At 39.6% G+C, this 72089-nt stretch overlaps 1 protein-coding gene across 3 annotated transcripts; it reads right to left on the reverse strand.

Moving 5' to 3' along the window:
• Positions 1-2842: 2842 nt before the first annotated feature.
• On the reverse strand, positions 2843-60533 carry VRK1 (VRK serine/threonine kinase 1). 3 transcript variants are annotated; one of them, XM_006123752.4, is made up of 14 exons: positions 60375-60533; positions 50344-50505; positions 48181-48236; positions 40766-40835; positions 39889-39976; positions 37746-37854; positions 37507-37599; positions 36314-36446; positions 33668-33788; positions 31237-31295; positions 29518-29696; positions 15588-15687; positions 15208-15289; positions 2843-3077 (listed from the first exon to the last, which is right to left on the reverse strand). In XM_006123752.4, the coding sequence occupies exons 2-14, from the start codon at positions 50498-50500 to the stop codon at positions 2990-2992; spliced, it is 1335 nt and encodes a 444-aa protein (XP_006123814.2). In that variant the 5' UTR covers positions 50501-50505; positions 60375-60533; the 3' UTR covers positions 2843-2989. The 3 variants fall into 3 exon arrangements, with proteins under 3 accessions (XP_006123814.2, XP_075782728.1, XP_006123815.2); XM_075926613.1 differs by lacking the exon at positions 60375-60533 and adding an exon at positions 60119-60279; XM_006123753.4 differs by lacking the exon at positions 15208-15289.
• Between the last annotated feature and the right edge of the window lie 11556 nt (positions 60534-72089).

Below are 72089 nucleotides of genomic sequence, written 5' to 3' on the forward strand. Positions count from 1 at the left end.
CAAAACAGTGAGTAAAGTCTGTCAAACTCTACTCATGAAAGCAACTAACCCCCTTTTTTTACATTCCAGTTGCAGGAGATTTCAGGAATTATTTCATTTGGGGATATTGGGCCTTACTGGGAAATATTCCTGTAAAACAATAAAGTCAGGATCATCCAAAATTTAAAAAAAAAAAAATTCTGCATCCATCCCAAATTAGATTCTCCCTCCAGATATTTTACATTACCAAAAAAAAAAAAAAAAAAAAAACCCAACCCCGCGATCTATCTAAATGTTCAGCACAAAAAGTGTTCTCTGCTTCATTATCGATATCCTCATTACACCATCAGTTGAAGTACAGACTAGTTCTCCTGTGAAGATTTATCATGTATGGTGGCCACTTTGAAACATAGGTAGTAGAGTCTTTAACATTCCCTACTCAAGTGTCTCCCTGCTGTGTCTGTAAATGTCAGTCCAGTTTTTTCACGCCTGTGCGCACAGATTAGAAACAGCAGGAGAGCTTGGGAGTATGACTACAATACCAGTAAGGACACTTGTCTTCATGGCACTGCTCAAGTGATTCTTGGAATGTAGGACCCTGCTGTTTTCTAATATTTACACACAACTGGAGTCATCAAGAGCAGTTAAATGCAGTCTAAAGGCAGCTTGCTTTTCTTTGTTACAGGTTTTACATTCAAATAGGATGTCAACAAAAACTATCACCCCACTCTCAATGAAGTGTTGTATTTTTTCCACCTTTTTTGCCATCCAAGTGTAACTACCACACTTTTCAACCCAATCTTCTGCTTACTACTGTTGCCCACACTTAAAGTACCATGTAAGTTCACAGATAGCACATAGTGAGCTTCTTGACCTGTCGCTGCTTTTGCACCCTGGTCACAAAAAAGCTAAATAAGAGCAGAGAGTCTAAGAAGTCATTCACCTAGAGTCTAAAGCACCTTCACTTCCTAGAAGACTTTGAAATAACTACCTCACCTCAGAGACCATTCTTTTTTATTACAAAGAAATTAGCACAAACAAAAATATATTCATAAAATGTCTTTGTGAATGTAAATTTGATGTTGGTTATTACAAAATGAAAGCACTGGTCTTGACTACTAAGGAGAAATAGAAAATTAAAATTTACAAGTGTTTCATTCGATTTTTTAAAAAATGTTCAATAATCAATAAAGAACAAATGCATAAATAAAGCTAGCTTTGCACATTCCAAAATAGCAACAGAGATTAAAATTTATATTTGCTTGCCTGTAATATTTCTCTGGAGGGATTTTTGAGTGCTGTGCTTTTGAATTATTACTTTAGCTTTCATTTTAACTTTGGATAGTAAACTTTAATTGGAAAAAAGATTGAAATGTAAAGGCTGCCACAGCTTCTTACCTTCACTTCTGGAAAGATGCTCTCTAGACATTGAGGAGGAAAATCTGAGCTAATTAAAGCATTATCACATGGTGGTACTATACCTGACTTTAGCCACGTGCCCATAATACATATGCACAGCAGAGTCCTATAAAAGCCTCATGTTTATTTCTTCCTTTACTCACTGAGAAAGCCACAAGTAAGAAAGCAGTAAGTGTTAAAATCTTGTAATTTCAAACATTAATTTCCCGGTTTTAAAAGAAAATCTTGGTCAACACCTAATCAATGCACTCTTGGCACTTTGTGTTAACATACCCATTTATTTCAGTATATGGGATACCTGGACAACTACTTCCTACAAGCATTTAAAATGGCAGAAATAAATAAAGATATACAGTACAGTATTCATAACTACTATTTAAACAGGTTAGCACACCACAATTTCCTTCTTGAGAACTATGTCTATGCCAAATTAAGAGGACTTTTTTGAATTACCCTAAATGCAAAAAAAAAAAAAAAAAAAAAATCCAAATAAAGCATACTCTTTTATTTCACTTAAGCTTTTTTTGTTTTGTTTTGTTGGAGCCAAGAATCACTATGAGGAAATTTAGCATAAAAATACAGCTTTTTTTTAAAAAATGGAATTTCAAATGAGAATGTCATGTTGCCTATAAGCAAAAGTAAAACATCATTCTGATGTGACAAATATGAGAGCCAAGTCTTTCCAAGTAGAGGAAAAATGAATTTATACCCTTTCTTACTTCCATATGATATAAAAAGAAAGTCTGAGGAGTGTTTGGTTTGTGGGAGCAAGAGAGGTTACATCAGAAATTCTAGTCTTGCTTACCCACTCTCCAGGAAGACAACGAACAACAGAAGAACTGATACAAATACCATTCAAATGATACCTGATTAACTAAAACTCATCTATATTATAAAATGTAGACATGTCTAAAAAGGTTTTCACCAATGCACACTAGCTGAACACAGTTTACCTATAAGATGAAACAGCTAATGTGATTGCTGGAAATTATGTTCAGACTATTACATTTTGTTGTGTAAGACTTGAGAAGGGAAGTGATGTTTGTTCACTCTTTAAATGCTTCCGCTGATCCTATTTAATTCAAACACTCAAGAAATACTTGGAAAAAGAAATGTCTATACAGTGATTCAAAAAGCCCCTTCCTTCTCTTCCAATTAATGCTACGTCCATATTTTATACATCCACAAAGACTTCATGCAAAAACAGGGAAGACGAGATGTGACAGTGCTATTTTTAAGGTAACAAGATGCAAAACCACAAAAACATTTTAATATAATTTCCGATTTTCTTGCTACAACAGAAAGGGGCAAAAAAGGCACAATTATCTCTTCTCTTCAAGTTCCTTCAAAAGCATGAAAAAATGCAAGTACTAAAAACAACCTTATTTCATAATTTGAAAACTTCTGCATTTATGGGTAGTGACTTGTACATGGAGTACACAAATGAACTTTAATAAAATATTTATTCTTCAAAATAAGGTACAAACTGCAATAGAGTCATTTTTCAGAGCCTGTAAAAATAAACATTAAAAGGGGGAGCAAAGATTCCAGGGCTACAGTAGCCAAACAAAGCAAAGCAAAGAGGGACATCTTATTCTGGTTCATCTATTTCTGGACTCTCTTTCTGGGTCTTGTGCTTTTCGGTGATCTCTTCTTCAGCATTTGGGTGGCTTCTGAATCTGTAGGTTTAAAAAAAAAAACAGAATCAAATTTTATCTTGACATAAAGATAGAAGTTTTATGAGAAGATAGTTTACAATATTAGCATTTTAAAAGGATAAAAACTCCAATTAGTTTGGATCTACTCTACAAATAACGTTTCCAATCCCAGGCTGTGGGCATCCTTCACAATCTCTTTAAAAATAAACAGTATTCAATTAAATGCAACTCTCACATTTACTCCCTGATTGCATCAGTTACTTTGCAATACTTTGGTAACAGTAAAGGTAACAAACACTGCCATCTACACAAGATTTAAATTTCCTGAAAATTTACTTAGTTTAATTTTTCTTTCAAAAAGCTCAGCCTTAAATGATAAAACAAGCCATGATAGTCTCTCAGACAGAGGCTCCAGCGCCTGTTTGAAAGCAGGAAGCAAACTGGAAAACCGGCTGGTCTAGTGTCAAAAGGAGCAGAACACAATGTGGAACCACTTCTGACAGCTTTCTTCCTGATGTACAGTGGTCAGGAGCTACATGCTCATGTGTGCTAGTAGTAACCACGACAGGAAAATAAAAGGAAAATAAACATACAGGCAGTCCCCGGGTTACGTACAAGATAGGGACTGTAGGTTTGTTCTTAAGTTGAATCTGTATGCAAGTCGGAACTGGCATCCAGATTCAGCCGCTGCTGAAACTGACCAGCAGCTGACTACAGGAAGCCCGAGGCAGAGTTGCCCCAGGCGTCCCCAAGTCAGTTGCTGCTGAAACCCTTTTGAACATGGTCCTGTCTTCTTCCCTTGAGTTCCTACAAGAAATTAACTATATACCTCTGGGCCTTTCTAAAGAAGCAGAATTACCCACGTTGTCTCAATTCCTGTGACTGCTTACTGATGCAAGAATGACTAACCTAGTTCAAGCTGGACTTTGTGTGTCCACTGAAAATTGTTTTAAGAGAATGGCCAACTGTTAACCAGAAGAAGCCAGTATTATGAAGTTAAGGTAGCTTTGTCTGCCCATCCTGGAACAGAGCAGTGGCCATTTATTTCAGTATCCCACGTGAAGTCAATAACACCTGCTTTAGAAGCAGGTGCAAGCAACTCTGAAAGGGGAAACTATGGAATTACCCTCCCATTATCAATCCTTCCTTCCTAACCCATCAGTGAAAAGCTGACTTAAATCCTGGGAAGGGTTTATATCCCTTTCAAACTTAACAACATATAGCTTATGTAATTGTCTATGTTCTCATTAAACACGTGTCCAAATTTTTTAGGCCTACAAAGTTTTTAAATTGAATGATTATCTTGTGGCAATGAGTTAAAACAGAATCAGTGGTCTATAAAAACAATTCCTTTTATCAGTTTGACTTCAGGTTCACTGAGATTCTTTTAACTTTTGTATTGTGATGAAAGGTACACAGGAGTGCCTGAATCATGCCGTCCTTGGCAGGAAAGGGAGGAAAATAAACTAATCTTCACCCTTCCAGTGACAGACACTGAAATCCCACCCCAGATTTAGCTGAGCAGCTTCCTTTACATGAGTGCCTTGCACAGAAAGGAAAAAGAAATGGGAATATTTTCTTCTACTCAAAAGGTGGGCTGGCTGGCTGGCTGAAATGCTGCAGAGAACATCCATTCATCCATATCTCAATATTAAAGAGGGCCTCCCAGCATGAAGATGTTAAGTGGAAAAATAAACTTTTTGGAAAAGATACAGGAATTCCTAACCTCTCCATTTATGAGTTCAGTTGTCAAGGATTTCTAAATTAAACAAAAAGAGGAGGTGGGAAGAAGTTTCTTTGTCATGAAGTCCTAAATATCTGTCTTCTAGGAGCCTAAAAAGTAAAGCTCATTTTCATAACTAAGAAAATTTAACATCAAAGAATACATCTTGCGGGGATACTGTTGAAGAAGTTGCAACACGTTTCCTGAAAATGTACCATAGGGAAATACCCTGAATTGACAATAATGAGTCAGTGGTGTAATGAAAGCTGGTTTCAATCAGAGGCAAGGTGTCTAGAAAGTAAACTTAATTGAGCAGGTCTGGGACACAAAAGCTTACAAGAGAAAGAATTTTATGTGCCAAAGAAACATATGCATATTACCAAACATTCTGTTCTCTCTGACACAGGGGCAACAAGTACTGAATGCACCAGAGAATTTTAAGAAGCCCTAAGATGTATTCATAAAGGGCACTACCAATAGCTTTTTACCTGGGTTTCCTGGGGAGCTCCTTTATCTTAGACCATGGTAAAAAAAAGATGACTACCAGGGTAAAATGGAAGGGAACAGAACAGAAGAAAATGAAACCCAAAATGCAAGAGAAGCAGAAAGAGAAGGCCTGGAGTCAGACAGCAAAGACTTGGGAAGAGCTGAAGCCAAAGTGACACTGGACCAAAAAACTGCACCAGAATTAGACATACCGCTAAGACTGACCAACTGCAATCAAAATAATAAGGCAGATGGAGTAAGGGCCATTTTTCCTCTAAAGAGAGGGAATACAAGAGCTCTATTCTCCTTGGAAGAGTTCTCCCCCAAAAAAGCGTCCTTCAAAGAAAGCAGCATATTAATATAGAAAGCGTTGCTGTGCAATATTTCTTAAAAATTCCTGAGACAATGGAAACCTGTACAATCAAAGTAGGATCAACAGACCATATTTAGTTTTGCTCTTCTCTAGTAGCCATCTCCTAATGCTTTTTACCAATTACTAGAGGAAAAGTTGGAACTGGATTAAAAAAAGTGGGATAATGAATCCATGATTTCAGGAGGACAGAAGAAAGAAAAACTAAAGGACTGAGGAGCAACATTTCCTCTAATCTTTTCCTTCCATATGTGGATTTTTTTCCATCTATTGTGGGATACATTTTATATGTGCACTGAGGCATGTGAATGTGCACTACCAGTAGAAATAAAAAATACATAGATGTGGGCACTCTGCCAATCAGCTGGGTGGCATGTGAATCTATTCTGAGTGGTCACAAAAGTGCACAACTTACAGGGAATACTGCTGAGGAGTCTTGCTTTTATATACTCTTCTTTTCATTCGTCTTTTCTTCTGTGCTTCTTGGTAGATGATCCCATAACACAGAGAGAGTGGAATTTTTCATAAAATGAGGATATTGTGGGAAAAGGAGCACAAGAACAAAGTATGGTTCCATGATCCTGTCCTGTATATGCTATAGGACTATGTCTGGGGTTTCAAATGTTTTATTACAAAATGAACTAAAAATATTAAGCTGCTTAAATCTAGCTACTTTCAGAATTGCAAACAAAAAAAAGCCCCTTTATTTCAGTTATAGTATTGAAAACATACCAACCAATTCTGCTTCTGACAGTGATCAATATCAAATGTTTCAGAGGAAGTGACAAGACCAATAAACCCAATTATCGGGAAAACTATCCATTTAAAGAGTTACTTCCCACATCCTATCAGTTAATAGCGCATATCCTGATATAGGCCCAAGAAAGAAAAGGATCACATGATCTATCTTCTGCAGTACCTTGTGGATCACCAAATTCATGTCCATATTACTTAAATGTTGGAGAAATGTAAGTCTAAGCTGAATGAAAATAATATCACCTAAAGATTTATAAGACAATTCAGTATCTATTTTATTTAGTGCTATGCTGTACAAAAAGCCAAAAGCTAAGTTCCTTTTAATTAAGAGAGGCAGTTGAACATGCATTTTTGACTTCCTAGTTAACTATTTATTTGTATAATCTTATTCTTAATGTCACTAGTATAGGTTGAAACTCCATAATCCCTAGTTCCCTAGTCCGGCAACACCCCGGTCCGGCATTGTCAGGGATAAACCAGCGGGTTCAGACTAGTACTGTTTCCAGACTAGAAGGCCTAGAGCACGGGTTCCCAAACTGGGGGGCGTGAAGAAATTTCACGGGGAGTGTGAGGTGACCCACCCCTTCCCCTTAAGTTTTGCTGCTCAACAAGTTTTGATGCTATTGGAGGGGTGGGGGAAGGGGCATGAGGGTTTCTCAAAAATCAAAAACTGGGCGTGATGCCAAAAAGTTTGGGAACCACTGGCCTAGAGAGTGGAGTCCCAGGTGGCAGCAGCCCTTCTCCACCCCCCAAGTGGCAGCATGGGAGCTGCCATAGAGAGCCCTGAGCTCCAGGCAGCAATGCGTCCCCTCCTCCCCAGAGAAAAGCAGAACCACGGGGGAAAAGCAGTGCCTCCCACCTGTAGGGAGAAAGCAAAACTGTGGAGAAAGGGGCTCTGCTTCCTGAACCCCCCTGTCTGCTGTGGGGAGGGCAGAGATCCTAGTGGCAGGAGGACAGCAAGGAGGAAAAATGGAGTCCCTAGTGCACTGAACTCCCATGGTCTGACAAATTCCCAGGTTCAAAAACTGTCAGGTCCCAAGGGTGCAGGACCAGGGATGGTCAAAGCTGTAGTTGACTATGTCTTCTCAGTTACCTTTTAAATATTTATAATTCAGGACACACCAGAATCAGGATCACGACCTCCCTGTGCTAGGCGCCATATACAAAGACATGATCCTAGCTGTTATAAGATGTACAATCCAAAAGACTTCTCTAAAGGAAGAGGGGGAAACTTTCTTATAGTAATTTCATTATCACAACTCAAAATGTGTCAGGTGTTTTGAGAGATTTGCATACTTTACATTCCTTAGCAATGCTCACCATTTTATTAATCTATATAAGCAATACCAGCATTGAAGATAGAAGTATTGATTTTTTTTCCTCCTGAACTATTAGAAATCAATAAGAAAAAAAATTAAGCTATATGACAAGTCTTAATCCAACACTAGGGATGTAAAATACTGTTTAAATGGTTAACCAGTTAAACATGTTTAACTGATTAAGGGGCATGGGCTCCCCCCCGACCGACATACACACACATACACACGTACGTAAGGGATGCTCCAGCCCTCCCCCGACCATAGTGGGCTTCTACTCCAATGTCAGGTGTGTTATATTCCTTGAAAGAACACATGTTAAAACACATGGTTTCCAAAGAAAGTATCTCTGCATCACATAAACCCAATTAGTTAAAACTATAAGAAAAAAAATAAAATTTTGTTTTCTCATCTGCTAGCACAGCCCATACACCTTCTTTTAGCAGGCTAGCAAATTAATTTTAAAAGCTTTCAGAATACATCCTTATACAACCACCCTCTAATTACTACAATAGATTTATGCGCACATTTCTTGATACATATAATATAAAAGAAGTTACAGTTAAATACAAAATCTAAATACTGATCTTTAACATCCTCTTCAAGGTTACCATGTTGTTAAAATTCAAAGCTTCTAATACCAATTATATGGTGATAATATTAGAGATTTTTCTTTTTTTCTTTAATGCGGGTCCAAGAATCAGAAGGCAACTGCTACTTTCCCTATAGTAACTGTGGTTACAGATGTTGCAGTCAGCCTGGATCCCGTACTATGGGGCCTTACATGCGTGACTTGGTAAGAATGCTGATGCTGTTGAGCAGTCCCTATACACGGGGAGCTTGGATCCCCTTTGGACAGCAGCTACTCCCAACCTGCACAACTGTCTCTGTATCAGAGGCAGCAGCATGGGGCGGCAGGCAGGTGCCAGTCTGCACAGGAAGCTGGTTTGTGTGGGAAGCCGGTTTGTAGAGGGAGTGGGGCCAGAAACGTACTGGATGCCAGCCTTGCCCCTGGGGACTATCAAATTGTGTAACTACTAAAATTTGATGCGGTTACACGACTATTTAATTACACAATATCTAACCTCTCTAGAACTTGGTAACTTTTCTAAGTAGCAATGTCTCCCAGGACAGTACATGCACTGTGTTGCCTCCTGCTCCCATAAGAGAACATAAAGGGTGAAGTGGTCACATCTTTCTCCTCTGTTCTCTTGCAAATCAATGCCCCTGACTGCTGAATACTCCAAGAAGCAAAGACGATGTGTCATATCCACACTGACTACATCTCCTGAAAGAACCAATTACTATAAGGTAAGCATTCTTCCAGTACGTGTCAACAGTAAATCCCACTGTAGGTGTCTGGCAAACTGTATCCTGGATTGTGGAAATGAGTGAAAATGCATAGCCCTATGAACAGCAAGAGACTGCCACAAAAAGACCAAGGAACAGTAAAAAGATTTGGGCCTGTCAATGTAATATTGAAGAGTTCTGGATAAGTCTAGAACATGCATCTTCTCCCCTTACATGGAATACCTCTTTGAAAACACAAGTTAACTGATCAGTTAAGTGGAACTCAAATGATCTTGGGAAACTTTTGCATGAAATTTCAGTATCCTTATGGAACAAATTATAGAGGGGCTCCACCATGAACAACTGAAGCTTGTTTATCTTCTTGGCTGAAGTAATGGTCTCCAAAAAGACCATTTTGAAGGTGAACTACTAGAACTCAAAGAGGGTGAAGGATGATCTTTGAGATCACATGGGAATATGTTCTTTGACTGATACATCAAGTATACATTAGGCCTTGGAGAAACCTGAAAACTGTTGGATAAAAAAAACAAAGAGGAAAATCAACCATACTGATGGATGATATGCCTATACGTCTGCCAGATGTAGCTCAACTGAACTCAAGTAAAGCAAAAAGCATGCTTGCTGTAGCAAACAATTGAGATTCTCCAGTACCAGGCTGTGCAGTACAGCTAAGCAGTGTTGTGCAGCCTATATTGAGAACTTTTTGTATTTTCCTGCTCTGTAATAGGATTTTCTTGAACTTAGAAGTAGTAAACTGCTTTAACCATGCTCGACCAAACAGCATCCAGTCCATCAAGTGTAGAGATTATGGTCTAGGTACTAAGCACAATGTCTGGCTGGTCACAAGCCCAACTGGTGACTGAATACCTGTTGTATTTACGTCTATCAACTAGAACTGACTCAGCCAACGGGGGAGCTATTATGATAAATATGGCTCAGTCTCACCTGACTGAGAATCACTTTGAAAGTTAGAGGAATCATTGGGAACGTACATACAAGTTCTCGATTACACTACAGAAGGAAAGCCATAAGTAACGAACCCTAGCTAGCATACTTTCTAGAATAGGAGTTTAGACACCTGGCAATGTCCTTGGAGGCAAATACATCAACAGCAGTGTCATCCAATAATAAAATATCAAATATGTGACTGAATCCTGAAGGGACCACTTGGGGCTGTGCAAGACGCCTGGATCACTGGGTACTTTCTACAGCTTGATTGTTCCTTTCAAGGGGGAAGGAGAAGGTATCCCCCTTGCTTCTTTATAAAATGCATACCCAGTATATTGTTTGTCAGTATCTGCACTATAGAATGCTGTAGGACAGTGAGAATTGTCTTTTATAAGCTTCCTTCCACCCTATATAGCAGAGCAAAGGATGTTCATTTTGACTAGGCCCATTTGGATCATGATGAGTCACAATGTTCTGTTTTATAATTAAAAGCACCATTTCAGGGCTGCAGGGGTGGGATGAGGCCACTGAGACTGCTGTAACTCCTCGTTGAGCTGCAAGAAATGGCCTCACTTTACTATCACTTCCAGGTCCAAGAGCTTGCTCAGTACCAACTCCCTACTACACCAGTCCATTGACACCACTCCACTGCTGGCCCATGCCCAGGCTACTGGTCCAGAACTACCTCAGAGAGGTGAGAGGCAGTGAGGAAGCATGGGGAAGGGAGCAGTGAGTGACGTACTGAGGGAATAAGGAAGGGGTGATGATATTCGGAATGAGAATTATAGAGAAGGTAACTAATGTAAGCTCAGTAGCTGTCAACCAATACCTTGTCTATTTTAGAGCCACTTTTCCCCTCGTCCAAGGAATTCAGTATCTCTCTCACCAATCAGCTATTGAAAGTGATGCTTATCTCCTCACTAGTAAGTGTCCCATCTACACAGTAGTATGATACCATAGCAAAACTATGGTGTTTATGCCTTCTCCTACTATGATGGAGGTGGCGCTGACACATTGGAGAGACTCTGTACCATCTCACAATGCATATAAGCAAGTCCATATCAGAGAAGGATGTGATTTCACAGTAGTCACTAATAACTGCAGCAAAAAGACATAAGAATAGCCGTAACAGCTCACACCTACAGTACATCTAGCCCAGTATCCTGACCTGATGGTGGACAATGCCAGAGGCTTCACAAGGAATGCAAAGAACAATTATGAAGTGATTTATCCTTAATCATCTACTTCCATCTTCTGAAAGTTAGAGGCTTAGAGCATCAGTTGAATCACTGGTTTTCTTATCTAATAACCATTGATAGACCTATCCTCCATGAACTTACCTAGTGGATTTTTTTTTTTTTAATCTCAGTTACAATTTTGGTCTTTACACAAAACTCAGTCAACATGTGGAAATCCTTGCCAGAGGATATCTGTCTGTTTTACACCTGCTGCTTAATTTTGTTGGGTGACTCCTGGTGTTTGTATTATGGAAAGGGACAAATAACACTTCCTTAATCACTTTCTACACCATACATAATTTTATAGACCTCTATCAAATCTTCCCTTTATTCATCTTTTCCAAACTGAGATGTCCCAGTCTTTTTAATTTTTCCTCATGTACAAGCTCCTCCATCTTCCTAATAAGTTTTATTGGTCTTCTCTGTACCTTTTCCAATTCTAATCTATCTTTTTTTTCGAGAACTGCACACAAAATATTCAAGTCATAGGCATACCATAGATTCATAGTGATATTATAATATATTCTGCCTTATCACTTTCCTAGTGGTTCCTAATACTCATAGCTCTTTTAACTTCCATCACACATTGAGCAAAACTTATTTTTCCCAGAGAACTATCCACAACAACTCCACATCTATTTCTTATGTGGTAACAGCCAATTTAGATCCATTATTTTATCTGTATAGTTGAAATTGTTTTTCAATGCGATTTACTTTAAAATCTCTCAAAAGTCAGGAAGACTCCCCTTACAATAGCGCCTACCAATTTGCAAAATAGCTCCATTCCCTTGAAGGATCCATAGTTGCCTGGACTTCTCAGAAACCCAGATAGCTGTAGCCACAAGAGACATCTTATTATGATTGCCATGGACGTAATCTAGCAGCTGTAACAGACTAATCCATTTGCTGCTATCTGGCTCTCTTCAATAACATCTCTGAACACTGATCCATAGTACAGTGGCTTAAATGGGAAGGAAAAATATCTTCAGCAAGGCCTGGCTGTTTGTGATACAGAATTGGAGTAAGGCAGATGAATCCAACTTCTGACAGAGAAGATATAAGGATCACAAGAAATTTTCTTTCAAAGTACCCTTAATGGACTGGGCTTTTTCTGCATCAGGTACTATCCAGGTGCTTATGTTAGTAATCCGGGTGCTATGCCTAGGAAAGTGTTCAAAGCGCTTAGAGTATTACTTGGTACTTTTCTACTTTGAGTCTAGTATACTCTTGTTAACTGGGGGGAGGGGGGAAATTCTTGATAGCACAAAGCAGCTGAGAACAACTTGTCTGTATTCCCTAGGATCAGTGTCTCCAAAATCAAGGTTTCAGATATCTTTGAGGAGCAGGTCTTGGAAGGCCCTAGCTTCAAGGGTTGGTGCAGGGGCTGAAGTGACTGTCTTATAAAGGAGAACTTAAAGACGTCTTTAGCGGGGAGGGAAGTCTCCACTTGCTTATAAGGGACTTCCTCCATTTCTGGTGAGAGGCCTAGCTATTTAAGTCAATGATGATGAAAACCACTGCCTTTTCCTGGCAACATGTGACCAGAGTATGCTCCTTGACACACAGGAAGGTATCTCTTAGTACGCCTATTAAAGTGAAGATGGAAAATTAAGGGTACTGGCTAGATTGGCATTGGACAAGTCAACACCAGTCACAAGAGTGCCCAGAATGGAGTATTTCCAGGACACCCCCTCAGATCCTTTTATGGTCTAACAGGACAGGGTTCCCTAAGTGATGTAGGGGAGAATGAGTGAGTTGGAGATGGTGAAATGAAGTATTTCTCTGGGAAAAGAGACTCTGAGTAAATCCAGTGCCTGTCCTGGTAATAAGGAGATAGAAGATGGCAGTAACTCAAAAGGCATATATCAGAACTAATAATGGTTCTGGTGTCAAAATAAGCAACAGTAACATCGTATCTTGAATGATCTTCATAATCATTACCATGCTCCCAGCTCTCACAATCAAGGAGGACTTGGAAAATGAGTCTTTGGAGAAATGTTTTAATTCGTCCTGAAGGATGAACCCACTATATACTGTAACCTGCAATTGCATTTGTTGTGGGTCTGCTGCTTGGCACTCTGCGAAGCAGATGACATGGGTCTCTTTTCCTGGAGTCTGTACCAAAGCAGTCAGTGCAGAGTTCACGATGTCAGAGTGCACGTGTCAGGGCAGTCAGGGCCTTAAGTCTTTGTGTCAATGGCCTCGATGCCCTTTTTGAGGACTTCCTGCTGGAACAAGTGGTCAAGTGCCTGCTTTCTACAACACTTGCTGTGGATAATCTCCTCTATTCAGACTCCGTGAATCTCTCCTGTCCAGAATCAAATACGCTTTCATGGATTGCTCAAAGAGCTGTAATTTGATTCTTCTCTCTCTCGATATTTAAAATGTGGGCCAAGAAGAAACAACGGATTGAGCATCTGTCTTTTAAGGTGTGCCCCTCAGAACAGAAAAATCATCTGTGTGCCTGCTGATTAAGGGCAAAAGATCAGTTCACAGTGGACAGAGTTTAACCCAGATGGGTTGAGCCTCCACCATGACTGCTAGCATGAAATGTCTGAAGCCTCAAAGGGGTTACCCCCTGGCTTTTGTTTTAAATTTGTTGGAACATCCAAATCAATTAGAAACATGCAATAGAAGATGGTTTTCTTCATAAAATATTCAGATGCAAGTTTAAAGCTCAAGGTAGAATAGCAGATCAGACATTTGCTCTGATTTGTCTTTTTGGCACATTTGATAAGGAAGAGGAAGTTGAGGGAGTTTCACAGCCACTCCATTCTTTAAGCCCTTACATAAGAGCATGTAGTGACACAGGACACATATAGCCCCTGACAGAGTTGTTACTCATTCATAGGACACGTGCACTTTCAGAGAGATTCAAATCGATGCACACAAAGAACAACTGTTTATTACTTAACTCATATTTTAGAAGGCAATTCAATAAAGATATGCAGTAGTCATAAAAAAGATACCATGAATATTTTAACTAGGAAGAACCAAGAACAATCTTTTCAGATTTGGATCTGGTTTAGGCCAATACCTGGGGCAGTGACCAAACCACAGTTAGTGTACAGATTTGGTGGTCACAAAAATCATTAAACATTGTGTAAAATGATCTTAATTAAAATCTATTTAAACTAGAGAATAAAAAAGTCAGCATAAAACTAAATTATTTGGTGAATTCATAAAGTGTAATCTAGTTAATTAACAATCTTTCAGTCACTGAAGGACTGGAAAAAGTTACAAATAAATTGAAGTCAACAATACTGAAACATTCATATAAAATATGCACAAATAATTTTTACATTATCAGATTTCTCTGTAATGTAATCAGCTGAAACACGAAGGGCCATGTCAAACTTAGATATGAAACTAGTCTGACTGCTGTAGTTCATACTACTTAGGTATTTATACCAGGCTCAATTCATAAGCTACAAACAATTCTACTTCAAAGTGTAGCGTCATTTTTTCCCCTGCCTTCCTTCCTTTACTTCTGCATTTGCTATAAAATCAGTCTTGCTTGTTAAACCTCAAGTGTGTCTGGCTTTCCAGCCCAGCTCATATGAAGAAGCGGGTTTTGTCCATAGAAGCTCATTATACTATTTATATTTTTGTTAGTCTCTCAGGTGCCACAGGACTACTAATTGTTTTCCGTTGTTTTGTTGTTGTTGTTGTTGTTATTATTATGCTTAGCCATGGACACTGCTTGCACTTTAATTTATAAAATATAATCCGAAATAAAAAATTCTTCAGAATAATGTACTAATTTTCCCCCTTATCTATGTGAGGGATGAATAGCATAGGCCAAAGCCAGAAACAGCATGAATACACACTACACAAGTTTTCCCAGACAGCTGACTAGTGAATCTTAATCTTGGCTTATAATAAGTGTTTTTTCTCCTCTACGTAAATCAATTATGCCAAACTATACCAAATTATTTTAATTATATTTTCATAATTATCTAGCCTTAAGACTACTCCTTTCCTTTTCTTTAAATCCACTCACTGTTGTAAGCTGCTGCTGCTGCTGCTGCTAGCCTCTGGCTGTAACATGTTGTGATGAATTGGTCCTGAGGAGTCAGTGTTTCCTGACAGTGAATTGGACAAGATGGGAAGAGAAAAATGAAAAGGAAGGGGAGAATGACCAATGGCAAAAGGGGGAAGTGAGCAGCTTCTAATGCTTATCAACAGTCCCGTTAGCTTTATATAACAAGTAGCCACATTGAACGTATTCATATAATTCTATACATACGACAGATAACTTTGGGATGGGGGGAAGAAATTGAGACATATCTGCCACAAAAGCCAAAAATTTAAAGGTAGGACTAATTCTCATCAGTAGACTGTGAACACCACAGATTAATGGAATTGTAGCTCTTGACTTACTACAACGAGCAGATCTCTTCTTGCGTGGACTTTCCACATTCTCCACATCTGTTCCAGTGCTCTCCTCTGTTGTGGCTGCTGCTGCAGCCTTTCTTTTCTTCTGTGAAAGAGTGAAGAAAAGTGGTTGAGACAACAGCAAAAATTCCAAGTATACAGACTAAATAAGATTACGGTAGAACCTATATTTACATATGTTACTCCATGATTCTAAGTCACCTAATCTCATTTTTCCCCACAATCTCTGTAACACCTGATATGAACATTCACTATACTCTATATGCAGAAGGCAACTGACTCAAAAATATGAATCTACAAGTTAGACACAGTACTAATCATAATATACAATTGCAAACAGTTCAGTTTTGCCTTTCCGCAAAAAGCTATCCATTCACATTTTAGGAATGTTTTTATTTTAAATTATAACAACAATCCACATTTCAAAAATCAAGGCCTAATTTTAGTAATAACTTAAATTGAATTATCACTACAGAGAAAGGATCCATCTTAATGTCCTAAAATAATATAGAAAATATTCTTACCAAAAACTAAAAATTAATTATATTTTAGCAATGAGCATGTACTGTATTAAATCAAACTTTATCTGAATCCATGTACTTGCTTACAGCCTTTTTTTGCACAGTTGAAGAGTATCTAACAACCGCGGACAGTGCATTTTCCATTGAAAAAGAACTTAGATGCCATTAAAGAGAAAGCTCAAGTTTATCCTAAACACATTATCTTAAAACTTCTGAATATACAGAACTGTTATCTATGTATTACAATTAATCCCATTGTTGCAAACTATTCTTAAGATGCCTATATACACTTTTTTTTAAAGTCACATTTTATATAGGATCTGTTGGCCCACATACATAACTTTGCTAGTTTAACTTGCTTTTTTAGTAACTGAATAAGAATGAAATGTTTTATTAAAGTATTTTTTAAAAGTAGTATTACAACTTCACATAGCTGATAGAAGGGGAAAGCGCATTACATCTTTCCTTTCCAAAGTGTTGCTTCATGATTACCATCTAAACCCTGCTGGGCTGAACAGATTGGTTCGATAATTACATACAATAACTGCAGTGGGCAGGTAACCCTCAGCTGGCACAGGGCAGCTCCCCTGTGAGAACTTCCATATGCAAACTGCACTGATGGAGTGCATTAGGTACATCTTTCCTGCCGGTGCACAGGCCTGATTAACGCCAGCCAAGACTCCAAGGTTAGCATGTCAGCAGATTTGTGATGCATTAGGCAGGAATAAACACAGACACTTTTGTTCATTCTGACCAAAATTAAGGAGGAATATTTCAATACTGCATTGCCTTTATACAGGAGATAATGCATGCCTCCTGATTGTACAGTGAGAGATTTTAAATGCTCATCGTAAAAACAGATATCAATTACATTCTACACAAAAGCAAAGTACATTTATCTTGTTCCCAAGATTATTTAATAAAAAAAGCTCTCAATCTTGATGCAGGTGAACTGCATGGCAACAGAAATCAGGCAGTATTCATCTCACAAAAGCAACACCTGTGAGTTTGAAAAAGAATGGGAGAAGGAAGTATGAATCACTAACCCATATTTCCACTTTTTATTTTCCAACAGTTATGGAGTGCCATCAGAATGCTAAAGCTCTGAAAAAACAAAGCATGGCCCTTACTCCAGGGGTGCGTCTAGACTGGCAAGATTTTGTGCAAAAGCAACTGCTTTTGCGCAAAAACTTGCCAGCTGTTTACACTGGTTGCTTGAACTTGCGCAAGAGCACTGACTTTGTAATGTACAAAATCAGTGCTTCCTGCGCAAATACTTTCACACTCCTGCTCGGGAAAAAGCCCTCTTGTGCAAGAATACTTGCGCAAGAGGGCCAGTGTAGACAGGGAAGAACTGTTTTGCGCAAAAAAGCCCCGATGGCTAAAATGGCGATTGGGGCTTTCTTGCGCAAAATCGCGTCTAGACTGGCCACGGATGCTTTTGTGCAAAAGCGCTTTTTGCGCAAAAGCATCCGTGCCAATCTAGACGCACTTTTGCGGAAATACTTTTAATGGAAAAACTTTTCCGTTAAAAGTATTTCTGCAAAATCATGCCAGTCTAGACGCAGCCCAGGAGTTTAGTTTAACAGTTATGGAGGTTTCCAATGGAATATAATGCTAATGCTGATAGCTTCTCATTATGCTAAAGCTGGTGGACAGAACAGAGCAATTACGGAGTGATCTGCCTATGTCTTCCACTCCCAGCATCTGTTGACCAGAGATTTAGGGTCACCCCAAACATGAGTTTGCATCCCTTACTGTTTTGACCAACAAACACTAATCAATCTATCTTTTTATCCAGTTCTTTTTTTAAACTAGTTTTACTTTTGACCACAACAGTTCCAAAGATTAGTTGTGTATTGCGTAAGTAGTACTACCTCTTGTGTGTATTAAATCTGCTGACCATAAATTTCTTGGGGAAACCTCTGGTGTTTGTATTGTGTGAAAGAATAAATAACTTCTCTTTTCACTTTTTCCATGCTATTCATTATTTTATACACCTATCATTTCCTACTTTAGTTGTCTCTTTTCTGACTTGTGTGCACACCAGAGATTTATATAGTGGCATCATATTTTCCATCCCTTTCCCAATAGTTCCTAATATATTGTTAGTCTTTTTTGAGCAGAATTTTTGTAAGAACCATTCATGATGATACCAAGATTTCTTTCTTTGAGGTTACACAGCTAATTTAGAACCCATCATTGGATATGTGTAGATGGGATTATTTTTCTCCCAAATGTGAATAATTTTACACTTAACACTGAATTTTATCTGTGTTTTGTTACCCAGTCATCCAGTTTTCTGAGATTTCTCCAACTCCTTGCAGTCTACTTTGCACTTACTATTGTTAGTTTGTGTGTCTTTAGCGGGTTGCTTCTCAAATGCTCTGTTTCTCTGACTTATAGTTTTATATTTTACTTGGCAGTGTTTGAGCTCCTTTCTATTTTCCTCATTAGCATCTGACCTCCACATTTTAAAGATGCCTTTTAGCCTCTAATGACCTCCACTACTCTGCTGTTTAGCAACTGTGGAATTCTAAGTATATAGAATCATAGAACACTAGAACTGGGAGGGTCCTCGAGAGGTCATCGAGTCCAGTCCCCTGACCTCCTGGCAGGACCCAGTACCATCTAGACAATCCCTGATAGATGTCTATCTAATCTGCTCTTAAATATCTCCAGAGATGGAGATTCCACAACCTCCCCAGGCAACTTAGTCCAGTGTTTAACCACCCAGTTAGGAAGTTTTTCCTAATGTCTAACCTAAACCTTCCTTGCTGCAGTTTAAGCCCATTGCTTCTTGTCCTATCCTCAGAGGCCAAGGAGAACAATTTTTCTCCCTCCTCCTTGTACACCATTTTAGATACCTGTAAATTGCTATCGTGTCTCTGGGCTTATCTAGACTATGCTAAAGTGTAGAAAGAGGATATGCAAATTCAGCAGGAGTTTGCATGTCTTCTTCCGATCTCACTTTCGAAAGCAGAGCTTTCAAAAGTGAAAGTTTAGACGCAGCTTTTTGGGCGAACCTCCCTCTGTCGAAAAGCCGCGTAAACCTCATTTTTTCAGGAAGAGGCTTTCTGACAAAACGGGGGGAGGGATTCTCCAAAAAACACGCGTCTTAACTACTTTCACTTTTGAAAGCTCTGCTTTTGAATGTGAGATCTGAAGAAGATGCGCAAATTCTGGTGGCATTTACATATCCTCTTTCGACACTTTATCATAGTCTAGATAAGCCCTCTCTGTCTTCTCTTTTCTAAACTGAACAAGCCCAATTCTTTCAGTCTTCCTTCATAGATCATGTTCTCTAGACTTCTAATCATTCTTGTTGCTCTTCTCTGGACCTTCTCCAAATCTTTCCTGAAAGGTGGTGCTCGGAAGTAGACACAATACTCCGAGTGAGGCCTAACCAGTGCAGAGTTGAGTGGAAGAATGACTGCTCGTGTCTTGCTTACAACACTCCTGTTAATGCACCGCAGAATCGTGTTTGCTTTTTTTGCAACAGCATCAACACTGTTGACTCAGTTAACTTGTGGTCCACTATGACTCCTAGGTCCCTTTCTGCAGTACTCCTTCCTAGACAGTTGCTTCCCATTCTGTATGTGTGAGACTGACTGTTCCTTCTAAGTGAAGCACTTCGCATTTGTCCTTATTAAACTTCATCATATTTAGCTTAGACCATTTCTCCAGTTTGTCCAGATCATTTGGAATTATAATCCTATCCTCCAAAGCAGTTACAACTCCTCCCAGCTTCATATCTGCAAACTTAGTAAGTGTACTCTCTATGCCAATATCAAAATCGTTGATGAAGATATTGAACAGAACCGGTCCCAAAATAGACTCCTGTGGAACCCCACTTGTTATGCCCTTCCAGCAGGATTGTGAACCATTAATAACTACTCTGAGAACGGTTTTCTAGCCAATTATACACCCACATTATAGTAGCCTCATCTTAGTTGTATTTGCCTAGATTATTGATAAGAATATCATGTGAGACCGTATCAAATGCCTTACTAAAAACTGGGTATACCACATGCTGCGCTTCTCTTATCCACAAGACTTGTTATCCTATCAAAGAAAGCTATCAGGTTGGTTTGACATGATTTGTTCTTTACAAATTCATGCTGGCTGTTACCTATCACCTTATTATCTTCCAGGTGTTTTCAGATGAATTCCTTAATTACTTGCTCCATTATCTTTCCTGGCACAGAAGTTAAACTGTTTGTTCTGTAGTTTCCTGGGTCATTCCTATTTCCCTTTTATAGATGGGCTCTGTATTTTCCCTTTTCAGTCTTCTGGAATCTCTCCTGTCGTCCATGATTTTTCAAAGATGATATCTAATGAATCAGATACCTCCTCTATCAGTTCCTTGAGTATTCTAGGATGCATTTCATCAGGCCCTATACATTTAGCCTATGCCTCTATTAGAGTATTTTTAAGTCGTCTCCATGTTGTTTTTGATGGCTATTTTTAATTTCCAGTTAAGCAATTACATTACCAATTCTTGTTTAGGTTCCATTTTAGTTTTTGGTTGGTTGGTTTTGGTAGCATCCTATAAGTATGCTAAATTTATTTAGAGTATAGGCACTATTCCCAAGTGGTTCAACTACAAGTACCTTTTGGACGAGATCCTGTGTTTCACTTGGGATTAAATCAAGAATGTGGGTTCTAGGATTAGATTGCTATAAGCAGCAGCCATTTTTAGGGTCTAGAAACATTATCACAATCACACCGTAAGGTGACCTTTAACCCATCAATAAAATAATACATCATCTATTAGTGTGATTTCTAGTTTTGCAGCCACTCTCACTGCCCTTAGCATTTCAGAGTCATTATTACCATCATGGCCAGATGGTCAATAACATATTCCTACTACTGTATTATTTAAGCATGGAATTTGTTTCCCTCTAGAGATTCTAGAGTAGTTAAGATTCATTTAAGATTTTCACCTATTTACTGTACGTTTAAATACAAAACTAAACTAAAATCAGGGCCAGGTGGCCTATCAACATAACATATTTTGTATTTCCTATATATTTTGTACTCTGGTATCATTAAGTGTCTCATTATTTATCCTAATTTCACCAAGTTTCCATGATGCCTAATACATCAATGTCCTCACTTAATGCCAGGCATTCTAGTTCACCCATCTTATTATTTAACCTTCTAGCCTTTCTATATAAGCACTTGTACATTTTGTCAATAACTAGTTCCTTGCCTTCATGTGTTATGTTTAAATGAGACTTACGTGACTGTTACACGCTAGCTCTGACCTGTACCTTATCACTCTACATCTCCACTTGCTGTGCCAAAGATCGATCTTTTGGCATTCCATTTAGCAGGTCTAGAAAAGACCCACTAAACTGAATGCTGAGGGTACCCTGGTCAGCACCGGTACTCCTCGCAGATGCAAACGAGAGAGTTTGCTCTTGTCAGCCTTCCACTGTGCAGATGGCGCCAAGCTTAGCTTCAGGTACATCGATTCCAGCTACATTATTTATGTAGCTGGAGTTGTGCATCTTAAGCCGACGTTCCAAGTCCATCACAGACCTGGCCTCACTGTCTTTTCTGAACTGCATACCAGTATACAGAGTTCTCCCTTCAATAAATTCATCATGAAATGTGTTCACCTCAAATATTAGGCTCCTCTGCACTTTCTGGTTTTCCTTTGGCCACAAGTTTAAAAAACCTCTACAACCATTTTAATTTTGTGCACTAGCAGCATGGTTCCATTTTGATTAAAGTGGAATCCACCCATCCTGCCAGTATAGACTCTTCCTTCCCCAGAAGGTTCCTACATATACGAGGACCACTGGTTCCTCCTCAGCGCTACCAACTAGCTATCTACCTGTATCAGGAGTGCCACTATCTTTGCACTCAGCAGGCAATTCACCATGCAGTTCTACAAGCCATTAAGCACACAACTTTCAGTAAAGGGGGACTTGCTTGCTGAGAACCAACCACTGCAATCTGTCATGCAAACCTTCTGCCAGTAGGAGTGGCACAGTCCTTTCCATTTCATCCTGGAGCCAAAGTTGAAATACTGGACCTAGAATCTAACATAGATGCAAGAGCTTTTGGGCATGGTATGTTACTGCAACAGAAAGCACACTTTGCCATACAGGTCAAATCTGAGTGGCAGTATGACCCTATGTGCCAAAGTTGCAATGAAGGAAGTAGGTGCAGCCATGCAGGACATGGGCTCTACTGCTGTGGGATTAATGCAGCAGGCTTGCTTTCTAATTCTCCCCGTCCCTGAAGGCTTCCTTTCTGAACTGGGCCAGGATTAGAGTTTTAGTGCTGTGATGCTAGTGCCCTGTTGGCAGAGGTGGTGATAGCAAAAGAGAAGGATGATGGCCTATCATTCTGGTCCACATCCATGAATCTGGACCCTGGGTGGGTTGCAAAAAACCCTGACAAAATGAAGATGGTAGGTTACATTAGTAAAAAGTTGGGAACCACTGAGCTAGAAAACCTATAATCTGCTCTAAATGTGTACAACAAAACCATGGCAAATGAATGAAAGCTGACTATCCTATGGTATCCTACAAGACAACAAGACACAAATAATAACCTAAATGCTTGCAAACAAACTATAGTTAAGTAATGTCACCATCTAGGGAACATAGTTTAAAGAAAATACCTTGGGTTTTAACAGGGGCGACCCTAGACTAGCTGCCAGCAACTGGCGCCCTAGGAGAACCATGCAATTGGCGCCCCCACCTCCAAATGCCTCAATGATATTATGTCACCATTTGGCGCCCCATTTAGCTTGGTGCCCTAGGCAATGGCCTAGTTCGCCTATATGGACGGACCGCCCCTGGGTTTTAAAAAACTAGGGCCTGATTCAATGGGAAATATATACAATCTGCTGTGCTGGACAAGGACAAACAAGATTCAGAAGGTCACAGATGTTGGCTCTGTAGCAGGCCAACCTAACACAGCAAAGTCAGCCAACAAACAAAGATTTTGTTCAGCATACAGATTCAAACCATACTGATCCACAGGGGGAGGAGAACTCATATTAACAAACTGTCCTTTCTGGGCAGATCTTCACACCTGATTGAGCAGAAATATTAACAATGAAATTATGGTCATGCAATTTTTAACAAGGGCACTAGTGCTCATGCAAAATCATAGTTTAGGTCGGGTTGCCACTCAAGAAATTATGTTGCGCAGGCATGTGAGAAAAAAAAAAAATCACCTCTGAGTGAAATAGCTTAAAATCGACCTAATGTGGTGGCTCCATTGTGCTATGGGAAAGCATCTCTTGCTGACAACTTACCTTCCACCTTTCAGTGAGGCAGAATACTGGATTAAATGGGAAAGTGTTCTGCTAATCAATTTATCATGTCTTCAAAGCCACTAAATCAATACTGCTACAACGATGTAGAGACAGTGATTATCGTGCCACTGTGGACAAGCCCTTAGAAAAGCTTACAGTATTACTTACCGGAAACCTACCAACTGCTACACTTACATTCATGCCTCTAGCTTCCATCCAAGACACATTTTTCAATCTATTTTTTACAGGCAAGCCCTAAAACAGAACCAGATTTGCTCCAATCCCACAGACAGAGACAAACACCTACAGCAGTGGTCTCCAATCTTTCTAAGCACAGGATCACTTTTTGAATTTAAGTGCAATTGAAGATCTACCTCACCAAAATATCCTTTCCCTGCCTTCTTTGTACCTCTTCTCTGAGGCACCCCTGTCCCTGCACACTCCATCCTCCCTCCCCCATCCTCCCTCACTTTCACCAGGCTGGGGCTGAGGGTTGGGGTGCAGACTCTTGTCTTGGATTAAGGGATCTGGAGTATGAAAGAGGTTCTGAGCTGAGCTTGGGACAGGAAGCTGGGGTGCCGGAGGAGGTTCTAGGAGCAGGCTCTGGGAGGGTGTCTGGATGCAGTGGTGCTTGGGTCTGGGGTGGGGGACTGGAGTGCAGGAGGGGGTTCATGACTAGGGTAGGGTTTCAGGATGTGGGCTCCGACTGGGCCCTGCTGACCTCAGATGGCTCCTGGGTGGTGGTGGTGCAGTGGGGCTAAGGCAGGCTCACCCCAGCCCTGGGCCTGGGCCTGGGCCTGGGCCTGGGCCTGCACCGCTCCCAAAAGCAGCCAGCAAACTCCATCCCAAGTCCTGTTGTGTCCCCTTTCTGTTCTGTGAAGATAGGATACAGAATGTGGAGGGGCACCCTGACATTGGCACCCTTCTCTCCCTCCCCTGCCCAGCAAGCAGGAAACTCCTGAGGGGACAGCTCCAAGGCAGAGGGCAGAAGCTGCACCACGGTGCAGGGAGGGGCAGCTCAAGTGCTGGAACTTGATAGCCTCTTGTCCAAACCAGTCAGGATCACCTGTCAGAGGCTCCAAGATCTACCAGTAGATCCTGATCTACTGGTTGGTGTCCACTGACCTACAGGATCTATATAGAATCTTCTTACAAATGAAATACCCACCCAGGGAAGTGAAAAAACGGATCAGAAAAGTACCCAGACATGAGCTACTTCCAGGCATGCCAAGAACAGAATTCCACTTGTCATCACCTTTAGCCCATAACTTAAATCCCTCCAACACATTATCAACAATCTATAACCTATCTTGGAAAATAACCCTTCACACTTACAGGCCTTGGAAAAAGGCCAATCCTTGCCTACAAACAACCCCCTAATCCCAAACAAATTCTTTCCAGTAACCACGCAGCACATCTCCATCATAATCATTCAAGAACCCAACCCTGCAATCAGCCCCAGTGCCAACTCTGTCCATATATCTACACAGACGATTTCAACACTGGACCCAACCACATCAGGGGCTCATTTAATTGCACATCCACTAATGTGATCTATGCCATTAAATGCCAGCAATGCCCTCTGCCATGTATATTTGCCAAACTGGACAGTCTCTGGAAAGAATTAATGAACACAAATCAGAACTTCAAAAAGGCAACACATAGAAAGCTGTTGGAGAACACTTTAACCTGCCAAGGCACTCATTAAAGGATCTCAGAGTTACCATGTTGTTTCAGGCCAATTCCCCAAACCAAATACACAGGGAAGCGTTGGAACTTAACTCTGTTTACAAGTTTGGGAGCCATCACAAAGGTATGAATAAAGATATTACCTGGCTAGCACACTGCCTTCCACATCCTAATGACTTGACCAACCAAACAATGGGTACTTAAGAACAATTTTCATCTTCTCTATCAGCTTCTTGTAAAATGATCACTCTAATTCACTATTTTTTCCCTTCTTTCCCCCTCCAAACTACCACCTATTTATTTTGGAACTGGACTTTTAATACGCCATTCACCTGAAGAAGTGTGTTGTACCCACAAAAGCTCATAATACCATCTACATATTTTGTTAGTCTTTAAGGTGCTGCTAGACTATTTGTTGTTTTTTAAGTTTTTCCAGTTACAGACTAACTCAGCTGCCCCTCTGAAGTAATACTGAAGTAAGAAGAACTTCAACCTCCTTAGCTTTTGATTTTGTTGTATACTTTTAGCATGACAACTAATGTCTGGCTGACTTATGAGTTAATATTAGAAAATACCTTGTCAATCAATACTTGTAGAGCAGCATGTATACACACAATTCTGTTGAGATCAGAGCAGCCAAAAAATCCAATCTGCAAACATAGTGGTCTCTCCTTGATTTTACTGTAGTAAGTGGAGTCAGCATTTGTCTGTTATTTATAAGTCACTATTTATTATTACATTAAATGCAGTTTTAACATACTGCCACTACCATAAAATGAAAAATTCTTAATTCTAAACTAACTTACAGGCAAAAAGGTATGTTTTGGAATAAAATTGCTTTGTATGACACAGGTCTGTACAAATGCATATGAGAATGATGTTTTAGTACGTAGGTCCCTCTTTCAATCACAGAAATTTATTGCTGAAAGGGACCTTGAACATTCATCTAGTCCAACCCACTGCACTAAGGCAGGACCAAGAAAATCTAGATCATTTTGCCCAACCTGTTCTTAAAAACCTTCAATGACAGGATTGCCAAGCACTCTGTGGTTAGCTACCCTAGCCAGTCTGAAATGGTGAGACCACTTTGGGCAGGAAAGCCAGATGTGGCCATAGCTAGGAAACTGCATAGGGTGGTTCTGAAGTAAGCACCCTAATCTCAGAGACAAGGTGGGCAGATGAGGGCAGGAGAAGAAGCCAGAGGCTCAAAGGGTAGGTCCCGTGAGCTGTGATAGCATGGGATTCAGGTCCCCTGGGTTACGGGATCCCTGGAATGCAGGTGGAGGTGCCTGAGACTCATGTCCAGTGTTCCCTGCGCGCTCACAGCTGGCAGCATGTATTTCTATTGATAGCGCACATCTGCACATACCTCAATGTACATAACACAATTTATTCCTCAAATGGATGGAAAAAATTATTGGGAACACTGGTCACGTCCTGGGTGAAAACAGAACTACTCCTGAACAGACCCGGACAGTTGAAAGGGACAGTCTTAGAGCCTCTGATGCAGAAAGATAATTCAAGATCAACTGCAGCAAGGCTTGCTCAATCAAATACCTTTGTCCGACGACCAACAATTGAACCACTTCCATTTGGCCATATGCACTGTTGGGCTATGTCTACAATACACAGTTATTTCAGAATACGTTATTCCGGAATAGTCACTCCGAAATAGCTTATTTCAAAATAGCACATCTACACTGCAGGGAATCCTCAAAATTAGTCTGAGGCAGGCTTCCCTAATGTAGACATGCTATCTTAATTTAGAGCTCCATGAGGAATAACTTACAATGGCCCTGGGAAGGGACTATTTCGAAATAGCAGAAGTGAAGCGTCTACACACGCCTTATTTTGAAATAGCTGTTTTGCAATAGGCATTTTTCATAGAATGAGGTTTACAGAAGTCGGAACAAGCCATACATTATTTCGAAATTATTTCAAAATAACAAAATTGCTGTGTAGACACTTTCATAGTTATTTTAGAATAACAGCTGTATTCTGAAATAACTTTGCTGTGTAGACACACTCCAATTGGAGATTTTTGCTTTAGTGGTGTCCGCAGGGTCAGCTGCAGCATCCCCCTTGCTAGATGTAACTCATTTTGAGTCTCAGTCTTTCTGATTTGCTCTCTACAAGCTGTGGTAGGGTTTTGTATGTATTCCTCCAAAGCAATTTGTCCTTGATTCTACATTCTGTAGGACTTCTTTCTGAATTTCAGTTAATTAAAGAGCTCCTAAAGGAGCCACAATGGCCTCTTGCTCTTATCTTTCTTTTGCTTGGAATAGTCTGTTGTTGCACATTTAATCTCCTTGAGAAAATGCCAGCTCTTCGACTACTTTATCCCTCAGATTTTCTTCCCATCAGACTTTACATACCAGTTCTGAGTTGGTTGAAGTCTTCTTTTTTGAAGTTTGCTGCCCCTATTCTACTTCTCTCATTCCTTTCTTTCCTTGGAATTATGACATCTATTATTTCATGATTGATTTCACCCACATTGCCTTCAACCTTAGCTTCGCAACCAATTCTTGTTAGTGAGAATCAAATCTAAAAAATGTCCATCTCCCAGGTACTTGCCCCAGCCTATCAAGTTTTGCCCTATTCAAGCAGTAACAGTAATACAGGCAGTCCCCAGGTTACGTACAAGATAGGGACTGTAGGTTTGTTCTTAAGTTGAATTTGTATGTAAGTCGGAACTGGTACATATTGTAGGAGAAACTCTAGCCAAACATTTCTCCAGAGCTCAGTTTTATTCTCCCACACCTCACTTCCCTCAGTCCTTTATTCTCAGGCTGAGGTGTCTGCTGAGAAAAGCCGCTCCGCGTCTCCCTGGTCTGCTGGCGGGGTGGGAGGGTGCTAGCTTCGCGTCTCCCTGGTCTGCTGGGGGGAAGCAGCTAGTGCGGGGTTGCCTCACCCCGTTTGTAAGTAGGGATCCGATGTAAGTCGGATCCATGTAACCTGGGGACTGCCTGTACTTTAGTAATCTAGCTTCAGTTGCATTTGTATTAGCTCCTTGGTATCACTCTTCATAAGATTAGCCACATTTTAACTTTTCCCACAAATTTAGGGTGAAGTTTTTATCAAATGATGAAATTTACATCTGTAAATAAATTTACCAGTGGCTTGTATGCATATGTATAGTACTTTAGCTTTCACTAAAAACTGGTTCCACTAGCATATATATCTTTTGTATAAACACACACAAGCAGTTGCATACTTACAATTGGAAATCATTATTCACAAGTATAGGATTAATACACTAAGATCCTTTGCTGAAATGTGTTAATTATAAAATCTCTTACATGGTGAAAGTATGATTGTACATTTTACTAATTGAAAAAGAGCTTCATGTGCAAGTGTTCTGCACAAGTTTTCATATATGAGAAAATTTAGAGTTCACTCTACTGAAATACAAGTACCTCTGTAAAGATTAAATTTGTGTCAGTAAACATCTATTTCATCATACACATAAACCAAAAAAAATATTTCAATTTATAATCTAGATGTACAAAGAAAAATGCTGCATAAGAACTTAAAAGTTCAATTTACAAAAATTTACTTTGTATCTTCTGACATGATACTAACAATCTGAATTTTAAGAGTGTAGTTATAAAGCTAATTTGTTGAATCTCAAAATCTACTGTCATTAAATAGTCTGCCACATCCACAATATCAATTTAAATGTTTATAGTCGGGAAAAAGTAAAAAATACTTAACAAGCTTTGATATTATTCATTAAAATTAATCAGATACAATTTAAAACTGCCATGCCTAAATAAAAAGATTAATATATTCCAATCTAGTATACAGTAAGTGTACATAAAGAATATCTTTGTGTTTTGCATCAGCCTACCACAATGCAGTCCTGGTCCATGACCAGTCTCCTAAGTGCTACAAAATACAAATAATAATAATACTGTACACAATATCTGAATTCTAGTAGCAAAACTGATGAAATAAGGATGTTCATTTAAAACTAAGTAGTTAGGATTAGTTATGTAAAGTACGAAACATGAAATGAAACCAAAAGGCTAACTAGATTTCTCATCTTACCTCACACTTTGGCCCATCTGGAATTTTTTAGACTCTTGAAAAAAAATGTGTAAATTAACTGAAATGTTCATCTGTTCAAATGTCATTACAACTAAATATACATTCTGTTTCTCAAGGTATTTACTGCATGTGAAAGTATACCTGCTAACATCATGCTATATTAAAAACTTTCAGAGCAATTAGTTAAATTAAAATTAGTACATGTGTCTGCTTCTGAAATATGCTGTAAAGCAAACAAACATTTAAAACTAACTTTCCTTTTTCTTTACTTCCCTCTTTGGGCTATGTATGACATCCATTTTCCATCTTATTTAATGTTTTTATTTAGTTTAATAAGATCCATTAAAAGCTGATTTAAAAAGTAAAAAGAAACCTTTTGTACAGGCTTGGTTTGCAAGTCTCCGTTCTCTGAAAAACTCAAGTCCAGTACTCCATCATCCCTTTGCCCAATAGCCTTTAGACCTTGCAAAAGTATTTCTCTGAAGTGCTGATAAAGAGGTTTCTCTTCATAGCTCAATAACTTCACCTTTTCCATGTATTTGGCTATTTCACCTGAGGAAGTGGTACATAAAATCAATTTCTATTTAAAATAGTTGGTAGTTAAGAAATTATCTAAAAATGAGATAAAATTAAGCATACATCCTTTTGAGGGTTCTTTGATATGGATATTTAAACATAACATTAGCTGCTTAATACAACATATTTTAGAAATAAGAAAAAAAAATCAAACTAGGGTTCGCTAACAAATGATCAAAGCACCACTTTCCACATTCATTACAATGAGGGACATATTCAGCCTTTAAAAACTGGTTTTGAATATGCTTATCTTCTCTTCAGTGAGCCTTTTATTCAACTGATATTTCTTCCCAGCATTTAAGATCATCAGCTACATATGAAATAAGAGCCTGAGCCTAGAACTTTGCAAGGTAAGTCAAGAGGAAACCATTTTTCATTGATTTTAGTTTAATCAAATGCAAGCAATTTTTACCATTTCACCTTTCAAACTATGGTTGGTAAAATACTAATGAACAGGAAACAATCCTGTATTGACAATAGGATTGGATGATCAAAGAGAATTTTTCCAGTTCTAATTTCTGCAAAAAAGCATTTATAATTAATGTCAGGACTTTGAAAATCAACTAACCAACTCTCACATGGAAGTTATAAACTTTCCCAAACAAGTGCTTCTTGGGAATCTAATCTGATTACCAAAAATAATTTCCAGCCCTTACAATAGCAAAGATGTGTTTTCAAATATGAAATAAGCATGATCCAGTGCAATGCTGCCTTCCAGTTTGCAGACTAAACTAGTGATTACTACTTTTCACATCCTTCGTATAACAGAAAGAAAATTTACCTGCCTTGTAAATTTAACTACTGCTTTCAAAATTTTTATCAGTTTTACTTTACTGTTATCTGGGAAAGCAGAGGCTTCAGTCATGGGAAAGAACTTAAAAAGAGTGTGTCTACACAGCAGCTGAGTGGTAGGATACAATAGACAGACTCCATTAACATGCTAAAAACATTAGTGAGAACATTGCCACCAAGGTGCAACCCAGACAACCTGTGTCTGAGCTTGGGCAGCTAGCCTAAGCCACTGTACGTGCTGAAAAATCCACCCTGTTATTTTTGGCATACTAGTACAAGCTGAGCTAACATGAGTCTGTCCACCATACCAGGAATCACACCTAGCTGCAAGTGCAGATATAGTCAAAGAGGCAACAGGAGGAACAGAATAGCAGAAACACTCCTCCCAGATGGACTAGATGCTGACAACAATCTGATACCAACTAAATCTTTCCAAACAGCTGAATTGTCATCTGTCTGTGTTGGTATGCAACTCCATACAGAAGAAATTACTATACATACCCAAATATTGAAGTAGTTACTGCTGCATGAAAATAGGCACCTCAGATATGCTGTGAGTGCATTCCTGGGCCTAACTGAATAACCTGCCCCTCAATTAAAGTTAGCTGTTGCATGGTAGAGGTGGCAAAAGGTGGAGGTTTACCTTTTTTGAGAGAAACTAAGGATTAAATGTTCGTCTCATGCAGTAAAGCCGTACGTAACTAATATTTAAAAAACCTCTTACCTGGTTTTTCTGTCTCAGGAAAGCACTTGTTCATCAAATCTGTAATATTCTCACTATATCTGAGGGGAAAAAAGTGTATAGAGTAGATTAAACCACAGATAAATTATATTTAATGACAATTGCAAAATTGCCAATTTGTCTCTTTCAAAATATATTGTATTAAAACATTTAAAGAGAAAGTTTTAAATGCTGTCGTAAATAAAAAGGAGTTTTAATGTTTTATAATCCTTTTCTGATAGTTCTTTCGTTTTGATTCTGTAACCTTTTATTCTCGTGTCTGTGATTATAGCAAGGAACTTGAAAATTGGAATGTTCAATTTTGTTTCTATGTAACTGGCTCTTCGCACTACAATACCTGTGCCAGTCAAGGGAATCCACTTCTGTAAAGTGCTTTGAGATCTTTGAATAAAATGTGCAATACAAGCTCTTTAAATTCTACAGGATTCTTGTGACCACGTGATCTTCACTTCACCCAAACAAGGACATTATTTCTGCAGGGCCAGCTGAGTCTCTGCTGAATTGCAGTACTACATTGTTCCTGTGAAATTGACTTGATAAGCTAAAGAGACATTAAACCCAGATGCGAGAGAAGTAAAGGAATATATATAAAATACAGATCTATATAAAAATTGAAAGTCTTATATTTAGAGTGAGTTTTATCTTGAGAGTCTTTAAAGTGAAATGAAACTTTAAAAAGGCAAGCTGCATGATCTATAGCCCAGTTCCAGGTATTACTGTAAATTGTCTGTTTGAGACAACAGTGACAACATTGGTCATAGGTTATTTTTAATAAAATATATAAAAAATATAAATTTTTCATACTAAAGTTTCCATGAATATGTCAAAGACTTTTTGCTCTGGTAAGGTCATGCCAGCTTCCTCAAATGGTTTCATGTCTGCCATTTTTTTATATTTTTGGGTAGCTAACAGACTTTGAGGCCCAGTGGTATGTAAGACCCCAGATATTTTTAGAATTACTAGTTTAAAAGAGATAATTTCCAGAATTGACATAAGCTAATGACCTAATTCAAACCCGATTGCACCATGTTGCTGCATGGCTCCAAAACAGACCTTGGAAGGAGATGATGCTAAGATGAGTAAGCAAAGTTTGCAAACTATAATAATCAAGGGGAAAGCCAAGAAACCGTGAAGGATTAGCCACCATACAAGAACAGAATTATAAGAAAACAATTAGCTTGGAGCTGAGAGTCAGTTATTAGATTTTTCATGTCATTATTGAGTTTTTAAACCAATACTGAAATGAAAATACCTAATAACTGACTATTTCTAGAACTAACTTGATGATTTAACCAATTTTATGACTTGCTTCCAATCCAATGTTGAAACTAATTTATTGATTTGTTCCTGTACTGGTTTATTCTTATTTTAGTTTAATAATAAAAGTAGTGTAGCTTTACTAATGTTTAGTTTGTTTTTCTTGAAGTATTTTAATATAATATATTAAAAGGTGCACTTTATTCAATAAGCAACGTGGCAGACATGGCTGGATAGATCATCTAGTCAATGTAAAAGCCTTTGGCTCTCAAACCAACCTCTCCAAACTATATACAGAGGGGAAATTGTGACTCAGAAGGTATTCCATTTTAATCTCTCAAATACCAATTCCTTTTTCCATCCATGCATTGACAATCTCTGCTCTAGCCACTGCTTCTTAGAGCAATTACCACTACTTGTCCTTGCACTGCTGCCACTTTTCAGATCAACAACTAGAAGAGGAGAGAAGATACTGCTCTAAAAAACATTGAGGCAAGTGCTAACAGAAGGAACAAGAAGCTACTCTGAGTAGCGACTGCCAAGGAACGGTAGCAAAAGCAATACTGCCAGCACCTGACAGAACTTACTCTGTGCTAACATGGAGAACAGTGAACACAGGAAATGAGGGAGGATCCAGTGATTAGAAAACTGAAGATGGCTCTCCATACTCCCTAATCTGCCAAAGATTTCCAGTGTGACTTCATGTAGGCTATTTAGTCTCTGTGCCTCAGTTCCTCATCTGTAAAATGGGGACGACTGTGAAGTAGACCAAGCACTAAGTGCTGTCAGGATAAATACATTAAAGATTGCACGCTGTTCAGAGTAACAAGGGATAACAAATATACTTAAAGAATCTTAAAAGGGATAGGACATTGATGAGTACAAAAGTTAAAGGGTATAGCTGGACAAGGCTTAATTATTATCTTGAAATGGTGGGATAGGAACAAAAGTAAGCAAATGTACTCAAAAAAGAGCAAGGTGGAGGTTGAAAGGGACATTGCAGTGTTATCTCAATTTCAGCCAGCAAGAGTAAACATAGTATTACCCAGCCACTCACAGATGATAAAGGATTGTTTATGCGCACACAGTATTGCTACACTGAAATATTTTTTTTATTTTTGCTTCAGTTTCAAATGAGAAAACCTAAGTTCCTTACCTAATTTTTGAATCTCTGACATAGTTGGGGTCTTTTAAATTGTCCTCCCATGGTAGATGGCCACTGAGCCAATGAATCATACAGTAACCTAGAATTTCCAAGTCACCACGTCTTGATGGAGCTACAAATACATACACAAATTTAAAGTTAAAAATTGAAAACATAGTAAGACAACTGGAAGCTAGTGCTAACGGCATTTAACTACAGAATGCTTCAAGTTCATTTCAGAGGGAAGCAGGAAGGAATGAAAAGAAGTAGTATTGCTCAAATGACTGGAATACTGATAAAGGAATTTGCAATTACAGGCAGTCCCCGACTTCTGAACGGGTTACGTTCTGAACACCTGGTCGTAACTTGATTTGGTCATAAGTCGGAAACACACTTAAACGTGCTGCCCACACTGATCGAAAAACTTGACGTACATGGTTCTCAACTTGAAAATATTGTAATGGGGTTAATGGTCATAAGTATGGGTGGTCGTAAGTCGGAGAGTGGCGTAATCTCTTTCTTCTGCTCATGAATGTGAAATGCTGCAATTATCTCAATTTTGAAGCATTTTAAGACCTCATGGACTTTTCTGTTCAAAATATTTTTATATCCCCTTTCCCCAAAAACAGTGAACAGAGTTAAAAATGAGCTCTTCAAATTATTATTCCACAAATGGAAATATTTCAGATACTCTGAACACTGAAATGTTGCTTGCCGAAGATTCAGAAATTCTAGATGTTGACTAGGGATGTGAAAGACTAGTTGACTATCAGTCAAGCAAATGCTTATTGGATAGTCGACTAGTTGGTTCCTCACCCCTCCCCCTTACTGCCTCTATCAAAAAGAGGCAGCTGGGGGGGGGAGGGTATTTCAAAGCAACTACATATGACCCCGGGCTCTACTTGGCACTGCCACTTTGAAACACCACGGCTCCTTGTCGCGTTTCAAAGCAGCAGTGCGCATGGAGCCCGGAATCAGCTAGGGAGTCCCCTGCTGACCCCGGGCTCCATGCAGCACTTTCACCTTTGAAGTGTAGCACCAGCCTTAAGGCCGGTGCTACACTTCAAAGGCAGAGGTACCTTATCGACTAATCAAATAGTCGATGCAAAAATGCATTGACTATTTGATTAGTCAATATTTAACATTGTTAATGTTGGCAAGACAAGGGATGTAATAAATTTTTTCACATATTCCACAAGATATTGATTAAAATTTTATTTAATATATCAACAGGAAAATTGCATGTAAGATCTGAGTCAATTTTTATCCCAGGTGAGAATTTACATCCAAACCAGTTTAATTTTTAAATTAATACTTGTTCAAGATATCAAAAAATTTCCTAAATATTTAGACATGACAACACTTCTACTGCATTTCTACTTTAAAACTATGCTCTGAAGTGTTCCTAGCCTCTGTTTGCCAGTAACTTGAAATGGGAAATAGAGGATGGATCACTTGATTGACTATTCTGTTCATACCCTCTGATGCATCTGGTATTGGCTACTGTTAGAAGGCACTTTGTTTGGCTAGTTTATACCATCCTTGGACCACTGGGCAACCCAATTATGGCTGTTCTTATGTTCTTCATCGATTAAAAGCCATGTTACTAATTAAGGATGTTAAGAAGTGAGTAAATGACTAATCACATCAACTAATTGTGTGGACCACACGATTAGCTGATAAGGGGCCCTGTTGCAGCTCTGCTGTTTAAATGTAGTAGGAGCCAAGGAGCACAGGCAACCCAGCTTCTACTACATTTAAACTGCAGGGCCTCAGTGGGGGTAGGTTCAGAACCCAGCATGAGCTGAGACTGAGCAGTCCCGGTTCACACTATTTCCCGAACCGCTGCACCTCTGCCTTCCCTCTCCTCTCTCGCCCTATCCACGGTGGAGACTGTGTGCAGAAACGGGAGGAGGGACTGCCTTTTAAGCTGGCTCCCCCAGAACCAGCTCCTGCTTTCTACCCCTCCCTGCTTTCACCCGCTTGCTGCCTCTGATACAGGCTTACTAGGGATGTAAGCAACTAGTCAAGTAGTCAACTACCCAATATACCTAGGCTTATTGGGAGTCAAGTCACTACTCAACTACTCACTCCCCTCACCACTGCTGCCTCTGATCAGTAGTAGTCATATCAGGTAGTCGACTACTTGACTAGTCGCTTATATCCCAAGTTACTATGTTTAATATTTTTCACTTTTTGTTTTATTATTTTCAATGGAAACAGATTAGACTTAAAGGAACACTGAATCCATCAAATAGGTGTATATTTTCCCTTTAGAATCATCTCACATTTGTCCACTTACACAGTTAGCATCAATTTAATAAAGGTCTCATACTAACAGATACACATGATCAATCTTAAGAGATTTGATAGGTTTCTTATTCAAAGGAGATCTAATCTTTTCTATATGAAAAGAAACACGAATGATTTCCACTACTACAGCAAAGCAACAACTGTTCTAATTCTATTGCCCAGCAAATTTCAGAATAAAACAAAACTGAAGTTCTGCTACACAATTGGAATATTTAGTTTTCAAAACAGTGTTAGGACTCCACAGTAAACAGAAACCTATTTTAAAAATGGATTATAAAATATTTTGTAATTAAAATAAAAATAGTGCTGTATGAAATAAAGTGAATTAAAGTTTTGATTACTTACCTACACCTTTATGTGCATCAATACTAGTATATTCAATTGTACCATCATGACATCTTTTAGGGTCTTCTTTATATTTTTTGTGCACTCCTTCTGGACAGTATCGATATGCAAGGCCATAATCAACCAAGTATACCTATTAAATCCCACATACCATATAGAAATTAAAAACAAAAACTGTTAATATAGAAGAGTTCATATACAAAAAATACTAGAGACAACTCTCCGAACTTCTTTAAAACAAAAACTGCAAAACGTCAGCTCTTTGGATTACAAAGCTCATTTATTAATTCTTAAACGAGACGTGTATATACCATTCTGAAAGCGACAACAAATTTTCAGTCTTTGTATGTACTATATGAAAAATGACAACCAGTTTTAAATATCATTTATTGTTGATCTAGACGCAGTGCCAAGAAAAATGTTCAGTTCTTATCTAGGAGCATGCTGGATTACAGTGGTCTATGGGACAACTGTAAGGGAGGCTCACAGTATTGATATCAGGGATTAGAACACATTTATGATACTGTATTTCTTTAATATACATATAAAGCTAGTTCTGCTGATCTATTACAACAAAAGGGGTTCTGCAAAATAATAGACGCCAGGTATTACTCTTCATTATTCCCTGGTTACTTCTAAATAGACTGACATTCGTTTTTCTATTTTGTCAGGTAAACCATTTGGACAAGGAAATCTGCAGAAGTAGGGAAATTAAATGCACACTTTCCAAATACTAAAGGGTTTAAATATTAGAAAATGAAATATATTTCTGAAAAATCAATTGATTTGAATAATCAACATGTTAAGAGACCAAATTTTCCAAGTAACAGAACACTTGTATTTGATGGATTCTTAAACAAAGGAAATAAAAAGTGACAAAAGCAGACAGGCAAACATAATTCTTTGGTGTACTATATAATTTTAAGCTTCCACCACCAAATAGCTATTTGAAATTCATTTTGTATTACAAGCCCTCCTCCTGAATATTATTTAGGGCAGAATAGCCAACTTGATAATGTGCCAACAAACAGCATCAAAAATGTAGAATATTAAATATTTCTGCTTGACATTTATATCACTGTATACACTCTTAAAAATAAGACTTCTACAAAGGTTCATAGGTTCAAAGCATCTCAGTTTGTTTTCAAACAACAGAATTTAAACAGGAGAAATGAAGCACGGATATCAAATACCTGATTAAGATTCTTGTAGCTCAGGAGAAGGTTTGAGGCCTTGATGTCTCCATGCACATATTCGTGCTCATGGATATATTCCAGAATATCAAGCTAACAAAACACAATGTACAGGAGCATCAGTGTAGTACCCAACTCCAGCCAGCAGAGGACCACTATTCAGCACAAATTGCCTTTCAGCAAAAAGCTATATTAGGAAGATGAATTTTAAAAATGCTTTAGGAATTACTATTACTTACTATTCTCAAACTTAACTTTAACACAGTTTTGTGTGCAAATTGCTTCGCATTCTCTTCATAAATTTTCTGAAGATCTTTCCCAAATCGGTCCATTACCATAAACCTATAGCTGAAATTCAAATCAGAGAACAAGTTACTGAACTGAAGTTAGTACAGTATTTTACATGTGTATTTTATCCTATTGCACTAATGACTGAATTCAACCATTTTATTTTTACAATAAAAATCAGCTATGCAGGCAAACAAACATTTACGAACACTAGAATTTTTTGTACTACACTTCAACCCTAATACATTTGAACCTCCTTAATCTGGCAACCCTTGGAAACAGGGTATGCCGAATTAAAGATTTTGGTGGACCAGAGAGGGCACTGTGGGGTCTGGGTGTGAGGGGGATAAGTTCCCTGCTCTCAGGGCCACATGTGACTCTGCCTCCCCTCTCCTCCTCCTCCTGCAATGCTCCCAGGCACCCACCATGGGAGTGACAGGGGAATAGACGCAGGTGAAGTGAGTCGCATTGCTGCTATCCCCCTTAGTTGTAATGTTATACTTTCTTTTGCATCCCAACATCACCTGAATTGAATTACTTTACATCAGATTACTGGATGATGCAAGGTCCCATTCAGACAAACGTAGGTCTTCTCACACTTAAGGCTATTTGCACTAATTGAATTGACCTGCCATTGAAAGTTAACACTGCTGTGCAAGGTGTACCAGATCCCAGACTCTACAAATTCCACAACTACTTGTCACGGATCTCTCTTCCTCCACCACTTTTTCTGCTCATGTCATCCAGCCCGCTAGAGTAACCACTACTGTTAGCTAGGCCCATACCATCTCCATTAGCTCTCAGCAAAGTACCTATTTGTAATTCCAAAATTTCTAAGAGCATGCTTTCATTGAAGTGTAGATCACAGATGGACTTTTTTTTGGAGAAAATGGAAGAGAAGGCTCTGTCCCTAATCACCATATATAAAGGGATGAGGGAAACCAAAGTAAAAAGGGGTCCTTTTCTTGTTCCTTTACCACATTTGGCATGGATACAGAAGTAGAAAGATACACTTCGGCTCTATGGGCCTCCTCTTAAACTACATAGAACTGCAATGGCCACCTGACTCCTTTAAGATGGTTTCCTAGTTGAACTCTCCCACTTTTCCTCTCAATTCTAATAGCAGGATGCTAGGAAGGACAATTAGGGAGATACAGCAATTGCTTAGTAAATCCCATATTGTTATTCCCATTGACTACATGACTGGCTGAACAAGAAGAAGTACTGAGTGGACTTTAGGTTCTTAAGCTCTATTGTTTACATTAGCTGTGAGTGCTTCCTTGGAAGGGTATGCTTTTGGGCAGCCATATAAAAAAAGATTTGGTTCTTTCCCAAAAGCCTCTATGGGTATTGCAGCAGCTGACAACTGTCAGGACACAAAGTCACCCAAGCTCCTGCTTCTCCCCACATCCAGAGTATGCCCAAACCTCTGGTGTGGGGAAAAGGCAGATACATATAACTGATTCTCTGGCAATACAGAGAAGCTAAAATCATGTTTATCCCTGACTTACTTAATTCCTCAGACTCACATGAAATAATATAGAAACCTAGCCTCAAATTTCTGATATAAGAATTGGACTGTCTACAGCTCACAGATGAAATAAAAAAGACTTTCGATCTCAAGAATAAAACTGATTATAAAACTACTAAGTGTAGTTAAGTAATGCATTGCCTTCTTTATACATGTGAATTAAAAGACTAATTCTGCACCCATGTTCAGGAAAATTAAAAGAAAAATTTTTGAATTTGGCTCAATGGTCAAGGATTTATGAATTAAAAGCTGGACTCTGAGATGGATATATATTTCACAAGACTGAAAGGCAACTCCTAATACATAAATATATTACAGTATGTACATTCATATTACCATTGCCTGATAAATGAACAAGGAAAAAGAAATGGCTCAAATTACATACTCAGAAAAATTATGCAAATAAAAATATGACTCAATGTAAACGTGTCTATTCTGTAGGCATATGAAACTAACGGGAGTAATATGCTCAAAATTCACACTAACGTATAAGAATTTATAAAAGTAGTAGTGGTTGTGAATGTAGAAATGTTAACATGTTCTTAATACAGGATGTACTGTACCTGTTTCCATTTTTTTGATGCAAGCCAGAGCCCCAGTACTTCGGTACACCTAGGTATTTCAGTTTATGGGAACTAGTCCATTTCTGAACTAAAAATACAAATAAAAACTGAGATTATGAACTTGTACTGCATGAGTACTGTGGAAAAGATTACTTATAAAATATTGAAAATGTACATATGTAAGATCTGATCATGAGAAGTCATGAACCAAGTATATCAGCCAACAGGTAGTCTCTTCTACCTATGGCTAAATTTGGTAATGAAACCTCTCCTAACCTGAACAGGTTTTGATAAAGGAGATCCAATTATAAAGAATCCCAATATTAACACAACTACAAGTAGTGTTGTTAATTACATACAAAAAATGTAACTGCAAGACTACAACTTATTGATTTAGTTGGGTTATTCCCCCAAACAATGCCTCAGCTATATTTAAGTTATTTCAGATTACTATTTTTTCTTCTAATATCATTAAAATCTCGTGTGGCTTTAAACACTAAGAAAATCCTGTTTGTTCCTGTGATATTACAAGCTGACCCACAAAGATCTGACCTTAGGTGTGAGAAAAAGCACTAGAGTATCAGTTCTACTCCAGTAACTCTTGTTTCTAAACAATTATCTTCAATAATTATCCATTTAGAAAAAAAACAGTGTCACTGTAAAAAGAAACAACCATTTATGACTGAGGAATACAATTAAGAATTGTAAGTGAATACAAGGTCATTTTAAAAAAAAAATGGATCTAAACTGACTCTCTTGATGAGTCAACTAACATTTAACTTTAAAGGCTACCACTTAGTCTTTTTTTTTAATAATCAACAAAATTATTATTTATATGGAAACATGGCTTTCTAGTTCATTCTGATGGACTACTTACTTTGCTCTGGTTTGGCTGCTCGCATGTAGAACTTTAATTCAGTAAAAAGAGGTCCATTTTGGCTGGGTTCCTTTAAAACAGTAATTTAAAAATAGTTAGCTTTAACTGTTTGAGCTATTCAGAATTACATCTCTTAAAAACCAAACAAGTGATATATACCCACATATAAGCATATCACTCTTTACCACACAACATTGGATAGTTTAATTTTAGAATTCACTAAGAATTCATTCCCTGTGTACAAAAAAGAGTTTTAACAGACATTGTTCAAAAAGTACTTAGTGTAAAGAAGATCAGGAAAGTATCCCTCCAACCTGCTCTTTAATCTGTATTGGGTAAACTGGTCATATTTTTCTTTAACTTTGTCAGAGGACTGCCTTAGGTGGTGTTATTAAATACACTTTTGTCATCATCTTTAGGTTCTCTGAATGAAGGAAAAATCTCAAATTTTAAAATGGTTGGAGTAAGAAGTATACAAAACTGCGCTCTAAATATTTTTGCTTAGAGTACACCACCCCTTAGAAGTCTTGAAGCCCTGGGTCGTTACAACTGTATGTCCTTACAAGGTAATGCCTGCTAGTATTAGGGATGTTAAGCATGTTTATGTATGTAAACATGAAACCACTAACTTTTTCCAGCAGTTACACATTTACAGGCAGGGGGCAGCATGTATCAATACAGAAGCAGCAGCATGGCGCGGAGGATGGGAGCCAGTACACACAGGGAACCAGTTTGGAAGCAGTCTTCTCATGTGTACCAGCTTTCACTTACCCCCCTTATCACTCCCATGTTGCTGCCTCTCTATTAGAGGCAGCAAGGGGGTAGAGCAGAAGCCAGTGCTGGGGGGAGCTGGCTTAAAAGCCAGTTTCTCCCAGCACGATCTCTAGTCACGATGTTAACTAGCAGTTAATTTACTAGTCGAGTAGTCGATGGAATTTCCATCAACTACTTGACTAGTTGACAGGCACTTCTGCTTTCTTCCTTTAAAATGTACAAGAACCCCTGTTGGTGCTTTTCCAACCACAGAGATGTTAAATTTTATTACATTATGGTCATTATTTCCAAGGACTCTACACTTGTCTTTGTTGAACCTCAGATTTCTTTTGGCCTAATCCTCCAATTTGTCCAGTTCACTCTGAACCCTATCCCTTCCCTCCAGCATCTCTCTCTCTCTCTCCCCCTCGGTTAGTGTCATCCGCAAACTTGCTGAGGGTGCAACCATCCCCCAGTCCAGGTCATTCTTCCCTTTTTTAAAGATGGGCACTACATTTGCCTTTTTCCAGTTGTCCAGGACCGCCCCCAATCACCACAAGTTTTCAAAGATAATGGCCAATAGTTCTGCAATCCTATCAGCCAACTCCCTCAGCACCCTCAGATGCATTAGATCCAGCCTCATGGATTTGTGTATGTCCAGCTTTTCTAAATAGTTCTTAACTTGTTCTTCCTCCACTGAGGGCTGCCCACCTTCTTCCCATACTGTTCTGCCTAGTGCAGCAATCTGAGAGCTGACCTTGTCTGTGAAGAGAGGCAATAAAAAAAAGCATTGAGTACTTCAACTTTTCCCACATCATCTGTCACTAGGTTACCTCCCTCATCCAATAAGGGTCCCACATCTTCCCTGACTACCCTCTTATTGCTTATATGCCTGTAGAAACACTTCTTGTTTCTCTTCACATTGCTTGTTAACTGCAATTCCAATTGTACTTTGACCTTCCTGATGACACCCCTGCATGCTCGAGCAATATATTTATCCTCTTCGCATGTCATCTGTCCAAATTTCCACTTCTTGTAAGTTTCCTTTTTACGTTTAAGCTCGCCAAAGTTTTCACTGTTAAGCCAAACTGATTGCCTACCATATTTGCTTTTTGCACTGCACAGCAGGATGGTTTGTTTCTACACCTTCAATAAGACTTCTTTAAAATACAACCAGCTCTCCTGGATTCCTTTCTCCTTCATGTTAGCATCCCAGGGGATCCTGCACATCAGTTCCCTGAGGGAGTCAAAGTCTGCTTTCTCAAGTTCACAGTCTATATTTTGATACTCTCTTTTCTTCCTTAATCATCTCATAATCACTGCTGCCCAAGCTGCCACCCACATCAACTTCCCATAATTCCTCCTTGTTTGTGAGCTGTAGGTCAAGGTGACCATGGGCGCTGGCTGGTTTCTTCAGCACTTGTATCAGGAAGTTGTCCCCAACATCCTCCAAATCTTCCCGGATTGTCTGTGTACTGCTATATTGATTTCCCAACAAATGTCAAGGTGACTGAAGTCCCCTATGAGAACCAGGGCCTAACCTCAACCCCCGTCTTCTTTTCTCGTGACTAAATATGCTTAGATTTTTTTTTACAACCTTTCCTCATAGGTCAGGTTTTTTAAACATTTATAATTATTTTTGTTGCTCTCACCCAGATTATCTCTAATTGCCTAGATCTTTCTGCAAATCTGGCACCCAGAATTGGACACACATATGCCAACTGAGGTCTCACAAAGTACAAAGGAGGACACAGCAATTATCTCCCTCTCTTACATACAACTCTCTTGGTAATACACTCTCAAATTGTATTAACCTTTTTCACACTGACAGCTCATTCCATTTGTGATCTACTAAAATCCCCAGATCCTTTCCAGTGGTATTACTACCCAGCAAGTTATTCACCATTTTTAAGTTGTGTACTCAACTTTTCCTTCCTAACTATTGTACTTTATCATCTTTGCTGAACTTCACCTTGTTGTATTCAGATCAGCTGTCCAATTTGTTAATGTCATTTTAAATTTTAATCCTGTCTTCCAAAGTTCTAGCAACCCCTCCCACTTTGCTGTCACCCAGATTTTTAAGTATATACTCCATTCCATTATCCAAGTCATTGATGAAAATACTAAATAGTACTAAATCCAAAATGGGTGCTTATGGATCTCCACTGCTTATATCTCTAGATGCTTACAAACTGATTGCTTAATTATTTGTTCCAGTATTTTTTCAGGTACTGAAGTTATTACCTAGGGCCTCTATTTTTTCCCTTCTTAAAGAGAGAGATGTTTGTCCTTCTGCAGTCTTCTGGGAGCTCACCCATTCTTCAGGAGTGCTTCAAGGTAACTGCTAACAGTTTTAAGATTGCTTCAGCTAGCTCCTCAAGTACCCTAGGATGAATTTAATGAGACCTTAATTTGCAATTATTTATTGATTTAGAAGTCTGTTAAGAAGATCAGCACAAATGTGAAGGATTGGACAAGAGGAGACCATTTCCAAGACCTAATATTCCTGCACTTTCAAAATTTCTCCAGTGATCCTTAACTCAGTCCCCCAAGTCAGTAGTTCCCAACTGCCTGTCTGCAGACCTGTGCCAGTCCGAGAACCGCTGGCTGCCAGAGCTCAAGCTGTTTTTTTGTGGTGGCTCAACTCAGCAGCTGTGGTAGCTAATTTTGCCCAGCACTGGAGCTGAGGCGGTAGCAGGAAGCAGAGGAGCAGGAGGCACTTCCCTCTCTCCTCTCACCCACGTAAAGCAGCAGCCCAACTGTGGTTTTGCACTCCCCCGCACCTCTACCCACAGGGGCGCAAAACACGCTTGGGGAGTGTGGGGACGTGAAGGAGGAGGGAGTGTGCACACTGACAATGGCTGCTCCCTCTTCCCATGTGGCAGTAATAGTCACATTCCCTAGAGGGGGCAGTGGAGCTCTGCGGAGTGTGGGGGTGGGGTGGGGTTAAAGGGCAGAGGGTGTAGAGGTGTCAGTCAAAGAGTGTTAGGCACTGGGGACCAAGGAGCTGGGCTGGGGGTAAGCAGACCGACAACATATTATTTGCATATTCATTATTTACATAACAAACATGCAAATAAAATGTTGCTGGTCCACCAAAAGAGTTTGTGAATGGGTTTGCCTATCCACAATATAAAAAAGGTTGGGAACCACTACCCCACCTTGGTTTACAGTTGGCCGAGGCTGAACTGTGATGGACAATTTTTCCAGTTACTGATACTCAGGCTGGCAGGCAATCATGGAACCTTTAAAGATCAATTGTGCCAAGTAATCTACCTCTGAGAACCCTAGCATTGATCCAGTCTTCTTTAGATCGCCCTCATTATAACAAACAGAATTGTCACATACAATCTTGTAGAAAAAGGATGGTGATTGGCTGGATATCACAACAGACCCAGCCACCTGAGCTGCTGACTTGACCATATATTTGCCTATGCAGTTGTAATAATTAAACATGATAATTAAGCTTAACAACAATTTTTTCAAACACAGATCAGGTACAAGATTTCAATTAATTTCAATTTCATAGAAGGCTTGAAGAGTTTTCTGTTACAAAGATCATTTGTAACAAAAAAGGCTGACCAATTAATTTTAAAATGTGTGATTTTGCTTTAAAAATAGCATTTTAAACCAAACAAATTTACCTATACATTATCAGAAAATATATTCTGCACATAGATTAAGTGCAACAAGTTAGGGATCATTCATGTAGATATAACAAACATCAGCAGAACAGAATGTTTGAATTAATAGAGTGGGAGAGAAGAAAAAAGGGTACTAACTGCTTAACAAGTAGAGAAGACAGCAACAATACAATAATTTGGGTGCTAAGCACTTCATACTGGTGCAAAAATATCCTGAATACATAGTAATAAAAACAAGTGAATAATTTTCAGGGAGTTTATTAGTAGAAGTACTACAAACACAGTCAAATGGCAATTCGGTTATTAAAGCACAACAAAAGAGTGTTATAATATCTTGTATTTCTTATCATGTAAAATGCCACTTTGCAGCTAATGATTATTTCCAACCACAAGCTCACAACCAATTGTCAAAAAAGGATATTTTATAGTTCACATGACATGACACACTGCTTCTGAAGTGATATACTGATCAAAATGGACTGTTTTATTCTAAATTAATTTGATCTTTAAATTGGAATAAAATCTACTATAACATTTATACTTTTTCACAGTAGGTCTACTAGTGCAGTAGATTTCACTGCTGCTGTACAAATGAGAAGACAGAGGGAAAATAAAGTGATATAAATCAGACTCAGGAAAAAAGTTCATACAGGGTGAACCTCTCTAGCCTGGCACTCTGGAGCGGCAATATCTGTGGTCTGACATGATTTTAGTTAGCTACATGTCCACTTATCATGGATGTAGCCAAGTTTCCTGTAGTCCCATAAAATTTGTTTAGAGCCACTAGTCCTCACACACAGTGTTCTTTGCTGTTATTTAGCCCTAATTTACCCCTAAATGTCTTTTAAGAGCCCAGTAAGGCTACGTCTACAATACACACCTTTTTCGAAAAATACTTTCAAAAGATACTTTTGAAAAAGAGCATCTAGACTACAATCGGTACTTTCGAAAAAGTAAGCAATCAAGTCTGGATGCTCTCTTTCGAAAAAGCTCAGTTTGCATTACATAGCGCCTTTTTTCGAAAGAGCACTTTCGAAAAAGGCATTATTCCTCATAAAACAAGGTTTTCCACAGTCAACAAAACAGCTGCGTTCTTTCAATTTACTGTTGACAGAACACGGTGGCAGTCTAGACAAAGGTAAGATTTTTCAAAAAAAGGCCACTTTTTTTGAAAAATCCCTGTAGTCTAGACATACCCTCTGTAGCGGAAGTGTTGGTAATGCTGTTATATATTATTGACCTCCTCTAGTTCAGCAAATAAGAGTGGATCAAATTAGGGACACATTCAGAGTAATCCAATGTAACCTACTTCTCAACAAGGTTGGGAAAAGAGCATGTTAAACTGGAAAAACATTAATGTAATACTTATTACTACAAACTTTAGCCAATAGTTGCAAGAATTTATTATCATTAACTACGAAGTACTATATAGTTTATTTTCTCCATTGGGAGCAACCAAAACATAATTTTATGTATACTTTTTCTCCATTCCAGAACTAGGTGAAAAAACTAAATAGCAACACTTTTTCTGATTCAAAGGTTAGATATTCACTTATACTTCAGTATTTAAACTAAGGGGTTTTTTTGGTTACAAACTCATACTAGGCTCAGTTCTCTTGTGTCTGAGTTCCATCTTGGCACAAGATATAGACACACACAAAAATTAGCTGCAACTCTAATTCAGCACCCTAACACTAGTTGGTGCAGTCATAGCGCTAGTCTAATTTATGCCTACTATAAAATTCCTGAAGGACGTTAGTGTAGGATTGGTGCAGCAAAGCTGTGCAATTCCCCTGGCCTTCACCCCATTTACTCCTGAAACAAGGGGAAGAGGCTAATAGGCACATTTTTTTTTTGTAAACATGTAACGGCTGAATTTTTCAGCCGTTACATGTTCACATGCAGGGAAGGGGGGGGGGGGCACCACGGCAGCAGCAGGGCAGGGGAGAACAGGCAGGAGCCAGTTCCCTGAAAGCCCCGGCTCCTGCAGAGCTGTCTCCCCCTCCACTCCTGTGCGGCTGTCTAGGTTCATCGGTTAACCATTTAAATGTAAACACTATCACATACCTACTGTCTATACCAATTTTACACCAGAAGGAAGATCTCCAGTAGTCATTTGCTGTCATTTAATCCAGTCTGTGCTGCCTGAGTGGTGTAAAGTAAACAGTTGTGCTGCATGATCTGGGTCATTTTATCAACTACCGGATTTGTGCTGGTGACTTTCAGACCTGCCCTTTTACTTCTGATCTGTCACTTTTTATTACATCTCAACCTGTCTTGATATCTTGTCATTAACTTAAAATTAACACTAAATTCCTGATGTTCCCTCTGTAATCCTAATTTCTTCCTCCATTCTGCCACTTTTAATAACATTATCATTCTAAGCGTCATTCAGAACCATAACCTTCAGGTCATTTTCAATTCCTTATCAACTGCCCTATATACCCAGGCTGTGTTCAGACTTTACCAACTGCCCGAATCAGTCCCGGCTCATGCCAGCTCCGGGACCTACCCCTGCTGTGGCTCTGCATTTAAAGTGTATTAAGAGCCAGGCAAGCAGGCAGCCCAGCTCAGTTCTGGCTTGCACTGGGTCCAGGAGCTCAGATTCCCCCATAGACAGGGGCTGCTGCCACCCCACACTGCCTCTTCATTAGAGGCAGCAGCACAGAGCGACAAATAGCCAGTCCACGAAGAGAGCTGGGTTTTAAACCGGCTCCCCTCGCGGACCAGCTCCCGCCTGGCATTCTGCGCTGCTGCCTCTGATATAGAGGCAGCAGCATGGAGTGGCAGGGGGCTATCCAGGAGTGAGGCTGGAGTGCAATGCCTTCTGGCGCAACCCTCGGGGACTACAGAATAGTCAACTAACCGATAAGAATTCATTAAGTTACTCGACTATTCAATTAACCGATATTTAACATCCCTAACTCACACTGTATGACAATACTCATTCCTGCTGAGGGGATGTTTCATGGTAAATATACTATATGAGAGAATAAATAAATTCAAAGTTTCTCTTACCACTTTTATAACATAGGGTGCATCACTGCCAACCGATTTTGAAGAATTAACATCAGCTGTTAAAATATGAAGTGTATCAGTAGAATGAGATGCAACTATCATAAAACAAATACAACTATTACAGGTTGAACCTCTCTAATCTGACGCTCTTTAGTCCAGCAACATCTGTGGTCTGGAATTATTTTAATTAACCAGATGTCCACTTATCATAGGTGTGGCCAAGTTTCCCGCAGTCCCATAAAGTCTGTTTACAATCACCAGTCCTGGCTCTCAGTGTGCTGATCTGATATTTAGCTCTAATTTATCCCTAAATGTCTTCTAAGAGTCCTGTAAGCAGTGTAAGTGTTGGTAATGCTGCTGGACAAGAGAGACCTCCCATGGTTTGGCAAATCCTCTGGTTTGGCAGCAGTCAGGTCCTGAGGTTGCTGGACTAGAGAGGTTCGTGTTATGTCATTTGGGTAACTATTCTGCAAAATAATTAAATATTAATACAAGTATGAAGTGTTCAGTAGCTTGATGGTAGAATTATGCAGAAAACCAAGTTAAATTTCTGTCTTGATTTCTCCCACTACAGACATATAAAATGATGAAGTATTCCACCCAACTCCTTGCCATTCAGTTGTATCATCACCAGTGACTTACAGGTAATGCGTAATTTACAGTATGGCATACACATAGTAAGCAAGATCTCACATATCCAAAAATACTTTTTTGCTATTTTCCAATTCTCAGCTTGTCTGACTTATAGAAACTCCACAGGTGGAGTGTTAATGGGGGATTCCATGACAGACAATTTTAAAATACCAGATATACAGGGAGACTGGGCACAGGAAAAGAGGCTCTCTCAGAGGGAGCATGATTATGCTTGAAGGAAAAGGCAACTAATTAATGCACACAACTGTATAAAATGAGCAGAGGTCTACAAGCGGAATGGGCAAAACATGCAGCAATGGTAAGCTAGAAACCCTGCTTGGCATCTGCCTTCTCTTCAAGACAGTGCTTAATCCTCTCCTACTGTTACCAATTCTTGTTAGGAGCACTTTGATTTACCAAATGATTTTGTAATCAATTACTGACTACATGCCACAGAATTCAATGCAATCATGACACAAACATTGGGAAGAGAGGCAAGACATCATGTCACACACTTGACTGAATATACTACAGTCAAAAGGGTCCTTGCCTAGTGTATGCGTCTAAATTTTCATCCCCTCAGCATTGGTGTGTAGAATGACAGCCATGACAGGAAGATCTTCATACTGTCCATTTATTCAAACAACAGATACATTTAAGGATTAGGTGCTATATTAAAGAAAAATGCATTATTTTCTGCACATTTTCTCATAGTCAAATAGACAGCATTACAAAATGAAATCCAAGAATTTCACTGTCAGGGTATTTCATACATATTGCAGGGAATTGGTTATGTAATATCAAGCACTTGACCCAGGTTCAAATGCAACCCTGCAAAGAAGCGGAATGCTGTCATCTGTTGGCTGGTCAACATCCTGTATCAAATGAGTCAGTAGTCTCAAATTTAGTATTTAGGTACCAAGTATCCTTATGACAAATAAAACCAGCAGACAGAAATTAAAGATCAAATTATCATGGAGACTGAGCTATCATCTCATGTCTACAGATAGTCCTCCAAAGTCAGAGTTGATATGCCATGCCAGGGCAGAGTGGGGATACCTGAAATGCTGGTGCCACACCACAAGCTCTCACAAGTACTAAATTTTAATTAAAAGTGCAATAGCAATTAAGATACTAAGCTAATTAAATATGGGGAAGGGGAAATTATTAAATCTATCTACAAACATTTGAAAAATAGTATAAAGAAAATGAATGATTTATATGGAAGAGAGACTGTCACTTCAGCTAAGAAAAAAATATGATTTCTCATATGACGTAGCTAGGGATAGAGTAAGAACCATGAGGGACTTCCAAACAACTTATTCATGACTATATCTTTAATACCCTCTAATAACTATCTTCACCTACATCTCTCCATTCTGCAAGAAAAAAAAAACTAAACATCAGCTCTAACAAAAATGCTGTTAGTTTGAAGACTGTCTTTATAATCTATTATCCCAATTTTGAAGAGGAGAGAAACACTTCAAACCTTCATTTTAGAAAGAGATAGTTTGGTTCACAGAAGCTTACCAAGATACAGGCATCCAAAGCCACCTTGACCTATAGGCAGGCCTAATTTCCACTCTTTTTTTGACGTGTCTGTTAACACCTCTCCAGGAGCAAACTCTTCTGCAAGCTTCCTCTTCACAGGACCTCTTTTTCCAGATGTCTTCTTTATATATGGCATTTTCACTATAAGAAGTAAATGCCAGGGTTATAAACTGAGCAGATTTTCCTTTCACATCCTTATTATACTCCATATGCCAGTTTTTTATGCTTTCTTTGCTCATTACAGACTTCCACACAGCAATGATGGGTTGTTTAAATTGCCAAATTGTTACTTTTTAACAATTTAAAGAAATGTGCAAGGTAATCCTGTAGGCATGAATCCTAGGTGAAAAGCAATGCATATTTCTTCAGGGATCAGAAAAAAAAATTTCAGATTATTAAAAATCTGATAAAAAGTAAAAGAGGAAGCTTCAAAACAAAAGATTCTGTATTAGCAGGCTTTGCATAACTTAATTCATACTGGAGAATTACAGAATCTATTTCATTTGATAATTAATTATGAGCTAACAATATGAAAATATATTTAGCTGTGATATAAAGGCTTCATAAAGCTTATTGTATTTACAAATGTTTCATGTAGTCCATTTCTTCAAAAATAGGAGTCCTGAAGCTAGAAAAAGAGCCTAAAAAAAGAACTCTCAACTTTCTCCATAACCATGTTTTCAGTAAACTTTGTGATTGGCATTATGCCACAAAGATCAAACACCTGTAAGAACTATTCAAGTAATCATCTAATGTTCTCCCAGAAATCTGAATCTATCAAAAATGCAACAGTTGACTTACTGTAACTCAGAAAAACATTTACAATAATCTAGAAAGCTCAACACTTAAAAAGATAGCCTCTTGTTTAAAAGTTCTGAATAAAAACTTTATTTTTGCCTCCTGACCTTAAAATCACAGGTTAGGAAAACAACACTTTGAAACTATTAACTTAGTGGCTTCATCACAGTTAAATAAATATGTCACCCTTCAGAAGGGCCGAGACCCTTCACTAGACAATAAGCCTGTTTGAGTTCTCCAATGAGACAAGAATCAAATTTTCATTTAATCAATTATTTCTGTGTCTTGACTGTTTGGACATTACGTGTCAAGGAATGCATATACATCATTCATGTGAAAAGGCCTTCTTAATGTGTTTTACATAGAACTTGATCTGTATCTTCTTTAGGATAATGACAGCAGCAATATAATCGCACCCAAAGCCTACTTATAAAAAAAAATACTGTTATAACTGGGCTTTATAACAACAATGCTCAATTTGGGAGGTTCCTAGACAGCAGAATAATGATTTGTATTGCTTCTATGTTATCCTAGTTCTTAAGTAGTCCTATGATGTCTGTGTCATATTTGCGACGAAGTGGAAAGTGTTTCATTCCCACATTTCAGCAACTTCCTCTCTGGATCCCCGGTGCCCTCTTTTTCCTTGTCTCTTCTCCCCCTGGGTGTTGCTGGACTTCTGTTCCCGCCTCATCAGCTTCCCCTCCTGGCTGTAAGACACTTATGAGGCCCTCTCTCCAGCTCCCCACATCACAGAAACTGCATGCCTTCCAACTGTAGCAGTAGTCCCAAGCATCATAGTCCCTTCCTGCAGTTCCCTGGTCTGAATAGCAACTCCTTTTCCCCCCAAGCAGCCTAGTGCCATGTCAGACTAAGCAACAGTCTCCTGGAATCATGGAGTATAAGTATCATGTTCCCATCAGCTGCGAGCACCAGTTACTGGCAAATAAGTCATGCCCCCTACCTAAAAATTCGGCATCCAGGAAATGGGCCACTTAGAGGAAAAAGAAAATGTCTTAAAAATGCTTTCATGTCCCATTCCCAAAGTAAAAGAAATAATATATTGTTCTACTCTACAGGAGCATCCTAAACATGCACAATTTCATTAGATAATAGAAATACACTTAACTCATAGCACACGTACACACATCAGCAAAGAACAAATTAGAAATCACTACCACAAGATAAGGGTACCTCTAAAATTATTGCTAAGAGCCATTCAATACTATTACTCACACCTGTCACAGCTGAACCTTCTAGTATCCAAAATGCAGGTTTTTAAACTTTTAATTGATATCCAATATTTCAAGCTATTACTGTAACACCAAATTTTATATATATTCCAGATACAGCTTTGTGACACTTTATTTTAATTTATAAAACAGAAGTTTACCCAAATTTGCATTTGGTCCTCTTAAAATGTTTCTCTTAATCCTTGCGTTTTTTTCTTAAAGAGATACAATAGTATAGGATTCAAGTTAAAGATTTTCCCCCCATTTATAACCGAGGAGAAATCTGACTTGTGTGATTTGTACAAATTAAAATGTTACATGATCTAACCTGGCTGGTCTGAAAGAGACTGATCCACAAACACCAGGAACTACTACTACTTCTTCCCCACCATAATATACCTGACTTCAGAAAATGATTTAGTGACCAGTGCTGCCACATTTTCACAAAGAGATAGAATCTGAGCAGCTTATATTCAACATATATATTATTAGCTTTATTAATCAAGAGTTAATCAATCTATTCCACCATGTAATGTCACCATTAGATCTGCTGCTGACAAACTTGCTTACAAGGAGCAAAACAGTGTATTCAACTAACCCCACAAGAGGGCTTAGCAAAGAGTGCTTCCTCCCCCAAGTTTTCATCATCCAAAAGTTAAATACGAAAATTAAAGACAGTCAACATGACATCCCTTTAACCATAAAAGTGAAAGCTCGGAATGGACAGAGATTGACTGTTTCCAGCTGAGAATCATACACTTAAATACACTAGATACGCATAGATGGGCATGAATGTAGACAGTCAACTAAACCATGTGTTAGGATGGCATTGTGCCCACTCACAAGTTGGTCAAGCTATCACTGGGTCAGATGCCATGCAACTGTAGTTTTAAAAGGACAAAACACAAAAGACAAGCACTGTTTTGCAAAAAACCTGGCCTTTGGAAGTACTGAAGCTCTGGCTCCCCATACTTCTGCATTTGAGATCATGTGTTCAGGTATGAACCTTCTCAGAAGTAATCCAGTATACATACAGGAAGATTTTGGGAGTGGAAGCAATTGTAGCCAATTACAACATATTATTAAGACAAAAACATTTGAAGAGACAAGGTAAACATCAAAAAAAGGAAAGAAAATAAAATGCCTTTTATTGCTACTTTTGGTGTTGTACATAATTTGCTAAGATTGAATGGACGTTAAAAGTTGTGGACCACTGTACTTTTAATTTAATTTTAGATACATCACTGGACTATTTCCCTCGGCATATCTGAAAGACATCCCTTGTCTCAAAGCATCTCTCTCTCTGTCAGTCGTATACAATTAACCACGAAATAAAATTTGCATATTTAAAAATAAATATTAATTCCATATTATCTTAAAATGCTTTACAAAATGATGCCCCAAAATCACTCACCTTTAGGGAGGACTACTGCAGTTATTTTACAATATACAAGCAGTCCCCGGGTTACATGGATCCAACTTACATCGGATCCCTACTTACAAACGGGGTGAGGCAACCCCGCACTAGCTGCTTCCCCCCAGCAGACCAGGGAGACGTAGAGCGGCTTTTCTCAGCAGACACCTCAGCTTGAGAATAAAGGACTGAGGGAAGTGAGGTGTGGGAGAATAAAACTGAGCTCTGGAGAAATGTTTGGCTAGAGTTTCCCCTACAATATGTACCAGTTCCAACTTACATACAAATTCAACTTAAGAACAAACCTACAGTCCCTATCTTGTACGTAACCCGGGGACTGCCTGTAGTAGTATCAGTATTTACATAGCAGGAAAATTATAACAAAATGAAAGTGTAGGGGGGGTGTTAAGGTATGAACAAATAAAATGTATTCAAATTAGAGTAAAAAAATCACACATACAGAACAGCATAATACCCAACTAACACCACAGTAGGACATATGTTTAATACAGACTTAGACAACTTGAAATTTCCTACATCATCATAGATTTTTTGGTTCCTGAAGTGTCCCACAATGAGAGACAGTCAAAGATCTCAGGCTCAAACATCTACACATCAACTGTAGCCCCACAGACTGACCACCAGGAGCCCCAAGATAGCCACAGCCAGAGCACAGGTATTTTATTTCAGTGTAAACATAACCTTTGCGAGGAAAAATAATCTATTGCCCCCAATAAACATATTGTTTAACCAGTTAACTGATTAAATGAGGATGGTTGGTGGTGCAGGGGGCTGCTCCAGCCCAGTCAGAGCAGCCCCTGCCTGTGGGGGGAGGGAAGGGCGCTATGAAAAGAGGCTGCTCTGGATGACCGGAGCATCCCCTGCTCATGGCAGGACCCCTGCAGGGCTAGAACTGCCCTGGCAAGGAACTGCTCCAGTCTCCACTGGTTAACTGGCTAAACAGTTACATCCCTAGCCTATAATGATACATAGTGTCATACGATGAAGTTTTCTATACAGTAAGTCACCTGTCTACACCTAAGTCAAAGTGGGCAATAATTTTTGAAGGGGGGCCACTTCAAAATGTTTTTGAAGTGTTTGCGGGCTGCCCTGGAAGGAGTGAAGCCTTTAAATAGCAGGAGTTGAAAGGGCTCCCACCTCCCCTGCACTCCCAGGCATCACGCTAGCAGGGGGTGGGAGCTACGAGCCCTTTCAACTCCTGCTTTTGAAAGGGTTTGCTGCACCTGGCCTCCCTGCTAGTGCATTGCCTAAGAGGTGGCATACTAGAGCTCTTTCAACTGCTTCTATTTAAAAGGGCTCATGCCTTCCCTATGGCTGACATCGCCTAACAGCTGTGAGGACGGCACAAGCTCTTTCAATAGAAGTTGAAAGGGCTTTTGCATCCCTGGATTTCAAGCAACACACTAGCTCTGGGGCCGGGAGCCACGAGCCTTTTTAACCGCTACTATTTAAAGGACTCGCATGAGACTAAAGGAGGGAGGGCCAGGAACTGTTGCAAGGGCTGGATCAAAGAGCTAAGAGGGCCTGGCCTGCTGACAGGCTTTTACCCACCCCTGACCTAAGTGCTTCAAGAAACCAACCACTATGCAGTGCAGTATCACTACTAGATTGGTGAGTACCTGTATACTGTTTTATACTTTCATTTTTATTGTATACTAATCCTTTGAAAATTGGTATTCCATTGGTAATTATAACTGTTAACCAACCAGAATGTTTGGCTAACCAGCACCTCCCATTTCTCCAAAGAGAGATAACAAAGGTTTCTATTTTCTACCTCTCAAGAATATTGTGAAACTTAATTGCATTCACACTCAAAGTGCTTTGAAATCCTTGGATGTACAATGCTATGTAGATGTCATATATTATACTGCCTCTGAAGTACTGAAAATATTTGACCCTGCTAACTGACAGGAATATATTTTTAAAGAATATGGTTGCCCCACTGTAGAGGGCTGTGTGCTCAGAAATTGCATAGAATTATATTATATTTTGCTCCTAACAAATAGAAAAATTACAACAGAAGTAGAGGGATGTTTGAACTCTTCTCCAAAACCACTTTAGAGAATACAAGGTCACTGCTTCTCCACATGCTATGCTTGAGATGTACATACAATTTAGCAATTTTATCTCATCAGTGATCTTTTTATAAATGCAATCTGTACTACTGTTGTGCTCTTAAATAAGCTTGAGTAGGCATTTCCCAGGTTGTGTTTTCTACCATTCTCAGTAGAAGTCAAATGAATATAAATCAAATTCATTTTAAGGAAGTATTTCTGTATGTGGCCATTCAGAATGACTATACTGCTGAATTCTTTTCTGATCTGGTTCTTTCCTAATTGTCTAAAAACTGTCATTTTTAGATTTGATTATTTCAATAGGATCTTTCAGCATAGAGAGGACAGTGCTGCTAACCTATGATCCTTTTAGTCAATAGGCAGTTATAGAAAGACATGAAATCTGCACATTATTTATACCACTTACTCATTGCAGAATTTGGGATGCAATAGTGTAGTCCATTAATGGACGAGCAAAAGCGTATCGGTTAATGCTATAGGCTACATGCATCCCTTCCCCTCTCCCACCCAATAATTTTTTTTAGCAGGCTGTCCAGCAGCCCAGCTCAGTCCTAGCTTGCACTGGGTCCAGGACCTACCCCTGCTGTGGCTCTGTCTTTAAAGTGTATTAGGAGCCAGATAGGCAGGTAGCCCACCTCAGTCTGGGTCTGGGAGCTCAGACCCCACTGGACAGGGGCTTCTGCCATCCTGTGCTGTTGCCTCTGTATCAGAGGCAGCAGAGTGGGATGAGACAGACAGTCCACGAGGGGAGTTGGTTTTTAAACTGGTTCCCCTCATGGACCAGCTCCTCAAGAGTGAGCCCCTGGGGACTATGGAATAACCAAGTAACCCATAAGAATTCATGACGTTAATCGACTATTCAATTAACTGACATTTAACATCCCTATGGAGAACTCCTGAAATCTTCCAGAAAAAAAAATCCTTCCTCTTCTCCACAAAAAGACACTTTTTAAACTTCTGAAATACTTCATTTAAATTGTGTGCAGTTTTAGAATTTGAGGTTTTATTCAAAACAAGGGATGTATTCTTGATGATTTCTTAAAGGCACCATAATAGCCACAAATATTTCATATATTTCCAGAATCAAAACCAGTAATTTTTACTAGGGATGTTAGATATTGTGAAACTGAATAGATGTGTAACAGCATGAAATATTAGTGGCTACAGACTATTCGATTGTCCTCGGAGGCAGGGCTGGCAGCCAGTGTGATCTCGGCCTCACTCCCAGGATGCTCCCTGCCACCCCGCGCTGCTCGCTCGCTCGCTCTCTCTCTCTCTATCAGAGGCAGCAGCACAGGATAACAGGCAGGAGATGGACTGCCAAGGTAGCCAATTTAAAAAACACCTCCCCACGCAGACAGCTGCCTGCCACCCCACGCTGCTACCTCTGATACAGAGGTAGCAGTGCAGCAGCAGTCCCTGTCCGCAGGGCACCCAAGCTCCCCACACACAAGAGTCTAGTCCACAGCAGCAGCCTCTGTCCCTGGGGACCTCAGACCCCCTGCGGACAGAGGATGCTGCTGCTGACCAGCTCCTGTTCATGGAAGCAGCACAGAGAGTGAGAGGGCAGTATGAAGCAGATACACATGGGGAGACTGCTTTCAAGCAGGCTCCTCTTGTGTGCCCGCTCTGGGGACCCACCTGCCCCCCCCACTGCTGCCTCCTACAGAGGTAACAAGGGGGGGACAGGCAAGAGATGGTGTTGGGGGGGAGCCAGCTTAAAAGCCAGTTCCCCGCAGCCCCAGCTTCATGGTGTCGCCTGCCCCTCCACCCTGCTGTCTTTATCAAAGGCAGCGGCGGCAACAGGGGAGGCTGCCGCAAAGCAGCCTCTATCCACAGTGGCCTGGGTTCACTGCAGACAGAGGTTGGTCCACAGCAGAAGCCCCTGTTCATGGGGGGTCCAAGCACCCCATGAAGGGAAGCCACTCTGCCTCTCACAGAACCGCCTGTCTGTGGCTAGTCTGGGCCCACCATGGACAGAGTCTCGTCTGTGGCAGCAGCTCCTGTCCGCAGGAGGTCCAAGCTCCCCACAGACAGAGACTGTTGCTGTGGACCAACCTCTGTCCATAGGGAGTACAAGACGGGGGGACTCGGTAAAGGTGATTTCCCCCAGTACCATCTCTGCAGGAGGCTGGGGAGGCAGAGGCACAGTGGGAAATGGCGTGAGCAGGGACTGCTTCAGTCCCCACTTGTGCCAGTTCCCACTGCGGGTGCTTCTGCTTTTGAAACGTGCAAAAAAGAAGTGCTGCAGGAAGCACAGGGTTAGCAGGGACTCAAGCAGTCCCTGCTCACCCAGTGCTCTCTGTAGTACCCCTCCCTTCTTGCTGTCTCTCTGAGAGGCAGTAATGGGGACAAAAGGAGTTGGCACTAGGGGAATCTGGTTTAAAAGCCGGCTCCCCCCAGAACAATCTCCAGGGTGCCGTATACCCCCCTCCCCACCTCCGGCCTCTGTTGCGGCCAAGCAACCCCTGTTTGCAGCAGCTAGGGGTGGACGTGGGTAGGGGAACATTCAGGAAGCATCTCCTGTCTGCAGCCAATCCTGGCTGCCATGAAAAAGGGCTGGTGCCAGAGCAGTCTCTGTTTATAGTGGCCAGCCCTGGCTGCTGCAAACAGTCCCAGTTCGTGCTAATCGCCCAGCAGCTCTTACTACATTTAAAACGCAGAGCTGCAGCATAGGTGGATCTGGAGCTGGCACAAGCCAGGACTGCTCAATCCCAGTTCAAGTTGGCTTCTCTGGAGCTACCCCCGCTGTAGCTGTGGTGCTTATCAACTAATAGACTATACAATTAACCAGATAATTGCATTTTAACATCCTTAGCTCCCACTACTCCCACCTCGTTGCTGCAGGGGGAGGGTGGGGAAAGGGGGAATGCGTGTAGTCAATAGGATTAACCGATAAGTTGAAATTTATCGGTTAACCATATAGTCGACTACATGTTGACATCCCTATTTTCTACAGCAAATGAAGGTCTAATTTATACAATAATTTTTTTCCTCCCTCAGGCCTTCTGTTACATGTTTAGAATAATGCTGCACATCTCAGATTAACTGGGGTTATTAAAAATCAATTGGCAGCAAAGTAATTGCTTCAGTTACAGCTATTTAAAAGTTCTTGCCTCTCAGTATTTATGTTCAAACTAAGCAGGGTGAACCTATATCGGTAGCTTTTAAAATATTTTATAAGGAAAGCAGAAGGCTGGGGAAACTGGACACAGACCTCTTCTCCCACAGGCAAAGACATTTTATTTTTGAATCCCTCAATACAGCTCAGACCTGCCAAGCCTAGATCTTTTAGAAGCAACCTCCCTGATTCTGGATTTAAACCATCTTCTCCAGACATCATTAATCTTTTGTACTTCAATGACATTTCAGATCTCCCTCAACTTTCTGACATCCATTCATACAATACTCAGACTGATAAATCCTTTCATATATTTTTATCACCTGGAAACATGTCTAGAAGCCATATTAGATATAACCCCAAAACCTCCACATCTCTGGACCAGCACTCAACACCCACACTACAAAGGAGCCCTTAAGAAGTATTTGGGGTAATTCTACAAGGAGTGGGTGGACTGCTGTTTTAATCATCATTTAGGGCCCCAAATGACCTGGAAAGTCAATGTTGATTAAGTGGTGGAATACATGTCTGTCTCAAGCAGCAATGACTTCAGTGAGGGTAACTTATATCAGGAAGAAGACTTAGTCTTCAAACACCACAAAACATTTTGCACCAGAAGAAACTCAAAATTCCCATACCAATGACAGAGAACATGTCTGGAAGGGCTCTCTTTTGAAATCCTTTGGGGACAAAGGGCTTGAGCCTACACCTGTACAACTCTGAGTCCTACAAAGGCTTTAAAAAAAAAAAAGCCAACTCATCTCCACTCTCCCAGCTGCAATAGGATAGACGTCCCCGATCCTAACACATTTGGGCAGGATTTTAAGGATATATTTCTAATAAGGTAAAAATTATGTTTTTCTCCCCTTCAGTGGTGATGGATTTCACGTGTGTGTCCCCCTCCTTGGTCCCCCCAGAGAAGAAACACGCTTCGCCCTTATCTGCACGGGCCCTGTGGCCCTGTGTACACGTGACCCGCCTCCAACCCCACGGCCAGGGCGGGGCCCAAGCTGAGAAGCGGGGAACCGCGGGGTCGGGGGCTCCACGGCGATGCAAGTCCCACCCATGGGGAAGGGGCCGGAATGACGCTCCACACCTTCCAGTCAAGCCTCCGCGGGGGGTGTAAATGGGCGCGGGAGGGGGAGCCAGCCGGGATCGGCCCCCAGGGCGGGCGAGGGAGGCTGTTCCTCGGCGGGATGCGAGTGGGGCCAAACCTTTTCTTCGGGGGGGGAGACAGCTACAGCCTCCCCCTTCCCTTTCCCGGACCGGAGCCCAGCTCCCGAGTGGGGGGGGGGGGAGGCTGAAGGTCCAGCCGGCTGCGCCCGCCTCCCCAGAGCCCCAGCGTCAAGTACCTCCTGGGTCTCAGGAGCCGGGCCCGGGCCGACTGCTCCTTCTGCCCTCTGAAATTCCCGCACTGCCCGAGCCCTCAGGCAGCCCGCCCGCCAGGCTACGCACATCCCACTATCGCCCTAGCCTATTGGCTATGTACCCGACAGAGCCCGCCTACACGGGAACAGAGGCTCCCGCGGACCGCATCGGCCACCGTTGCTCCCTCATTCTTCCCCGCCCCCTATGAGCCCGGTGCACCTTGGGGGTTGTAGTTTTTGCTCACCTGGCAGCGCCAGCCTGCGCTGTCCCTATGCGAAAGCATCACGAGCCGCAGAAGGGAGCCGCGTTCGGGAACGCCAGCTCGGAGCAGCTCGGCTATCTAATGAGTACGCCCAGGAGGCAAATGGAAAATGCAGCCAAGGAGGATGCATCTGCATAATTGCCAGCCGCAGGGACTCACAAATCCTGGGACTGGCTTCAAAGCATGAGATTTAACACTAAATGGGAGGTTCCCCCATGTCAAAGTCGCCACTCTCCTTCCATGCCAATACCAGACTCTAGCACGTGGATGAATTTCTGCATGTAACTGGATATAAGATAATATTAACGGATCTTTTTATTTTCTGTGGTTCTATGGGTACAACTTCACGAATTTCACAAATAAATCATTATGATGAATTATTTCATTTGTTTGATGTGCTGAGGAATTTTTCATTCAACCTTAAAGTTAGCTCGTTAGGCTCTAAATTCTCTGTTCAAAATTCAAATTCTGCATAATATTTTTTCATATATATCAACTTTACAAAATTCATGATACAGTTACAGACAGAATGAGATGAAGTGATAAAATGCAACAATATGGTTTGCTCCTTACAGAGCTTTCACAGGGTCAGAGCAGATTGTTCTCTAACAATAAAAGAATAAAATGTAGTAATATCTGTTGACAAGTAGATCGAGAGATTTCAAGCAGAGTTTGACTCATAAAACCAATATTGGGTGAGGACAATCAAATCACATCCACACTTACGTCTACCAAGTTGTGAATCTGGAAGATACATATAGCAGGACGAACAGAATTGAAGGAACGCCAAGAAGGGAAGAAAAACAGCTTTCAAGGGTGGAGGTTTTGCGCAAAGATCCCTAAACAGAGATGAATTGCTGGATACTCTTTTAATAAGCAGAAAATTAGAATGTGTTGATTGATCAAACTGTAATATGTCCATGATTATGGTACCTAGACATCTATTCTGTTTGAAAACCCTACCCCTCAGGTGCTCCCATATAATGTATTTTTACTGCTTTTCAACAAACTGCTTTGAATTCTATACCTTGCAGCCTGCTTAGCAAACTCAAAGAAAAATCAGAAAAATAAAAGTAAAGAAAGCAAAAGGTACTATGCACTGTAGCACTACCCATAAGATCATTCTTACAATGATTATGGAGGGGCACAGAGGCCAAATCTCATTGGGTGGCATTGTGACCCGAAATCATGTTCCTCCTGAAATTCAAAGGTGTTGGCACCTTCAATTCAAAATGTTGCTCCATCTCTAATTTTTGCATAACTGAATTAGAGAAAGCTCTTTTTGAAACATGTGGCCTTATAGTCTGAGCTGGAAACTCCATTGGACTCCTCTCACATGGGACCATTCCCTTAGGTTTTCTGCTTTGCTTTCCCCTCTTCGTAATGGGAATATTTCTTATGTATCTCTCAGAGATGTTGCAATAATATCTGTAGAGTGCTGTAAAGATACAATTAATATGATGCTGGATCATGCTTAAAATGGCTCAGACCAAATAGGATTATAATCCTGGCCAAAGAAAACAGAGCTCAGAGGTGCAAGCCAGATTTGTGAGAGGACATTGATACAGCTGGTCTGTAGTGATTCTTAACTGCCAAATACAACACATCATTAACAGAAAACCTGCAGGGTATGAATGGCAAGTACATCGTTACTTTGAGTATATCTGCACTGCATAGTATTGTCATGTGGTTTGATTTATTTTAGATCTGAGGGAAACCAGGACACTCCAGAGAGACTTGACCACTTTCTTATTTATTGCAAACTTAAAGCAGTTAATATAGTTGTTTAAATTTTACAAGCCTTAAAAATAATTACTATACAATTTAAACTTTAAATGCTATACATTCTAAACCAATTAGTACAGCATACAACAATGCAAAAGCAATTAATAGAAGATTTATTATATTACAATAATTAAGCTTAGTTCACTTAAACTTTACCTATATGCCGCTACAGTACCAGGCAGGAGCTCGTGGTCACTTTTACTTCCACTTTTCAGGACACCATGCACTACTATAGTCAGTGTAAAGAGTCTATTTACTTCTAGTTACAACAAACAGGACCTGTGGGTCAATCCTGCTCACTACCTACCATCAATTCTTCTTATTATGCTCATTTTATAGCAAAGCAATACTTGATTGTTCTAATAATATTTATCAATTGATTATGCATTGTGTAGGATACCTAAAATGCCCAATACTCTTATTTCGGGTACATCCTGCTACTCAGGATGTTGCAAAAACTATGTGCGTAGTTAACAGTTTTATGGCTGTATCTGGAATTTTTGCTTATAAGAAATAGAAGTACCAGTACAAGGTTGATTGTCCTGTGTTCATGATGCGGTCTTGATGTATGATGCTTAACCTGCATGATTGTGCAAAACATTTCTGCCTCCCAAAGCTCCCTCCCTACCCTCCAAGCCTTGCCTGCGTGCTTACGTGCACCAGACTTGAGACAGGCCTAGGTTTTGCTTGTTAGAGATCCGCACTGTGGTGGTCAAGGCAAACATTATTGTCAAGGCAGGGCCGTCCAGGCTCCTCTACAAGTATTTGCAGGTCTAGTACCCACGCATAATGACCCACACGATTTTCTAGCTCATTTTTGACTTCCCAAACCACAGTTCAGGACATGCTGCTTCCATTCATATCTGTGACAGGTTTTGTTCATACTAAAATAATGTAGTTCCTGCACTTTTCCTCACCTTTCCATTTTATACTGTTTTCTTCAGTGTATGTATAAAATAACTGAATACTTAATTTTTTATTTTATTTTTAAATAAAATACAGGCAGTCCCCGGGTTACGTACAAGATAGGGACTGTAGGTTTGTTCTTAAGTTGAATCTGTATGTAAGTCGGAACAGGCGCGCTTGGGCTGTCCCCCTATGGGCGTGCTCCACGGCTTTGCTCCCCGTCTCCCTGGTCTGCAGGGAGACGGGGAGCAAAGCCTTGGAGCACGCCTGCAGCGGGACAGCCCAGGCGCGCTGCAGCTGTCCCCCTGCGGACGTGCTCCGAGGCTTTGCTCCCCATCTCCCTGCAGACCAGGGAGATGGGGAGCAGCTTTTCTCGCCCCGGAGGACATCTCGCATCTGGGCGTCCCGCCGCTCCCGTCCTCCGGGGCGAGAAAAGCCCCATTCGTAACTGCTTTTCGTAACCCCATCCGACTTATGTCGGATCCGCGTAACTCGGGGACTGCCTGTAGTTGGGCTTGATAGAATTCAGTGGGGATTTACTTTGGTTCTGATCGATAATATCAATGTTTATTTTTAAGCTTTTTTAGATTTATCTATTTAAGTTTGCACATTTGTGCAAAATCATGGGTTTTAAATAAAAAGAACAAATATTAAAATTATCACAGTTGTCAAAAGTGATAGGGCAGTCAGACTATTTAATGACTATAGACATTAAGGTTCAAAAAGCTATAAGCTATATAACTGTTACAACACAAACTGTCATAACACAAAATATACAAATTAAGCATTCTTAAAACAAATTTAAGAATAAATCCTGCTTGAGAATTTACTACTTTGCCTATCTGAAATTTCAATATTAGATTAATCATTTTTTCTTCACTTTGAATGTGTACAGTAAAATAGACATTTACAGATAAAAATCTAATCTTTTTAAGCCTAAATATAGTATAAGAGCAACAGAACACTCCAGAGCCTTGTTGATCCATTAGTATACAAGGCAATCTGCCCAATGACCTCATGATGCTCCAAGATGTACCATGTATTAATAGGTGATTATTATTAATATATTAATATCCTATTGTGTTTTAGTGCTATTAATAACTAGTTAGAAACAAAATTGTTCCTGACACATACTTAAGGATTTCCCCATGTGTCATTTCCAGTGACAGATTTAGAGTTAGTGGGACCCTGTGCTTTATTTAAAAATAATAATAATAGTAACCTTTCCTCAGTCCACCTGAATGGAGTTTTCAGAGCAAAGTTTGAGAACTTCTGGTCTAGATGAAAACTTGTATTTGCATTAAGCCAACATGAAAAATGTGTAAAAATAAAATGTATAGAGGACGCATGAATGGAAAAATAAAAGTTAACTCCCTCTGAAGAAATGTATTCAATTTGAAAAAAAATCAGCTAGCTTTCTTTCTGTACTTTTTCTTTGCAAAATCGTCAAATAAGTCTTCCTAAGTGATATTTTGTAAAGAGGCACTTTCAATTGTCAATATTGCTGAACTTGTCAAATGTTCCTCCTTGTTCTCCTGCACCCCCCACTGCCCTCTCTGCAGAGGGACTGCCACTCACAGAGCAGCCACACCTCTGTGCATGGGTGGCAGGGAAGAGGACAGGGATTTGTCAGATCCAGTGTTGGACTGCCTAGCACTCAGGGCCCCGTGTCATTGAGGGAGCCTGTGCCAGGGCAAAGTATATTTCATTGAAAATCCACCCCAGGTCCTTTCATTAGCAGCAGCTAGCAAATTAAACAAATTATTCTATTATATTTAAACAAAGTTTTTACAAGATGAAGAACACAGTTCTCATTGATTAAGAAGCTAGATGAAGCTGAAAACATTATGCTGAGGGTGAATGTAACTGATATGAAAAGAGAGGTGTAAAACTAAAAAGTTTCATGTTTTATTCCATCTCTAACAAAAAGACATGAGGGTAAAAGCATTAATGCCCTTAATCTAGGATTTAATGAAAGATATTTTCCTGCAAAGGAAAGTGAATGATTAAAATGTATAATTTGCATTTCTCCAACACCACCTACTTCCACTCCTCTAAGCAGTTTATAAATACAGTGAAAGCTTTGTTATCCAGCACTTTGTTAACAACAAATCTTTGTTAACCAGCATTGCCCCAACCACAATACTGCCATCTCTTCAGGTGCACACAACTGACTCCCGCCTGCCCAGCTGGCCATTGCAGGGCTTCTGACAGCTGATGTCATCAGCAAGCACCTCCCTCCGACTCAGTCTGCTTTGAGCTGCCAAGAACCAGATCGGTCAGTAAGGGGTGGGGCAGAACAATAAGCTTTGTACTCAGGGGCAGCCAGAGGCAGGCTGCCAGCAGCTGGTGCCCCAGGCGTAATGCACGATCGGCACCCCCGCGCCCCAGGCGGAATGAATGATTGGCGCCCCCGCCTCCACAGCCCTGAATGGTGTGACGTCATCATTGGTGCCCCGTTTAACGCGGCACCCTAGGCGACGGCCTAGTCGGCCTATACGCACGGGCCGCCCCTGTTTGTACTCTGGCAATTCAATTAATGAGCAACTCCCATTCCCCATGAGTGCCTGATAACAAAGCTTTCACTGTAGTGACTTAAGCTTCAGCAAGATGTTGAAGTAAACAGACATTATCCTCATTTTACACATGAAGAAACTGAGGCAAAGAAAGGATGAGATAGTAGCTGTGTCCCGGTCCATGGAGCTTCCTGCTGCTTGCATTGGCTGCGATCCTCCGATACCTGCTGAGATGCAGGTAAATATAGTGGTGGTGGCTCACCAGGGACTAACCCTGTGGGGTTGTGGTTTTTTTTATTTCCCACCCCGGATGTAACCTGTTCTTAAATATCTCCAATGATGGAGATTCCACAACCTCAAGAATAGTCTTCTGGAAAATTTTATAAATCTTCAGTTTTCTACTAAATTCCTACCAAAACCATAGTCCTTAGTGAACTGTTTAGTTTTTCATTCTTCTGCTTGAAGAAAATACATACAGTTTGGAATCATCAGCAATCTCCAAAAATATTGAGCAGAAAACTGAATGATTTTTGCTCCCAAATTTAAAATGAATAAATTTTTTATTGATTTGGCAGAGGGCATTGTCCATTTTCAGTGATTTGGTTCTTCCGCAGCATTGTTGGTATACTACTTCAAAGATATAATTTTACTTCTTACAAAAACCTTATAAAACAATCAAATTATTAATTTTAATGATAAGAACATTATTTTTAAAATGGTTGGGGAAACAGCAATGCATATGACTTCTGTAGATATAAACAAAATACTAAACAGGGCATTAAAATATTCTGCAAGTACAACATGGATTAGTCAGTATTTAAACAGAGAGTGAAAGTCACCTTACACCTTCTAGAGCTGAAGTGCTATGCAGGACTTGTGTAGCATGCACTGAGGTAAATCTCTTTGAGATGAGAAATTCGGGAAGAGTCCATATGTTAAGATAGGGAACTTTATTGACTTGAATGGAATTACACAGTCGGGTGACTGAAGACTGAGTATGGCTTAAGATACATAAAGTAAATGAATAAAGAAGGTGAAAGAAGGGTTTGGGTCCTGGGAAAACATTACTGCATAACCACTATTGCCTGTGTGGAAAAGCTGCTAAAGAAAGACCATTTAGAAAGTTTCTCTTTTCCTGTTTGTGATGCTAACAGGCAGATGATTTAAAGTTGTGAGAGATTCATTTTAACTAACATGAAGCTTCCAAGACTAGAGTCTCTTTGAAGTGCACAGAATTCATCCAACTTAAAGGGCTTTCATGATTTTTCATTTTTAAAGAGCTTGAATATTTAGTTTGGTGGTGGTCCAAAGTTTATACGGGGCAAGACTTTATATTTTCATTTATCCACCTTAAGATGAAGTGTTTTCGCTCGCCTTAGTTTGGACAAGTTTTAATAGGGAGAGTATCCACTATATATATATATAGAGAGAGAGAGAGAGAGAGAATATCATGTCTGATAGATATATTATAGTACAAACACAAATACATGGGATCTTACTATAACGGTACAAAGAACTTCTGTTTATCATCAAACATTTCATATATCCCATTACATGTGAAAGAATTATTATCTATCCTGTTGCAGTGAAATACTTTTTTCCTATAATGGAATTTTACTCTAGAAATTTATTTTGGTATTAAAAGGTTCCACTTTATAATGTCTATGGTTCAATCAGTGATCTAAAAGGCACTTATATGCTTTGAACAAGATACATAAAACGCTTTTATTGCAACAGCTTTGCTGTATCTACCAATTTTACCATTGATCTCTTTCCATGTAAGGCAGTTCTGGAAGCTGCCCGTGATGTATAAAATCACATGGTGGCTTTTGATCTCCAGCTGGTGATTAAAGCACATTATGGAGGTTTGAAATTTTCTTGTGTCCATTAGCATACCTCTAAACAATTTACTATTAAACAGTAGCAATGATTTTAATACATGTTATTTCAACAAAAAAACAGGAATCTATAAGCTTAGTGTTTACTGTGCTTTGTAGCTTTGAGGACACTGATCCCTGAAGTGAAGCGGGTTTGGTTTTAGTGGCACACTGATCAAACAATGACTTGTTGAGATAACTAGTCTCAAGCAAAATGCAATGAAGAATAGAGATATGCATTTACTTTTAAACCCTTATTTGATGCAAACAAGCAGAGCCCTGGGCTGTGCAGGACCTTACATAAAGAGACTGGTATCCTTACTGCCATACTGCCTGCTGTTTAATGATCTCATCCCCATTTCTGAGGTTATCAGGCTGTCATGGTTTTGCCATGGTGGGTGTTTCAGTACCAACTTTATTTCTTATTCTTTCCCATTTTTAAAAAATGTCTCCAGGAAGAGTTTACCTTCCCTTTCAATTATTGCCTTTAGAAAAATCAGGCTCCCCCTCATTTTTATTGTATTGTGTTTTTTATTCTTTACTGTTTATATGATGGTAGCAATGTAAGTACTAGGTGCCCCCCGGATACCTAGGAAGACGTAGTCCCAGACAAAGAGCTCCAATATTTGTTCTATGATCCTCCCAAATTATAAATAAAAGTAAATTAATCTTTCTGTTTACTCAGTTTTTATAGGCATGACAATAAAAGTAAGCTCTGAAAGAGGTGTGAGTATTGACCTGGAAAGGATGTTCCAGCTGTAGTGAGCAGCATATGGAAAAGCACAGCAACCACTGTGGGAGAGTAGACAAAGGAACATCAAGGCTTGCAATCACTGGCAAATTGAGGGAGCCACACAATAAAAGACATCTTTGTTTTGATCCTACATTATATAATGCCTTTAACACTGGGGCAAGACACAATATAGATATTTGTGCCCAATTAATCTCATGCTCACATCATAGTATCATCAGACTTTGATAAAAGCAGAAGTCCAGAGCAGACACATCTATGTAAAGCAACTTTCCCCTATCATTTATGTGATATTAGCACTGTAAAATAAGCAAGGCACTGTACAGACGCAAGATACCATAGTTTCCATCCCAAAGAGCTTACGATCCAAGAAGAAAAATATAAGAAGGGCAAGTTGATGCAGAATACAATATACAAAATACATGCAAAATACAATATACAACCAAACAGCATGTTTAGCAGACTGGCTGCACCATCTGAACTTTCCAGTTAGTAAAAAGGTCATCTTCCTTTAAGAAATTCCTGATATTGCCCATAGGATAGCAAAAACATTTACCTTAATGGCTACATTATACCCTGTTACTATAGGAATCCCCATGTTACTGGCCCCTGGCAGACTAACTAGAAGTGCCTAGAGAACAGCAATAGTTCTTGCTGCTCTCCTGTACTCAAACCTAACAAGCAGTCCTCTCCGTTACACTGCTCTACACATACTTCTGACATTCATGGTTATGGTAATTTACAAATAATTTACATAACATGTAAACAAAAATCTACAATTTACATAAAAATTGTCTCAGTCCCAAATGGTACCAATTTTTCTAAGAAACTATAAGTAACTCCACCACTAGGTGGCCCATTGGTTACAAAAACTTCAACCTAGGAGTAAGAAACGCTCAACAAAATTTAACAAAAATGCAGTTAATTACCACTGACATTCTCTCCTTCATTACACAAGCACACCCTGAGTTTAATCACATGCATTTTATTGTAATCAACCTGTCAATCACATTTTGAAATATTTCATTTTTGACATAATTACAGTAGAATCCCTGCAGCCCGTCTAAATCATGGATATGGCAAGACTGATATTGTGTTGCAAAATGCGATCTGACAAAAAATTGATGCTTCTGCACAGAAATTAAAGAAACATTGAACTGCTAATGGTTTTGCCCTGCAAATATGTTACATTAGGTAGACTGTCAAGAGTTAATATAACGGCTGCCCACACACTGAAGAACATGTTGATTCCTGTCATTCTTTAAATGCCTAAACACTGTCCATGTCAATTTTTAAAAGGCTTCTGTGACTATATTTTGTTTAATTGGCATGATTTGTGTAGGGATCTGCTGCTTTAAATGGACCTGGTTTATAGCCTAGCAGATGAGGGGGAAAAGTAATGAACCAAGCATCAAGAAAGTGGGATACTGGGAAAGGAGTTGACCAAGAAAAAGAACTTTTCTAAGGTGGTCTTTACATAGAAAAAGTTGGACATCTATACTGGAATAGATAGAGATCAGCGGTTTGCAAATGGATTATGCTCAATATAAAACTCACATAACATGCTGATCACTGTTTCAGGAATAGTAGTTTGTTTTGGGATCCAATCGAAAGCACCTTTTGATGTTTAAAATTAATCTTCTAAACACATGAACTATTTATAGAGGTAGGAAATGCTTAACGAAGGATACCCATCTGTTAAGTACTGCAAACTTTTTTTTATTACAGAATTAGATATCTCTGGCACAGATGACAGGTAATGAGATACGGAGTCTTAATTGCTGGACATTAATTCATACCTGAACTAAGCCAGTAATCTCCAGAAATTGTTACCATTGTTAAATGAATCTGTGGTCCCAATCCACTTTTTTATGCAGACAGATATCTCCCTTCCCAAAATACACAATGGACATTGGTCATCACACTTGCTGGCACACTGAGCAATGGAGCTAGGGACTGATCAGTTTGGAGAGTGAGAAATCTTAAAATAAAGGTGGCACATTGTCAAGACATTGGAGGTTACTTGCAAAAATTTTCTACAAGAATGGAAGATTTCTGTTTGCAACATTGGCATTTGTAGCACTTTTCACATAAGCAGTGTCATTCACTTTAATAAACCAATTTATCTAGGTACTTCCAGAGAAGAGTTCAAATGAAATCATTTGATATAATTGTATATGAATAATTTCATCTCTTATGTGAGGCCAAATTATCTTTTCTCTTTAACATTTTTTTCGTTTAAACTCTAAGGCTATGTCTACACGGCAGTGTTATTTCATAATAACTGACATTATTCTGAAATAACAAAGAGCGCATCTACACTGAAAGCCATTATTTTGAAATAAAGGCAAGCTGGAGGACTTCTTACTCCGACGCCTGTAATTTTACAAGGAGTAAGGGTTCTTCCTTTGACTTCCTGCTGTGTAGATGGTGCCAAAAGCCGAGTGAAGCTATTTCGACTTAAGCTATGCAATTGACATAACTCAAGTTGTGTAGCTTATTTCGCCCTGCTGTGTAAACGTGTACTTTAGTGCTGAACTAACAGTCCTCTGTCAAGCCTTAGAATAGACCTAAAACTTTGCAGGCCTTCCCTATAACATCCTTTAACTGGAGAGACCTCTTATAGTTGTGACTGATTTCCTCTGCACATCCATTATGTGAGAGTGACATGCTGAAGCCCCTGGTTGATAACTATAGTGGTAGCTTTTATAATGTGGACATGTCGTTTTAACTAAAACTGATGATTGGTGCAATTGAGAAAATTAACATTTTATTTGGCAATTTCCTCACTTCCTAAGAACCCTATCTGTTATTGCTAATTGAGTTTCCATACCCTGCACACAGACATCTGCTTGAGGCAATTAATGAATTAATAAATGAATAGCGAATAAGGAAGTAAGGATCAGTCAACTTTGTTCTTTGCCACAATGTGACTGTTGATCACTTCAAGTGCATGTAGAAATTCTCATGGTGTCTACACTAAGGCTACAGCTGCACTATGAATTTTGCTGAAAGAGGCAACGCAAATGAAGTGCAGATTAGCATTTTCTTGTGCTTCATTTGCATAATCTCTTTCGGTCTGTTTTTGCACAAGGAGGTTTTGCTCAAAAACAAGCAGTGTGAACGTTTCCTTTTTGTGCAAAAACCCCTTTTTGCGCAAGATCTTTATGCCTCTCCCTGGTAAAAAAGCACAAAAAGGTTTTGAGTTTGAGAAACAGGTGTACAGAACTGCTCCATCTCCCTCCCATGTTTATTGAAAAGAAATTTGCTTCTATGACGTACCAGGTCAAGAGTTCTATATGCTTTATGGCAAAGCATGCTACCTACCTGATAGACTCTGGCACCCTTTGTTACAGCAGAGATCAAACTCTGTTCTCCTTGTCTGTGCCCACTTGAGAGGGGCAAGGAGGAAGCAGTTTGTCACCCACTATTAAAATGATTAATTTTCTTGATAAGGACAAGGGCCTAGAGAGCATTAAAATGACTAAGTCCACCATAATGAAATAAAAAAGCAAGTTCTGCAGTTTTTATGACAGAGTATTCACTGACAATATACTACAACTATTCACTAAACATTTTTCATTCTTCATGTAATATCAACA

This window comes from Pelodiscus sinensis, chromosome 4, assembly GCF_049634645.1.
Source record: "Pelodiscus sinensis isolate JC-2024 chromosome 4, ASM4963464v1, whole genome shotgun sequence".
Lineage (NCBI taxonomy): Eukaryota > Metazoa > Chordata > Testudines > Trionychidae > Pelodiscus > Pelodiscus sinensis.

Coding starts and splice junctions, on each gene's coding strand:
- VRK1 (XM_006123752.4), bottom strand. CDS start 50,500: ATGCCATATATAAAGAAGACATCTGGAAAAAGAGGTCCTGTGAAGAGG. Junction 48,237..50,343: donor CTTTGGATGCCTGTATCTTG/GTAAGCTTCTGT, acceptor ATATTTTAACAG/CTGATGTTAATTCTTCAAAA. Junction 3,078..15,207: donor AGCAGCAGCAGCTTACAACA/GTGAGTGGATTT, acceptor TTAAACCTACAG/ATTCAGAAGCCACCCAAATG.